We start from the raw sequence: 63746 nt of genomic DNA, 5'->3' as shown, positions 1-63746 counted from the left end.
GGAATCATATGGAATTGTTTCGTTCTTAATGCATTTGAGCCAATCAGTTGTGTTGTGACAAAGTAGGCGTGGTATGCAGTAGATAGCCCTATTTGCTAAAAGACCAAGTCCATATTATGGCAAGAACAGCTCAAATAAGCAAAGATAAATGACAGTTCCATCATTACTTTAAGACATGGAGGATAGTCAATGCGGAAAGTGCAGTCGCAAAAACCATCAAGCGCTATAATGGAACTGGCTCTCATGAGGACCGCCACAGGAAAGGAAGACCCAGAGTTACCTCTGCTGCAGAAGATAAGATCATTAGAGTTACCAGCCTCAAAAACCGTCAATTAACTGCACCTCAGATTGCAGCCCAAATAAATGCTTCACAGAGTTAAAGTAACAGACACATCTCAAAATCAACTGTTCACAGGAGACTGCGTGGTTGAATTGCTGCAAAGAATCCACTACTAAAGGACACTAATAATAATAAGATACTTTTTTGGGCCAAGAAACATGAGAAATGGACATTAGACCGGTGGAAATCTGTCCTTTGTTCTGAAGAGTCCAAATTTGAGATTTTTGGTTCCAACCGCCGTGTCTTTGTGAAACTCAGAGAACGTGAACAGATTATCTCCGCATGTGTGGTTCCCACAGTGAAGCATTCGCTAGCTAAGTGGAAGTGAAAGTAAAAAAAATACAACATGTAGCTATCTCTTTCTTTCTCTCTTTGCCTCTCATTTTTGAAGAAATTAATTTGTTCAAAACTGTTCAACTATTGTCTTTCTCTTTAAGTCAACTACTCAACACATTTTATGCACTGCAGTGCTAGCTAGCTGTAGCTTATGCTTTCATTTCTAGAGTCATTCTCTGATCCTTTGATTGGGGGGACAACATGTCAGTTCATGCTGCAAGAGTTATGATAGGTTGGAGGATGTCCTCCGGAAGTTGTCATAATTACTGTGTAAGTCTATGGAATGGGGTGAGAACCACGAGCCTCCTAGGTTTTGTATTGAAGTCAATGTAACCAGAGGAGGACGGAAACTAGCTGTCCTCTGGCTACACCATGGTGCTACCCTACAGAGTGCTGTTGAGGCTACTGTAGACCTTCATTGCAAAACAGTGTGTTATAAACAATTATTTGGTGACGTGAATATATTTAGTATAGTTTTATATAAAAAGGATAACTTTTTTAATTTTTAAATTTATTTTTATTTCACCTTTATTTAACCAGGTAGGCTAGTTGAGAACAAGTTCTCATTTGCAACTGCGACCTGGCCAAGATAAAGCATAGCAGTGTGAACAGACAACACAGAGTTACACATGGAGTAAACAATTAACAAGTCAATAACACAGTAGAAAAAATGGGCAGTCTATATACAATGTGTGCAAAAGGCATGAGGAGGTAGGCGAATAATACAATTTTGCAGATTAACACTGGAGTGATAAATGATCAGATGGTCATGTACAGGTAGAGATATTGGTGTGCAAAAGAGCAGAAAAGTAAATAAATAAATAAATAAAATAAAAAAACAGTATAAAAACAGTATGGGGATGAGGTAGGTGAAAATGGGTGGGCTATTTACCAATAGACTATGTACAGCTGCAGCGATCGGTTAGCTGCTCGGATAGCTGATGTTTGAAGTTGGTGAGGGAGATAAAAGTCTCCAACTTCAGCGATTTTTGCAGTTCATTCCAGTCACAGGCAGCAGAGTACTGGAACGAAAGGCGGCCAAATGAGGTGTTGGCTTTAGGGATGATCAGTGAGATACACCTGCTGGAGCGTGTGCTACGGATGGGTGTTGCCATCGTGACCAGTGAACTGAGATAAGGCGGAGCTTTACCTAGCATGGACTTGTAGATGACCTGGAGCCAGTGGGTCTGGCGACGAATATGTAGCGAGGGCCAGCCGACTAGAGCATACAAGTCGCAGTGGTGGGTGGTATAAGGTGATTTAGTGACAAAACGGATGGCACTGTGATAGACTGCATCCAGTTTGCTGAGTAGAGTGTTGGAAGCCATTTTGTAGATGACATCGCCGAAGTCGAGGATCGGTAGGATAGTCAGTTTTACTAGGGTAAGCTTGGCGGCGTGAGTGAAGGAGGCTTTGTTGCGGAATAGAAAGCCGACTCTTGATTTGATTTTCGATTGGAGATGTTTGATGTGAGTCTGGAAGGAGAGTTTGCAGTCTAGCCAGACACCTAGGTACTTATAGATGTCCACATATTCAAGGTCGGAACCATCCAGGGTGGTGATGCTAGTCGGGCATGCGGGTGCAGGCAGCGATCGGTTGAAAAGCATGCATTTGGTTTTACTCGCGTTTAAGAGCAGTTGGAGGCCACGGAAGGAGTGCTGTATGGCATTGAAGCTCGTTTGGAGGTTAGATAGCACAGTGTCCAATGACGGGCCGAAAGTATATAGAATGGTGTCGTCTGCGTAGAGGTGGATCAGGGAATCGCCCGCAGCAAGAGCAACATCATTGATATATACAGAGAAAAGAGTCGGCCCGAGAATGGAACCCTGTGGCACCCCCATAGAGACTGCCAGAGGACCGGACAGCATGCCCTCCGATTTGACACACTGAACTCTGTCTGCAAAGTAATTGGTGAACCAGGCAAGGCAGTCATCCGAAAAACCGAGGCTATGCTTCACTATTAAACATTTTCTGAAATTCACTGAGGAGGAGGGTCCTCTTTCTCCCCTAAGGAGCCTCCACTGGCCTAATGTTCCCCCTGTACCTTTAGATCTAGCCAGAATGAACAGTGGGCGGATGGCGAATAGTCTATTTCAGTTGGTGTATCAGATATGACAATACAGTGGTATTATAATGCAATCTTTTTCACATTTATTATGACATTTTGTCATAATGTATTTTGTGAATCTTCAAGCATTTCCCAGCTATCAATAAAGTGCAGAAGATGTCCAAACTGATACGTAAAGGCGCATAGCTTCTGTAAGCATGAGCGAGGCCATTGTCCAATAATTATGTACAGTAAGAAGGACTCTTTAGGCTACTTCTAGACACTTGTTAAGACATTTGCTTAACATGCGTGATCCCTTGCACTTTTTTATCGATTGTCATTTTTATCCATGCATTTCCCTAATTTGACCACGTGTCTTGCTATCGGTTATCATATTAGAGGTTCCGTTAGTGAATTATTGCTGATCAAAGATTTGGAGGAAACTAAACCACGGTCGTTCTCTCAGCATGTTAATTTTTCAAAACTTTGGTATTGTTTAGACTTATACTAAAGGTTATTTACAATACAATATTACAATTACATAAAAGCAACATATGTAAACATCCATGCATAAAGATCAACCCTGTCCAGACCTGTTTGGATAAATGCATGGAGCCATTCAATGACGCAGTATTACCTTTTTTTCCCACTAATTGGTCTTTTGACCTATCTGATCAGCTCTGAAAAAGATCTGATGTGATTGGTCAAAATACCAATTAGTGGAAAAAACATCAAAATTGGGCTGCCTGTGTAAACACAGCCTTTGGGGTCTTACTTTATGTTTCTGTTTTTACTGTGTGCATTAGGGCCTAAGTGTCATTTTTATTTATACAATGCATTACTTGTATTTACATTTGAGTCATTTAGCAGACGCTCGTATCCAGAGCCATTAGGGTTAAGTGCCTTGCACATTGATAGATTTTTCAACTAGTCGGCTAAAACCTTTCGGCTACTGGCCCAACGCTCTTAAAAGCTAGGCAACCTACCGCCCATGAACTATTGCTTGCTCTAGTGGTTACCGTCAACAGCTCAGGGAACCTGTGCACCTGGAACAAGTTAATACTAAGGTCAACACTTTCTACAGTGGTCCCTTTTTATTTTATTTTAATTTTTTTAACCTTTATTTAACTAGGCAAGTCAGTTAAGAACAAATTCTAATTTTCAATGACAGCCTAGGAACAGTGGGTTAACTGCCTGTTCAGTGGCAGAACGACCTTATCAGCTCGGGGATTTGAACTTGCAACCTTTCGGTTACTATTCCAATGCTCTTCTAACCACTACCCTGCCGCCCCTAACAGTAAGCCTGGCCTGGAGTGCCACCCCAGTATCCGTGCCCCCCTCTCTGGCCAGGCAGAGCCCAGCCGTTGTGTCTGAAGGGCTGGGTCGTTCTGCCTTGGGGTCTGAAGCCATAGTGAGGAGGACATGGAAGGCCGTTATGTCCTTTACCAGGCCCCATCTTCTCCTGCTTGGGCACTGGAGGACTCTACAAAGAAGCAGCTGGGTAGATTACCTGCTATGTGTGGCAATTTTGGGGGAAGGTAGGGGGAAGACAGGTTTCGCTGAGACTACTATCCTCATCTGAGGATGAACCAGAGTGGTAGTCAGACGTCACCCTCTCCACAGCACTGGTCACCTTCTTAGTCACATTCTCTTCACTGTGAAAGCATGGTTCTTCTCTCCATACCTGCAGCACACCTCCCCTGGGTCCACTCACAAAGTGAGTTTTCTGGGCAGATCAAGGTCCTTGTACTGAACACCACTCTCATGGCAGGCCCGCAACAGCTCTGGATCCTCCCTCTGCAACCTGTTCAGACGAATACGACTGAAGTCCTTTGCTGGGGTTGTCAGCAAAGGACACTAAAATGACCCCTAAATATCTCCTGCAGTGTTTTGTACACACATCCAGATACTCAGCTTGTTTGTGGGGTGACTTTTTTAGTGACGGGAGAGATTCTCTGAATATTTAGGGAAATGGGTTCTATAACTGAATCAAGTAGTTTTTTGTGTGCTCTTGGGCAATGCTGTCTAGATGGAATTTGTATTTGTACTTGTATTTATTTTTGTCTTACTGAGATTTACTGTCAGGGCCCAGGTCTGACAGAATCTGTGCAGAAGATCTAGGTGCTGCTACAGGCCCTCCTTGGTTGGGGATAGAAGCACCAGATCATCAGCAAACAGTAGACATTACAAAAAAATGACCAACAACATCCACCTTGAAGTTCATAACAGCTGCAGCAGCCACTGTCGCCATTGTCACACTACAACAACAAAAGCTAGCTAGCATTACTAGCTTTAGCGTGGGAAAACTACTGCTTGCGCCACTGATTATTTTCTCTTGCGCATTCAGTAGAAGGCCATGACACGTCACTTTCTTTTTTAAATGGTCCCACCCATTGCAAGTCAAAATGTGACTGGTTGCTTCCACAACACTCCAAAGTTCTGCTCTAATACAGTTGAATGGCAAAGGCCTTCTGCCCAGCTTCTGAATGCCTAGCCAATGAATGGCTGAGCTAGCTAGCTAGATGTTTCTACCCAGAGAATAACAAAAAAATTACCAAGGAAAAAAACAAAATAAATTATCTTTCATCTCTCTTTGTTTAACCATTTTCCTTTAGTTCACAAGAGGTAAATGTATCTGAGCGAGCGAAACAGCATCCCTCTGACTCAGTATGTGTAGGCCATCTGTCTGATGCTGTCTGTTGTATGACATTGTTGCCAACCGTAGCATTGAATGCAAGGGAAGCCATTTGGCTTCTCTGGATAAAAAATCAACAATAATAATAATAGACAATCAGTGTTGAGATAAACTGAGTTCAACTGATTTGTCCTGGTCCCCCTCCCACACATCCCTCATGTCTGTACAGATTTATTTCCATTTTTTATGAGCTAACAGCTTCTCCATAATCACCTGCATACTTTTTATGTGATGAGAGAAGCAATATTCTCTGATGGTAAACAAGATAACAGGAACATAAAGTCTTCAAAAATTCTTGAAATCATGCCAAAAAACACATGGGGAAGATTTCAACACATACTGCTCTCAATCATCTGGACCAGACCACAATGATAATCTATGGGTAGTAGAATTAGATGACTCGATTACTTGGCTGCAGAGTCCGACTATCTGCCATATCTCTAGTGTTTTGCTGGGATATTATAGAGAGAGTAAAGGGGGTAATGATTGTGCTGATAGGGACGAACTGGTTTATTACAGTCAGTTTTCAATGATAACTTTAACATGTGTTACATTACACTCTCGGTATTGAGCATTTATATCATATATTCTAAAATGTGTTACGTTACACTCTTGGTATTAAGCATTTACAGTTGAAGTGTGAAGTTTACATACACTTAGGTTGGAGTCATTAAACCTCATTTTTCAACCACTCCATAAATTTCTTGTTAACAAACTATAGTTTTGGCATGTCAATTAAGACATCTACTTTGTGCATGACACAAGTCATTTTCCAACAATTGTTTACAGACAGATTATTTCCCTTATAATTCACTGTATCACAATTCCAGTGGATCAGAAGTTTACATACACAAAGTTGACTATGCCTTTAAACAGGAAAATTCCAGAAAATGATGTCATGGCTTTAGAAGCTTCTGATAGGCTAATTAACATAATTTGTGTCAATTGGAGGTGTACCTGGGGATGTATTTCAAGGCCTACCTTCAAATGCAGTGCCTCTTTGCTTGACATCATGGGAAAATCAAAAGAAATCAGCCAAGACCTCAGAAAAAAAATTTGTAGACCTCCAAAAGTCTGGTTCATCCTTGGGAGCAATTTTCAAATGCCTGAAGGTACCATGTTCATTTGTACAAACAATAGTACGCAAGTATAAACACCATGGGAGCACACAGCCATCATACTGCTCAGGAAGGGGACACGTTCTGGTCACCCCCAAAGCCAATTGCTAAATTGTAATTACTTTGCCACTACGGCCTATTTATTGCCTTACCTCCCTAATCTTACCTCATTTGCACACACTGTATATATATATTTTTCTATTGTGTTATTGACTGTACATTTGTTTATTCCATGTGTAACTCTGTGTTGTTTGTGTCACACTGCTTTGCTTTATCTTGCCCAGGTCACAGTTGTAAATGAGAACTTGTTCTCAACTGGCCTACCTGGTTTAAATAAAGGTAGAATATTTTTTTAAATAAAAAATAAATAAAAACCTGTAACCTCAGTTACACCAGCTCTGTCAGGAGGAATGGGCCAAAATCACCCAACTTATTGTGGGCAACTTGTGGAAGGCTACCTGAAATGTTTGACCCAAATTAAACAATTTAAAGGCAACACTACCAAGTACTAATTGAGTTTATGTAAGCTTCTGATCCACTGGGAATGTGATGAAAGAAATAAAAGCTGAAAGAAATCATTCTCTGCTATTATTCTGACATTTCACATTCTTAAAATAAAGTGGTGATCCTAACTGACCTAAAACAGATACTTTTTACTTGGATTAAAAATCAGGAATTGTAAAAGCCAAATACATATAAACTCAGGTTAAGGTGTATGCAAACTTCCGACTTCAACTGTATATCATATCTCCGCACTGGCTGTATAGTACTTGTGCCTTCAACACGAATATTTTTCAACTCTAATACTATTCAATACTTTGAAAAGAGAGTACAGGGTAGATTCATTACTGACTGAGTGCATATCATTACTTTTATTAATGAAACATATCACTTTGATATACTTAGACATTTTTCTCCAAACAAACATTGTAAACAAACATTTAAAAAATGTATGTTTCTCACTCCACAATACATAAGCTCATACACACACGCTTGCATACATGTACACCCACATAGTTATATAGTATATAAATAATACATGCTGAAATATAGATACTGTAAATATGTCAAGGGGAGGCTACAAACTCAGCCCTCTCAGTCCTTTATTGAGTGTTATAAGTCACTATGCGTAGTCCTCTGCTAGTGAGTCCAGGTAGTTTGTGTCTGCATAGAGCAGGAATCCAGAGAACAGGCTGTCAGACCACCCTGCTTCTGCAAACAGGCCATTCTGGTCCTTGAAGAAGATCTCCAGCCACACCTCGTCTTCTGGGTTCAGGAACATCACAAGTGACCCAGAGGCCACGTCATGGTTCCCTGTGTTGGCATCAAATGTCTTGATGCGGTACTGCCCGTTCTGCACCAGCCCGATGGCCAGATGTTTGTTAGCCAGGGTGATATCATAGGAGAAGTAGTAGATGCCCGGGTAGGCGCAGATGAACTTACCCGTCTCTGGGTTGTAGTGGCCCCCTCATTGAAGAGGACCTTGTTGAACTTGATAGATTCCTTCTCAGCAGGGTAACTGCTGGTGATTCCCACAGAGAAGGCTGCTTTAGGCACCAGGCTGCCACACCTGCAGATGCCTGCCGTACCCAGTGGTCCTCGGTGGCCCTTGTCCCCTTTCTTCCCAAGGGGCCCTGGTGGCCCTGGTCGGCCCCCGTCCCCGCATTCTCCATCAGGACCTCTCTTCCCCCCTGGACCCCGGACACCCCGCTCGCCCCGTTTACCCGTTGGGCCGAGTTTCCCCTTTACCCCTGAAACAGAGAGATACAGTTGGCGATCAGACTGACTGTAATTCTAGCTGTGTATTGCCTTTGACACATTCTAGAACAGTTCTGGGTGTCACTTTAGACCAGCATTGATGACCTATTTGTAATATTAGTATGATGATTCCCTGTGCATGTTCAATAATACTATTAGTGAATAGGCTCAGTGCCTCACATTCATCCTCGGTTATTATGTCACCCTTGGAATCCAGCCACAATCTACAGACAGTGCTGCACTGACTGGTGTACAGTGTGGTGAGATCTGTGACTGTATCAAACCAAACCATCACACAATACATTTTCTTGGAGCTAGGAAAGAATGGACAGGATGCATGTGTGTGCATGTACTGAATGTCTGCAAAAATGAGTGCTATTCTGATGTGTGTGTCTGAGAATGCGTCTGTGTGGATTTGCGTGCCTAGGTTCCTTTTAATCTGTAAATCTGTAAAAGAATATCATGCAGAACGCAGGTACTTTGAGCCTGACATTTAGGGCTCATTGATATAGTATGTTTTACATCTGATACTAATGCAGGATTTATCTTAAAGCCAGAATGCTAATTATACCGTGACATTCTGGGGTCTCTATTTTTTTTCAAGGTACTTCCTGTTTTATTTTTTATGGGCCTAATAGTAAAGACATTTATTTTCAGGGTAAACGTGTTTTACCTTTTAATATGACATAAACACAACCAGTCATGATGTTTTCATCTGATTGTCAATTCACTTCAAAAAGTAGGAGACCTGCGTGTCCAAACAGTGCACTGTGCACCCGCCATTTGATGAAGGGAAAGAAAAAGTTGAGTAATTCAGCTGATGCTCTTATCCAGTGGTGTAAAGTACTTAAGTAAAAAATACATTAAAGTACTACTTAAGTAGTTTTTTGGGTATCTATACATTTGACAACTTTTACTTTTACTTCACTACATTCCTAAAGAAAATAATGTACTTTTTACTCCATACATTTTCCAGGACACCCAAAAGTGCTCATTACATTTTGAAAGGAAAATGGTCCAATTCACACTCTTATCAAGAGAACATCCCTGGTCATCCCTACTGCCTCTGACCTGGTGGACTCACTAAACACCAATGTTTCATTTGGAAATGATGTCTGAATGTTGGAGTGGAGACCCTGGCTATCAGTCAATAAAAAAAACAAGAACATTGTGCCATCTGTTTTGCTTAATATAAGAAATTTGAAACAATTGATACTTTTACTTTTGATACATAGGTACATTTTTATCAATTCCATTTACTTTTGATACATACGTACAGATGAAGTCGGAAATTTACATACACCTTAGCCAAATACATTTAAAATCAGTTTTTCACAATACCTGACGTTTAATCCTAGTAAAAATTCCCTGTCTTAGGTCAGTTAGGATCAGCACTTTATTTTAAGAATGTGAAATGTCAGAATAATAGTGGAGAGAATGATTTATTTCAGCTTTTATTTCTTTCATCACATTTCCAGTGGGTCAAAAGTTTACATACACCTAATTAGTATTAGGTAGCATTGCCTTTAAATTGTTTAAATTGGGTCAAACATTTCAGGTAGCCTTCCACAAGCTTCCCACAATAAGTTGGGTGAATTTTGGTCCATTCCTCCTGACAGAGCTTGTGTAACTGAATCAGTTTTGTAGAACTCTTTGCAAGCACACACTTTTTCAGTTCTGCCCACACATTTTCTATAGAATCGAGGTCAGGACTTTGTGATGGCCACTCCAATACCTTGACTTTTTCGTCCTTAAGCCATTTTGCCACAACTTTGGAAATATGCTTGGGGTCATTGTCCATTTGGAAGACCCATTTGCGACCAAGCTTTAACTGATGTCTTGAGATGATGCTTCAATATATCCACATAATTTTCCTTCCCTCATGACGCCATCTATTTTGTGAAGTGCACCAGTCCCTCCTGCAGCAAAGCACCCCACAACATGATGCTGCCACCCCGTGCTTCACGGTTGGGATGGTGTTCTTCGGCTTGCAAGCCTCCTCCTTTTTCCTCCAAACATAACGATTGTCATTATGGTCAAACAGTTCTATTTTTGTTTCATCAGACCAGAGGACATTTCTCCAAAAAGTATGATCTTTTGTCCCCATGTGCAGTTGCAAACAGTAGTCTGGCTTTTTAATGGTGGGTTTTGCAGCAGTGGCTTGTTCCTTGAAGAGTAGCCTTTCAGGTTATGTTGATATAGGACTCGTTTTACTGTGGATATAGATACTTTTGTGTCTGTTTCCTCCAGCATCTTCACAAGATGGGGTGGCAGGGTAGCCTAGTGGTTAGAGTGTTGGACTAGTAGCCGGAAGGTTTCAAGTTCAAAATCCCGAGCTGACAAGGTACAAATCTGTCATTCTGCCCCTGAACAGACAGTTAACCCACTGTTCCTAGGCCGTCATTGAAAATAAGAATTTGTTCTTAACTGACTTGCCTAGTTAAATAAAGGTTAAAAAAAGAAAAAGATCCTTTGCTGTTGTTCTGGGATTGATTTGCACTTTTCACACCAAAGTACGTTAATCTCTAGGAGACAGAACACTTCTCCTTTCTGAGCGTTATGACGGCTGTGTCGTCCCATGGTGTTTACACTATTGTTTGTGCAGATGAACGTGTACCACGTGGGACCACTTCAGGCGTTTAGAAATTGCTCCCAAGGATGAACCAGACTTGTGGAGGTCTACAATTCTTTTTCTGAGGTCTTGGCTGATTTCTTTTGATTTTCCCATGATGTCAAGCCAAGAGGTACTGCGTTTGAAGGTTGGCCTTGAAATACATCCACAGATACTCCTCCGATTGACTCAAATTATGTAAATTAGCCTATCAGAAGCTACTAAAGCCATGACATCATTTTCTTGAATTTTCCAAGCTATTTAAAGGCACAGTCAACTTTGTGTATGTAAACTTCTGACCCACTGGAAAACAGTGAATACAGTGAATTATAAGTGAAATAATCTGTCTGATAACAATTGTTGGAAAATTACTTGTGTCATGCACAAAGTAGATTTGCCAAATCTATAGTTTGTTAACAAGAAATTTGTGGAGTTGTTTAAAAACTAGTTTAATGACTACAACCTAAGTGTATGTAAACATCTGACTTCAACTGTATATTTAAAACCAAATACTTTTAGACTTTTACTCAAGTAGTATTTTACTGGGTGACTTTCACTTTAGTCATTTTCTATTAAGTTATCTTTACTTTTACACAAGTATAACAATTGAGTACTTTTTCCACCACTGCTCTTATCCAGAGCGACTTACTGTTAATGTATTAATCTTAAGATAGCTAGGTGGGACAACCACGTATCGCAGGCATAGCAAGTCAACTTTTACTCAATAAAGTACAGTAGCGATCAGCAAATTCAGCTATCAGCAAAAAGTGTAATGACATTCGGCAATTGTCATTAGGCATAAACTCTTGTAGCCTGAATTAACTGATGCTTCTTGCTGACAAATGAACCATTTTGTATAAATAAATTGTCTGTCCTGAGCTCATTGGCGTGGGAAACTGTGAGGGCCAGGTTGAAACAATGTTGCAAGTTCTGGGAAACTGTGAGGGCCAGGTTGAAACAATGTTGCAAGTTCGCTAGGGGCTGGACCCAGCCCAGCTAGCACTTTTGTTTCCTTGGAAGTTGTAGGAACGTATGCTTTTGGTTTCCCATTGGTTCTGCGAACGAAGCCATACGTTTCCTGACTGGTCAAATTAAACGTGTTCTAAGAACTGAAGTGAACATTTTTCCTGTTCTGGGAATGTTTATTTTTAGGTTGCAGGGAGGTTCTGAGAACATTTTACTATGGTTCCCTGAACGTTTTTGGAATACAGTAATGTTCTGAGAGCATGTTTCACTAACACTGCTAGCTTAGTTTGGGTTAACTTTTATGAACTCCAAGCACAGATAGGAAACATAAAATTTGATTTGCTTAGGCATTAATCAATCAAACACATTTCTTTTTTTATTGTGGCACAGAGTCAGTGAGATTCAAACTTATGATCTTCTGTTCACCTATCAAAGTCCACTGTGCCACCAAGATGGAGCTAGCATGCCATGGTTTTTAACTCATACATAGCTATTCATTTTAGTCTATTCAAAAAGACCCCATTTCAAAGGAAACAAGGACTCATTAAGATCAGGTGTGGCCAATTAGTGGGTGCGGCCAACACACCTGAACACACATAAGAAGACAGAGGATAGAGAGAGTTTTGTTCATGCTGAGAACGGAATGTATATGGTTTTAAATAACATTCTTATAAAGTTCTCTGAACGTTACTAAAGTGTTCCTTTGCTTTTTGTGAATAATTTTCTTAACGTTCTCTGAACAATTTGAGAATATGACTTTAGATAGAACAATGATAAAACCTGTAGGAAACGTTATGCTGAAGTACTGAAATTCCCACAGAAGAACGTTGTTTCTTAACATTCTCAGAAGAGCTCAGCAACTATACTGCACCATTTTGTGGTAAGGTTGTATGAAAAATAACCATAGGACAACCACGCTCTCACCAAGTTCTAGGATACATATGGTTCTCAGAACGTCAGGTTCTACCTGTGAGTTGATAATGTTGCAAGTTGCTAGCGGGCTGGACCTAGTCAATACAATGTTGACAGTTTGCTAGAAAACTCAAGACAGACAGAGAGAAAAACAGAGAGATGAATGCGATTGAAATAACCTGAACCAACTGTAACTGGTTTAAAGAATGACACAGAAGGTGGGGGTATTCGTTTAATTTAGTAAAAGCTTTTATTTTAATTTTTACCACTGTAGCAGTCCAAAATTTTATTTGAAACAAATAGGAGAATGGTTGTTTCAGCTTCTATGGCAGCGCTGACCCATATAAAGTCTTAGACTGAATCACTCCAAAGCAGGAGAACCAGGCATCTAAACAGTGGGGAAAATATAAACACACCCCAAATAAGGGAAACTGCCTGGGAAGCTCAGAAACATAGAAATCTTGGATTTAAACCACACCTCACACACAAATTTTGATTTAAACCACACATAACTTTATCTGTCTGGCTCATGGTCTGCCTGGTAAAATATGGCTGTGTAAGACACACAGTGAATTCGGAAAGTATTCAGACCCCTTCCATTTTTTCACATTTTTTAATTTACAGCCTTATTCTAAAGTGCATTAAATACTGTTTTCCCCTCATCAATATACACACAATACCCCATAATGAAAAAAACATGCATTTTTGCAAATGTATAAAAAAAAAAACTGAAATATCACATTTGTATTCAGACCCCTTACTCAGTATTTTGTAGAAGCACCTTTGGCAGCGATTACAGTCTTGAGTATCGGCACACCTGTATTTTTAGAGTTTATCACATTCTTCTCTGCATACCATCTCAAGCTCTGTCAGTTTAGTTGGGGAGCGTTGCTGCACAGCTGTTTTCAGGTCTCTCCAGAGATGTTCGATCGGGTTCAAGTCCTGGCTCTGGTTGGGCCACTCAAGGATATTCAGAGACTTGTCCCCAAGCCACACCTGCATTGTCTTGGCTGTGTACTTAGGGTCGTTGTCCTGCTGGAAAGTGAACCTTCGCCCCTGTCTGAGGTCCTGAGCGCTCTGGAGCAGGTTTTCATCAAGGATCTCTCTGTACTTTGCTCCGCTCTGGACTAGTCTCCCAGTCCCTGCCGCTGAAAAACATCCCAACATGCCACCACCATGCTTCACGGTAGGGATGGTTTCCTTCAGACGTAACGCTTGGCATGCAGGCCAAAGAGTTCAATCTTGGTATCATCAGACCAGAGAACATGTTTATCATGTTCTGAGAGTCTTTAGATGCCTTTTGGCAAACTCCAAGCGGGCTGTCATGATCCTTTTACTGAGGAGTGGCTTCCGTCTGGCCACTCTACCATAAAGGCCTGATTGGTGGAGTGCTGCAGAGATGGTTGTCCTTCTAGAAGGTTCTCCCATCTCCACAGAGGAACTCTGGAGCTCTATCAGAGTGACCATTGGGTTCTTGGTCACCTGCCTGACCAAGGCCCTTCTCTTCCGAATGCTCAGTTTGGATTCTTGGTCACCTCTCTCCCCCAATTGCTCAGTTTGGCCAGGCGGCCAGTTCTAGGAAGAGTCTTGGTAGTTCCAAAATTCTTCCATTTAAGAATGATGGAGGCCACTGTGTTCTTGGGGACCTTCAATGCTGCAGAAATGTTTTGGTACCCTTCCCCCGATCTGTGCCTCGACACAATCCTGTCTCGGAGCTCTACAGACAATTCCTTCAACCCCATGGCTTGGTTTTTGCACTGTCAATTGTGGGACTTCATGTAGACAGGTGTGTGCCTTTCCAAATCATGTCCAATCAATTGAATTCATCACAGGTGGACTCCAATCAATGTTGTGGTGATACTGCCAAATCTGGCCCTGTATTGTATTACATGTTGATAGAGCTAATGTAGACAATACGTAAATATACAGTATGAGTCAATATGTGAACTGTGTGGATATGTGTTATGGAGTTATACAAGGTCAGTACTGTACCTGCTTCACCCTTCTCTCCTTTCTCTCCCTTCCTGCCATCTCTTCCGTCTCTTCCTGGGATTCCCATATTCCCATTTTCCCCTGGAGGCCCATTTGGGCCAGGTTTGCCTGGTCTCCCTGGTAACCCCAGAACACTGCAGATCAGACGAGGCGGAGCTCCTTTCACCTTGGCCTCCAGCTGCTGACCAATCACACACTGGCAAAGAAAAGCCACGCCCACAAACAGCCACATCCTCACCTCTGTAGAGGAGAGGGAGGGAGAGGGAGAGGGAGAGGGAGAGGGAGAGAGAGGGAGAGAGAGAGAGAGAGAGAGGATAATGGTAGTGTGCATATAAATCTAACAAATCTGAGAACTTTCTTCTAAGTTCTAAATTGAGAAACAGCCCAATTTATATTGCAGTTATTAGATATGAACAGATATGAAGACAAAATAGTCTCCTGGCGGGAGAGGAGCTAGTTCTAGTGTCAGCTAGCCAGAGCAGACTCAGATAGGGACTAGACATTAGACGAGATATGCATTAGTCACAGCACTATAAAACACAGCAGATTCCCCTGTAAAACAACACATGCCTTAAACAGAGCGACAAACACTGAAAGATTCATCAAGATTACACACCTCAACACTTCTGCTGAACTACAGCCACAGGGACAGATGTGGGTCCTAATGAACAGCGCTGAGTTTTGGGCTCTTTCTCTCTCTTTCTCTTCTCTGTTTTCAGCCCGCCAGTCACAGGTCATGTTTTAGCGGATGCAGTGAGAGAAGCCTTGCTTGGTGCCAAGCCAATACTTCAGTTATGACAACAGCCAAAACAACGTTGTCAGAGCAACCCAATCGGGAAATCACCTTCTAGACACACACAGAAACACAGCCGTGTTATCTGCTCTTGGATCCACTAAACACTGACAGTTTGCAATAGCAATAATGTTAATACAAGAGGTGGATGATTGCGCTATGCAGCAATGAGATCAGTGATGATTTAGAAAGATGCAGAAAGAGATGGAACTTAGTTCTGTAAAGGCTGGGGTGCACTGGGCTGTATGGAAGGGACATAAGAGAGCACATCATGGATGCCTCTTTCCCTATGGCACCCACACTGTATCTGGATACTATTTGGTCAAATGTAATAAGTCATAAGGCCTAAATCATACAAATGAAGTTTGACTTAGTTACACACCAAAGGCAAGCATAATTGACTAGGGTTGTTAGATATGCTTAATAACATTAATTATATTCCATGATAATAATACTGTGAATAATATGCAAAAAAAAACATGTATTGCGGTAATTGTAAGCAGCTGTGGGAAAACGTATTTTGAGTTTACTCCAGCTTCAGCACTTATAATATAGTTAATATATCAGTAATGTAACAGAAACCTGAACCGTAGATTCAGACAGGTACAGATGTTTTTGAGATCTGGATAATGCTCACGCCTGTAATTCTGCTGTTGTTGTTTTGTGTTTGTGTCTGCTGTTTGTGTATGTGTGGGCATCTGGGCATGAGCATATTGGGTCTGTGTCTCTGTCTGTGTTTGTACATCTGCTCCACGTCAGTGTGTCTCTGACAATAGTGCGTTTTTTGGGGGGGGATATGTGGATGCTGATGTGTGTTTTGGTCGTAAATATGGTTTACTTCCCATTACACATTGGGTTTCCATGGCTTCTAGTAAAGAAGATGTCAGCTAAGTTTGTTGTCAGATATTAGAGATACAGGATGAACACCATATTTTTTAAATTTGACCTTTATTTAACCAGGCAAATTCTTATTTTCAATGACGGCCTAGGAACAGTGGGTTAACTGCCTGTTCAGGGGCAGAACGACCGATTTGTACCTTGTCAGCTCGGGGGTTTGAACTTGCAACCTATAATTAGGACTTAGAATACGGGAATGGACATGAACTTTCTTATGATGGTACAATAGGTCAACCATTTTGGAAACGGAGTTGGTAAACCAGTGGTCAGCTAGTGCTGTGATAAGTTATTGTGTAAAACATAATCTGCACAGTATGTTTGTTAGCTAGCTAGCCAGCCAGTCAGGGTTGGGTAGGTTCCTTTCTAATTGTAATCCCTTAAAGTTACTAGTTACCTGTCCAATATTGTCATCAGTAAATTTTGGATAACGTAATCAAATTACTTTCAATTACTTTTGGATTACTTTCCCCGTAAGAGGCATTAGAAGAAGACAAAAAGGATCCATCAAATGCATTTGGTGTGTCATCATTAGTGGTCTCTGACTTGTGGTTAGATTCGCTCAGTTGGAAGAAACTTAAACTTGCACCTTTTTTCAATGATGAATTGAATGTCATTGAGTAAACAGAAAGGTGTCATCATGTATTTTTTCTCTTGCAAACATCCTTTCTGAATTTAGAAATAATCCAAGAAGTAATCATTTCGTTTTTCAAAAGTATCTGTAGCCTAATCTGATTACAATATTTTTGCTAGTAATGTAACTGTGCATTCAGAAAGTATTCAGACCCCTTCTCTTTTTTCCACATTTTGTTACGTTACAGCCTTATTCTAAAATTGATTAAATAAATGTTTTTCCTCATTAATCTACACACAATACCCCATAATGACAAAGCAAAAACAGAAATACCTCATTTACATAAAAATTCAGACCCTTTGCTAAGAGTCTTAGAAATAAAGTGCAAGTGCATCCTATTTCCATTGATCATCCTTGAGAGGTTTCTACAACTTGATTGGAGTCCACCTGTAGAAAATTCAAATGATTGGACATGATTTGGAAAGGCAGACACCTGTCTATATAAGGTCCCACAGTTGACAGGGTCCATGCATGTCAGAGCAAAAACCAAGCCATGAGGTTGAATGAATTGTCCGTAGAGCTCTGAGACAGGATTGTGTCGAGGCACAGACCTGGGTAAAGGTACCAAAACATTTCTGCAGCATTGAAGGTCCCCAAGAACACAGTAGCCTCCATCATACTTAAATGGAAGAAACCACCAAGACTCTTCCTAAATCTGGCCGCCCGGCCAAACTGAGCAATCAGCAATCAACTGACCAAGAACCCAATGGTCACTCTGACAGAGCTCCAGAGATCCTCTGTGAAGATGGGAGAACATTCCAGAAGAACAACTATCTCTGCAGCACTCCACCAATCAGGCCTTTATGGTAGAGTGGCCAGACGGAAGCCACTCCTCAGTAAAAGGCACATAACAGCCCGTTTGGAATTTGCCAAAAGGCACCTAAAGGACTCTGACTATGAAAAAACAAGATTCTCTGATCTGACGAGACCCAGATTGAACTCTTTGGCCTGAATGTCAAGTGTCACGTCTGAAGGAAACCCGGCACCATCCCTACGGTGAAGCATAATGGTGGCAGCATCATGCTGTGGGGATGTTTTTCAGCGGCAGGGACTGGGAGACTTGAAAAGATTGAGAGAGATATGAACGGAGCAAAGTACAGAGAGATCCTTGATGAAAACCTGCTCCAGGTCTCAGACTGGGGCGAAGGTTCACCTTCCAACAGGACAACGACCCTAAGCACACAGCCAAGACAACGCAGGAGTGGCTTCGGACAAGTCTCTGAATGTCCTTGAGTGGCCCAGCCAGAGCCCGGACTTGAACCCAATCGAACATCCCTGAAAATAGCTGTGCAGCGGCGCTCCCCAGCCAACCTGACAGAGCTTGATAGGATCTGCAGAGAAGAATGGGAGAAACTCCCCAAATACAGGTGTGCCAAGCTTGTAGCATCATACCCAGGAAGACACAAGGCTGTAATCTCTGCCAAAGGTGCTTCAACAAAGTACTGAATAAAGGGTCTGAATACTTAGGTAAATGTCATATTTCCGTTTTTAATACACGTTTAAATACATTCTCCAAAAAATATAAAAACCTTTTTTTGCTTTTGTCATTATGGGGTATTGTGTATAGATTGATGAGGGGAAAAAAAACAATTTAATCATTTTTAGAATGAGGCTGTAAAGTAACGAAATGTGGAAAAAGTCAAGGGGTCTGAATATTTTGCGAATGCACTATACATGTAAGCCTAATTAGTTAGGCTACTCTCCAAACCTGCAGCCAGTTTAAGTGGGATGATCCAATATCTTTTCAAATTTACTGCCAATATGCCAGCATTCCATAAAAATAATGCAGTCAACACAGCCAGACACATGCTGAAATCAGTTCATGATAGGACAGACAAGTTCTAAATTCAAAACGTACTGATATTGTATCATATTTTAACACAGTTTTCCAAGAAAACAAACATTGAGACATTTATTATCTGTTTGCATATATATTTTTTGTCACACCTTGATCTGTTTCACCTGTATTTGTGCTTGTCTCCACCCCCCACCTGGTGTCTCCACCCCCACCTGGTGTCTCCACCCCCACCTGGTGTCTCCACCCCCCACCCCCACCTGGTGTCTCCACCCCCCACCTGGTGTCTCCCATCTCCTCTCATTATCCCCTGTGTATTTATACCTGCGTTTTCTGTTTGTCTGTTGCCAGGTCGTCTTGTCCCGTCAAGTTCTACCAGCGTGTTCCCGTGTTTTCTGTGCTCTAGTATTTGTTTTTCCTGGTCTTCCCAGTTCTGACCTTTCTGCCTGTCCTGACCCTGATCCTGCCCGCCGACCTGTACCTGCCTGACTCTGATGTGGATTACGACCCTTTGCCTGCCTTGACTTACCTTTTGCCTGCCTTGACTTACCCTTTGCCTGCCTTGACTTACCTTTTGCCTGCCTTGACTTACCTTTTGCCTGCCTTGACTTACCTTTTGCCTGCCTTGACTTACCCTTTGCCTGCCTTGACTTACCTTTTGCCTGCCTTGACTTACCTTTTGCCTGCCTTGACTTACCTTTTGCCTGCCTTGACTTACCTTTTGCCTGCCTTGACTTACCTTTTGCCTGCCTTGACTTACCTTTTGCCTGCCTTGACTTACCTTTTGCCTGCCTTGACTTACCCTTTGCCTGCCTTGACTTACATTTTACCTGCCCCTTGAACTATAAAAAACTCTGAGACTCGTACTATCTGCCTCCTGTGTCTGCATCTGGGTCTTAGCCTGAGCCTTGATCATTTTAGTGGCTGTTATACAGACAATTGGTATAAAACCTGTCTAAACCCTATTTATAATTGTATGATAATATTTTAGGATGACAATAGTTAGGCTATATTACACCATTTCTGATATATCACATGCCTTACTTTCCTGGATAAGTAAATGCAGGAAATGCATCACCTATGCCTCTACTGCCATTCATTCCAATTAGACTGGTATGGATTTCTCCCTGACCACAATGGCTGCCATTTCCATTCCATTCTGGAACTTTGAGGGTTAATGACATAGCTGCTCTAGTAATTGAATAGGATCTCTATAATGAACACTCTGTCATGAAGATGGAAGACTTAGAACTTCATGATCAGGGTAATCATAACCCATAGAACATAATATAAATCATCTGTGTAAAACAGTCATACTTTATTCTCACACATGAAAATGCTTTATAGTTGAACACAAGCACATACGCGCATGCACACGCACACACGCGCACGCACACACACACACACACACACACACACACACACACACACACACACACACACACACACACACACACACACACACACACACACACACACACACAGAGTGATGTGCGTCCTGGGGGTCCTGGGGGTCGTCCTGGGGTCGTGGGGCCTCATTTATCAATATTACAGAGAAAATATTCTAAAATACTTTGTACAAACTAAATATAGAATGTTCCTGTCTGGGTTGGCGCCCCCCCTTGGGTTGTGCCGTGGCGGAGATCTTTGTGGGCTATACTCAGCCTTGTCTCAGGATGGTAAATTGGTGGTTGAAGATATCCCTCTAGTGGTGTGGGGGCTGTGCTTTGGCAAAGTGGGTGGGGTTATATCCTTCCTGTTTGGCCCTGTCCGGGGGTGTCCTCGGATGGGGCCACAGTGTCTCCTGACCCCTCCTGTCTCAGCCTCCAGTATTTATGCTGCAGTAGTTTATGTGTCGGGGGGCTAGGGTCAGTTTGTTATATCTGGAGTACTTCTCCTGTCCTATTCGGTGTCCTGTGTGAATTTAAGTGTGCTCTCTCTAATTCTCTCTTTCTTTCTCTCGTTCTTTCTCTCTCTCGGAGGACCTGAGCCCTAGGACCATGTCTCAGGACTACCTGACATGATGACTCCTTGCTGTCCCCAGTCCACCTGGCTGTGCTGCTGCTCCAGTTTCAACTGTTCTGCCTTATTATTATTGGACCATGCTGGTCATTTATGAACATTTGAACATCTTGGCCATGTTCTGTTATAATCTCCACCCGGCACAGCCAGAAGAGGACTGGCCACCCCACATAGCCTGGTTCCTCTCTAGGTTTCTTTCTAGGTTTTGGCCTTTCTAGGGAGTTTTTCCTAGCCACCTTGCTTCTACACCTGCATTGCTTGCTGTTTGAGGTTTTAGGCTGGGTTTCTGTACAGCACTTTGAGATATCAGCTGATGTACAAAGGGCTATATAAATACATTTGATTTGATTTGATTTGATTCATATACATAGAAAAAGTGTGATTTATCAAACAATCCTTCGAGTGTCATACGCACACGGTAGGAGATCACCAATGATAAATACCAATTGTTCTCAACCTCAGTGCTCGTACACAGCCTTGGCTAGGGAAGGATTAACTAAAAGGGTTAAGGTTTGGGTTAGGGGAAGGGGAAGGGTTAGCTAACATGCTAAGTAGTTGCACAGTAGCTAAAAAGTAGTAAGTAGTTAAAACGTTGCTAATTAGCTAAAATGCTAAAGCTGTCTGTGATGAGATTCAAACTCGCAATATTTGGGTAACCATCAGTCTTATGTAACCATACTAAACATAACATATCATACTAATTTGAATGTCCAGGACTTACATTTAATATGTTACGTCTAGTCTATGAGTCCAGGCTGGAAATGCATCACGTCTCAAATCTTCCAACAGAGGAAGACAGACATTGCTGATTCAATTTCCCATTATCTCAGTCTTTTATAGTGTTTCAACAATGGTTTCACTTTCACACGTACCTCTCATTTAACAAATGACTGTACTTTATATGGATTATTATTGTAACAAATGCACTGATGTGGTCTAATTATATGATATAGCCTGTCATGTTGCACGAATTGACAATGGAAATCGAAAAATTGAACTCTCACATTCACACATTTTTCAACATACAATATACATTATTTTCCCCATTCTCTATTCTACCCTTGACAAACAGTTCCCTTATTCCAGCACTGGGCAATGTGCGTACGCATGGTCATGGCTGTGCGTACATTTATGTACACTCTCAAACAAACGTTCATATTGATAAATCTCACACTTTGCGTGGAAATGATCCCATGCATGGTTTACACACAGATTTGTGCTGTTTATATATTCGTTTTTCATACAGGTAGACCTACTTCAATTGTACTGATGTGAACTACTACTATTATACATGTTTCTAGCCTATTACATTTTCAATCAAATCAAACGGTCACATACATATTGGTCACATACATAATGCGAGTGTAGTGCAATGCTTGTGCTTCTAGTTCCGACCGTGCAGTAATATCTAACAAGTGATCTAACAATTTCACAACAACTACCTTTTAAATAGAGTAAATATGGAGGTTTACTATGAAGGTGAGTAAGTATGGAGGTTTACTATGAAGGTGAGTAAATATGGAGGTTTACTATGAAGGTGAGTAAATATGGAGGTTTACTATGAAGGTGAGTAAATATGGAGGTTTACTATGAACGTGAGTAAATATGTTTTTAAGTGTAAATAAATAATAAGATTTATACCAATTATTCCAGGCACTATGTATGGTGTTTACGTGTGTGGATCCAGCAGTCATGCAAGTGTAGCAGATAACATTGATTGACTAGGCCTACAGTAGGACTCGACGTGTCACGCAAGTGTCAATGATGTGTAGGCTATGCTCGCCAAATAGGCTACACACGCAATTGCTAAATGCTTTTGGGAACTTCGGCAGAAAAATGTTAACGTAGACTCAGCGAGGCAAAAAAAGACAACGTCGGAGTTTAATTCAATAACAGAGAAGCTGCGAAAAGGAGAGTTGAAAATAAATAGAACGGAGGTCCAAAACAGTAGCCTAATGTTTGGGAAAGATTTGGTGAAGTGGTAAAAGAGGATGATAGCAGTGCCGGCGATGTTATGTGTGATGATTGTAAGGCGCTATACACATTTGACACTCACACGATTGGGACTTCAAAATGGCCAGCCACGGAAAATGCAGGCTTCTGGTTCAGATGGGTTAAATGGAATACAAGCCTGGAATCTGGACACTGACTGTAGGTCTATAACTTCTCACATAGCATAATTGAATATGAACTCATGCACAATTAAGGATTTCTTAGAGTAAAACATCATATGTACATTTTGACTTGGGAACAGGAGGGGAGAAATTAGATTTCTTTCTTTTAGTGCACGGTTAGGGACCATCTCTAAAGGTGCTATCTTTATCAAATCTAATCTAATTGTATTGGTCACATACACACACTTAGCAGATGTTATTGTGGGTGTAGCGAAACGCGTGTGTTCCTAGCTCCAACAGTGCAGTAGTATCTAACAATTCAAAACAATACACACAAATCTAAAAGTAAAAGAATGGAATTAAGAAATATATCAATATTAGGACGAGCAATGTTGGACTGGCATTGACTAAAATACAGTAGAATACAGAATATACATGTGAAATGAGTAAAACAGTATGTAAACATTATTGAAGTGACTAGTGTTTCGTAATTAAAATGATCTGAGATTCCATGTCTATGTACATATGGCAGCAGCCTCTAAATTGCAGTGTTGCGTAACCGGGTGGTAGCCAGCTAGTTCTGAAAGCTGAGTACCACAACCAGATAAAATATGCATCCAAGCTGAACGGAAATCTTATCAGAAATATGTTGGGTAGTTTTCACAGCGGACATTTAGGCTACCAATACCAGATCAATGTGCAGAGGTACTAGGCTTATCATCTTAGTGATCATAGCACTGACATAACGTATGGAATAAAGGAACATGCAGATGTTTGATTTGCCAGTTGAATGCTCTTACCACAGGCTTGAGATCTGCTCCTCATGTTGACCACTTGAACGACTTCAAATTATGATATTTGTGTCAATCCTCAGGTCTCCTTCCTGGTCACAGTCCTGTCTCCTTGGTGATGAGAAATGAGGAGAATGTCCTTGGATAACATAGTTGTCTCACTCAATCTCTCTGTCTCTCTCCTACCCTCCGCCTGTGTACTCAAACATCTGTGTAGGACTCCCTCTGTCTCTCTGCTCCCTTTCAGAGTCGTGTAAACCTTCCCCTCTCCGTTTCACTCCCACCACTCCCTCTTTCTCCCTCATCCACTCCCTCTGTCTCCATACAAACTTTCCACAAAGCAAAACAACTATCACCGACTCAAGTTCAGAGTGCAGGCCTGAACACACACCCTTTTCCTCCATAAAGTCAACCATAAAGAGTCAACTCGTCACACCATACATCATTCTGGAGTGTGATTCTTGTAACTCCATGATCATTCAGGTAAAGTACAGTATTAGCTACTCTGAGAAGTTGTAGCAATAGCCACATTTAGCCTCTAGATGGAGCTATTATATACAGTAAAAGAAGGACAGAGAGGAGGGGAAATAGGGCCTTTGGTAAAGGAGTGCTATAGGATGGGATCCTGGCTGGTGTTTGGCTACTGACACACCATTTCTCAGTGGAAACACAGCTAGGTGTTCTGAGTGGGCAAATGACCGTCACGTTTACCCTGGTCATGGTCAAACCTGGCCATCTGTCAAAACTGATCTCAAAACCCATCTACTCTGAAACTATCTTCCCTCGCTCCCACACTCTCTCAGGATGCTTGATGTGCTAAGCAGTATATCATATGGACTGCACAATGATCCTGGCCTTATATTTACTAGTCCCAGTGGAGCCTAGCCTCTGGCTGGGTCAATCTATAACGCAACATTTAATCACTTTTCAAGAAGACTAGATTACATACATGTAACTGCCAAAATAAAGGAAACACCAACATAAAGTGTCTTACATTTACATTTACATTTAAGTCATTTAGCAGACGCTCTTATCCAGAGCGACTTACAAATTGGTGCATTCACCTTATGACATCCAGTGGAACAGCCACTTTACAATAGTGCATCTAAATATTTTAAGGGGGGGGGGGGGTGAGAAGGATTACTTTATCCTATCCTAGGTATTCCTTAAAGAGGTGGGGTTTCAGGTGTCTCCGGAAGGTGGTGATTGACTCCGCTGTCCTGGCGTCGTGAGGGAGTTTGTTCCACCATTGGGGGGCCAGAGCAGCGAACAGTTTTGACTGGGCTGAGCGGGAACTGTACTTCCTCAGTGGTAGGGAGGCGAGCAGGCCAGAGGTGGATGAACGCAGTGCCCTTGTTTGGGTGTAGGGCCTGATCAGAGCCTGGAGGTACTGAGGTGCCGTTCCCCTCACAGCTCCGTAGGCAAGCACCATGGTCTTGTAGCGGATGCGAGCTTCAACTGGAAGCCAGTGGAGAGAGTGGAGGAGTGGGGTGACGTGAGAGAACTTGGGAAGGTTGAACACCAGACGGGCTGCGGCGTTCTGGATGAGTTGTAGGGGTTTAATGGCACAGGCAGGGAGCCCAGCCAACAGCGAGTTGCAGTAATCCAGACGGGAGATGACAAGTGCCTGGATTAGGACCTGCGCCGCTTCCTGTGTGAGGCAGGGTCGTACTCTGCGGATGTTGTAGAGCATGAACCTACAGGAACGGGCCACCGCCTTGATGTTATTTGAGAACAACAGGGTGTTGTCCAGGATCACGCCAAGGTTCTTAGCGCTCTGGGAGGAGGACACAATGGAGTTGTCAACCGTGATGGCGAGATCATGGAACGGGCAGTCCTTCCCCGGGAGGAAGAGCAGCTCCGTCTTGCCGAGGTTCAGCTTGAGGTGGTGATCCGTCATCCACACTGATATGTCTGCCAGACATGCAGAGATGCGATTCGCCACCTGGTCATCAGAAGGGGAAAGGAGAAGATTAATTGTGTGTCATCTGCATAGCAATGATAGGAGAGACCATGTGAGGTTATGACAGAGCCAAGTGACTTGGTGTATAGCGAGAATAGGAGAGGGCCTAGAACAGAGCCCTGGGGGACACCAGTGGTGAGAGCACGTGGTGAGGAGACGGATTCTCGCCACGCCACCTGGTAGGAGCGACCTGTCAGGTAGGACGCAATCCAAGCGTGGGCCGCGCCGGAGATGCCCAACTCGGAGAGGGTGGAGAGGAGGATCTGATGGTTCACAGTATCGAAGGCAGCCGATAGGTCTAGAAGGATGAGAGCAGAGGAGAGAGAGTTAGCTTTAGCAGTGCGGAGCGCCTCCGTGATACAGAGAAGAGCAGTCTCAGTTGAATGACTAGTCTTGAAACCTGACTGATTTGGATCAAGAAGGTCATTCTGAGAGAGATAGCGGGAGAGCTGGCCAAGGACGGCACGTTCAAGAGTTTTGGAGAGAAAAGAAAGAAGGGATACTGGTCTGTAGTAGTTGACATCGGAGGGATCGAGTGTAGGTTTTTTCAGAAGGGGTGCAACTCTCGCTCTCTTGAATACGGAAGGGACGTAGCCAGCGGTCAGGGATGAGTTGATGAGCGAGGTGAGGTAAGGGAGAAGGTCTCCGGAAATGGTCTGGAGAAGAGAGGAGGGGATAGGGTCAAGCGGGCAGGTTGTTGGGCGGCCGGCCATCACAAGACGCGAGATTTCATCTGGAGAGAGAGGGGAGAAAGAGGTCAGAGCACAGGGTAGGGCAGTGTGAGCAGAACCAGCGGTGTCATTTGACTTAGCAAACGAGGATCGGATGTCGTCGACCTTCTTTTCAAAATGGTTGACGAAGTCATCTGCAGAGAGGGGGGAGGGGGAGGAGGATTCAGGAGGGAGGAGAAGGTGGCAAAGAGCTTCCTAGGGTTAGAGGCAGATGCTTGGAATTTAGAGTGGTAGAAAGTGGCTTTAGCAGCAGAGACAGAGGAGGAAAATGTAGAGAGGAGGGAGTGAAAGGATGCCAGGTCCGCAGGGAGGCGAGTTTTCCTCCATTTCCGCTCGGCTGCCCGGAGCCCTGTTCTGTGACCTCGCAATGAGTCGCCGAGCCACGGAGCGGGAGGGGAGGACCGAGCCGGCCTGGAGGATAGGGGACATAGAGAGTCAAGGGATGCAGAAAGGGAGGAGAGGAGGGTTGAGGAGGCAGAATCAGGAGATAGGTTGGAGAAGGTTTGAGCAGAGGGAAGAGATGATAGGATGGAAGAGGAGAGAGTAGCGGGGGAGAGAGAGCGAAGGTTGGGACGGCGCGATACCATCCGAGTAGGGGCAGTGTGGGAAGTGTTGGATGAGAGCGAGAGGGAAAAGGATACAAGGTAGTGGTCGGAGACTTGGAGGGGAGTTGCAATGAGGTTAGTGGAAGAACAGCATCTAGTAAAGATGAGGTCGAGCGTATTTCCTGCCTTGTGAGTAGGGGGGAAGGTGAGAGGGTGAGGTCAAAAGAGGAGAGGAGTGGAAGGAAGGAGGCAGAGAGGAATGAGTCAAAGGTAGACGTGGGGAGGTTAAAGTCGCCCAGAACTGTGAGAGGTGAGCCGTCCTCAGGAAAGGAGCTTATCAAGGCATCAAGCTCATTGATGAACTCTCAGAGGGAACCTGGAGGGCGATAAATGATAAGGATGTTAAGCTTGAAAGGGCTGGTAACTGTGACAGCATGGAATTCAAAGGAGGCGATAGACAGATGGGTAAAGGGGAGAAAAGAGAATGACCACTTGGGAGAGATGAGGATCCCGGTGCCACCACCCCGCTGACCAGAAGCTCTCGGGGTGTGCGAGAACACGTGGGCGGACGAAGAGAGAGCAGTAGGAGTAGCAGTGTTGTCTGTGGTGATCCATGTTTCCGTCAGTGCCAAGAAGTCGAGGGACTGGAGGGAGGCATAGGCTGAGATGAACTCTGCCTTGTTGGCCGCAGATCGGCAGTTCCAGAGGCTACCGGAGACCTGGAACTCCACGTGGGTCGTGCGCGCTGGGACCACCAGATTAGGGTGGCCGCGGCCACGCGGTGTGGAGCGTTTGTATGGTCTGTGCAGAGAGGAGAGAACAGGGATAGACAGACACATAGTTGACAGGCTACACAAGAGGCTACGCTAATGCAAAGGAGATTGGAATGACAAGTGGACTACACGTCTCGAGTGTTCAGAGGAGAGGAGTGGAAAGAAGGAAGCAGAGAGGAATGAGTCAAAGGTAGACGTGGGGAGGTTAAAGTCGCCCAGAACTGTGGGCGACTTTAATAGGGTGTTGAGCCAGAACAGCTTCAATATGCCTTGGCATAGATTCTACAAGAGTCTGGAACTCTATAGAAGGGATGCGACACCATTCTTCCTTGAGAAATTACATAATTTTGTGTTTTGTTGGTCGAAAATGCTGTCATGTGCTGCAGCAGAATCTCCCGTAAGTGTTCAATGGGTTGAGATCTGGTGACACACAACACACCCTCTTTAAACCCCCTATGCTCCTTAGAGACCCCTCTTTCAAAGTCACTGAGATCTCTTCTTCTAGCCATAAACAATGGGCAACTGGGCATTTTTATACATGACCCTAAGAATGATGGAATGTTAATTGGTTAATTAACTCAGGAACCACACCTGTGTGGAAGCACCTGCTTTCAATGTACTTTGTGTTAACTTATTTTGACAGTTACCTGTATGTTTCATATCACTCACTACACTCCTATTCAGACATACAACTAAAATACTCCTTATGCAGTTAGGCTAGAAAGCAGAGGGTAATTTCTCCCTATATACTGTAGCTTAGTCAAGAATAGCTAAGCAATAGCGATGGCATCCTAAACCAGTGGTTCCCAACCACGGATACAAGGACCCATGGGGGTACTTGAGAAGACTCATGAGACCATAGGCTTACAGGTTAAATGCATGAGGAGGTACATCAGGGGTACTCCGGGCAAAGAAAAACAACTGTCCTAAACATTAGGCAGAGCCATAGAGACAAACACAGAGAAAAACGGCAAGCATGTTGTGTCTGAACAGAATGGGTCTTTATTTATTCAGGAAATGAAAGAAAACAGATTGTAATCAACACACCATTTAAATACAAAACAAACAAACATTTGAATCAACATTATATCTATTTTGCATATCAAAGAACCATTGAGTAATAATTACAATCGGTACACCTCAAACTACTTTTGTGAATCCATACACCAACTCAAATTTAGAAATTAGTTACTTTAACAATATTACAAAGATTAAAAAATTATTCAAATTAAAATAATATCTATGCAATTAGCCTCTTAAAATGGTATATATTGCCACATAAAAATACAAAATAATATCAATGACATACAATATGAAAAATGTTTCAAAGTATTCTACTATTAAATGAAATGTAAAAAATGAAAATGAAATAAAATAGAAATATGCATGAAAAAGTATCTCTTTTTGTTAGCAAAACACTATTGAAAATAATTACAATCATTTACATCAGTACAAAGATATCTGGATTTAAAAATAGTTGCAATGAAAAGGGGTTTCTTTTCTGACAGTAAAAAATGACACTGTGGATCAGAAATATGCAAAATATGCAATGAAAAAAATAAATCTGCATTAAAAAGGTTTACACTGTAATTCTTACTTTTTATACAAACATTAGAAACAGTATTGCACGTCACAACACAGAATCGAGGTTAGTCAGCCTTTCAAAATGTGTTATATTCAAGTTTCAGAGCATCTATGAGGAGAGGCGCCGCGGGCCTCGATGCAACAGGGGGAGAATCTCAAGTGTCTTCCGTGAATATAATAAAACCCTCAATGTTTCTTTCCTTCAATTAAAAGGTGTAAAGCTGAACTTATATATCAACCATTTAGACATATTAAAACAGTTATATAGTAATACATCAATATATACATAATGACATGATTTTTAAAATAGTTTGTTTCTTTTTTTCTTTCAACAGAGCCCGGCTTAATAACATCATTAGGACATTAGGACAACTCAAATATGTATCATAATAATAATAACAAACCTATTGAAATAAGAAAATACAATCAAAATCAAATAGTTATTTGTCTACTAAAAAGTGAAATAAATATGATTCTTAAAAATACAAAGACACACACATTCAGTGCCTTCGGAAAGTATTCAGACCCCTTGACTTTTTCCACATTTTGTTATGTTACAACCTTACTCTAACATTTATTAAATTGTTTTCCCCCCCCTCATCAATCTACACACAATGCCCAATAATGACAAAATATTTGCACATGTATTAAGAACCTTTACTCAGTACATGTTGAAGCACTTTTGGCAGCGATTACAGCATCGGATCTTCTTGGGTATGACACTACAAGCTTGGCACATCTGTATTTCTCTGCAGATCTTCTCAAGCTCTGTCAGGTTGGATGGGGAGTGTTGCTGCATAGCTATTTACAGGTCTCTCCAGAGATGTTCGGTCGGGTTCAAGTCTGGGCTCTGGCTGGGCCACTCAAGGCCATTCAGAGACTTGTCCCAAAGCCACTCCTGCGTTGTCTTGGCTGTGTGCTTAGGGTCGTTGTCCTGTTGGAAGGTGAACCTTCGCCCCCGTCTGAGGTCTTGAGCACTCTGAAGCAGGTTTTTGGCAAACTCCAAGTGGACTGTCATGTGCCTTTTACTGAGGAGTGGCTTCCGTCTGGCCACTCCACCATAAAGGCCTGATTGGTGGAGTGCTGCAGAGATGGTTGTCCTTCTGGAAGGTTCTCCAATCTCCACAGAGGAACTCTAGAGATCTGTCAGAATGACCATTGGATTCTTGGTCACCTCCCTCCCCCAATTGCTCAGTTTGGCCGGGCGGCCAGCTCTATGAAGAGCCTTGGTGGTTCCAAACTTCTTCCATTTAAGAATGATGGAGGCCACTGTGTAATTGGGGACCTTCAATGCTGCAGAAATGTTTTGGTACCCTTCCCCAGAGCTGTGCCTCGACACAATCCTGTCTCGTAGCTCTACGGAAGATTCCTTCGACCTCTTGGCTTGGTTTTTGCTCTGACATGCATTGTGTGTGCCTTTCCAAATCATGTCAAATCAATTGAATTTACCGCAGGTGGACTCCATCAATCAATGTTGTAGAAACATCTCAAGAATGATCAATGGAGACAGGATGCACCTGAGCTCAATTTCGAATGTCATAGCAAAGGGTCTGAATACTTATGCAAATAAAATGTCTAAAAACCTGTTTTTGCTTTGTCATTATGGGGTATTTTTTGTAGATTGCTGAGAATTTGTATTAATTTAATCCATTTTAGAATAATGCTGTAACATAATAAAACGTGAAAAAAGTCAAGGGGTCTGAATACTTTCCGAAGGCACTGTACAAAGTAACAGTGTTCAACATATTACTCCAATTACTCAACAAACAGCACAAGGAGTCAAGTGTTACAGGGCAATGGTGACAAGGTAAAAGCGAGCTCTGTTCTGTTCTGAGCAGAACACCAACCACACCACGAACGCCGTACAAGAACTCTCGAGTACAAGTAGGGTGGCTGGTGGCTAAAGGATCCCTCATTTGCTTTGAAGCTGTTGCTCATCATTTTTTTGGCTACCATTTTGTAGAGCCAGTCATCATAGCTCAGCACCCTATTAACTTACAGAGAGACGGGCAGAAACACATGCCCTGTAACAACGGGACTCAGTTTGAATATATTAGAACGTATTAGATAACTAATTCCTTCACATAGAAAAAACTAAGACCACCGCCTCTGCACACAATTATGAAAAAAATTGCATTCAATAAATCATCTGGTAGAATTATAAATAGGTAGAAGTTTGTTAGAACAGAATTTTTCATGAGTAATGAAATGGAGCAAAATAGGTTGTTACCCAAACCACGTCCGCATTCTATCAGCTATCTAACTGCTAGGGTGAAAAATGAGTCAAGAATCAAATCATCCAAGGGAAAAGAGAGGGAAATATAGAAAGGGAAGTGCATAATATATTATCAAAAGTGATTAGAGATGCTTGGGACAGGGAGGGGGTCACAAGTTCAAGACGTTAAACAAATGAATGTTCTAATAATACAGTATGTGAATAAACGAACATAAAATCGTATCCCCATAGGGTAGTAACAGCAACACTTGACACCTGACCTACGGGATACCAAGGACTCCACACCAGGGCATGAAACACTATGACACAGGAATAACAGGGATATTACCCTGTAGAGATACAGACATGTACAGTACCATACAGCTGATATTCTAATGCACCAGCAGGTCATTACTCACAGAGAGAGGGATTGTCCCCTGAAAAGTATTTAAGAGCGATGTCCTCACAGGGTCACAGTTAGAGAAAACGAAGAACACAGTTAACATATATTCTGCAGACCCAAATGTTTTATTATTATCAGTGAAGGGGTGTGTCTTTGTCATCCTTCACTAGCAGGACATAGAACTTGGCCACTTTCTATAGGTCTGGAGTCTCATAACTAATAATTACTGTACATATGAGAGACAGATTTCTTATAGAACAGTTTCATCCAACTGCAAAATTCATAGCCTGATAACACGACCCAGGAACAAATATTGGACAGATGCTTCCTTACGAATCCTTCTCCATGACAACATTTGAACAGCGGTATGGATTAGCCAACTAGTGTAACACACGGCACACTACACCGCACAAACACACATCTCCCAGTCGTATGCCTGCAGTTAGCTGATCCAGCCAGGCTACTGTGTGTGTTTTTGGTCTTTTAAGTGCTTTGCTACATTAGAGTAACCACAGTAACTATAAAAAGGTGGGGAGGAAAGGAGGGGTGAAGGCAAAATATTGTGATGTTCTCATTCTCATATATCTACATTGTTACTAAACTAAAACCTCTGTCCACACACTAACAAGACCCACACAGACAGCACAGAGACGACACTAGCCACTGACTAAACACCACTCAGCTTCTCAACAGCTTCTTCACTCCTCACAAACCACCACGTCACAAAATGGTGGCATCCACTAGTCTAGAACCAATATAGCATTTTTTTGTTGTATAAGTATGTCGGATCAAACAACGTATCAACATCAATGCATGCAAGATGTTTTAGGTAAGTAGTTTTAATGTATTTGTCTTGATCGCCATGGTATTTTGAACACCTAGGCTTCTATTGTTTTTGTACATGCTACTCACAGTAGGATTTAGTGGTTTCTGTTATATGATATCTGTTTATGTATGATATCTGTTATATGATATCTGCTATATGATATCTGTTATATGATATCTGTTTATGTATGATATCTGTTTATGTATGATATCTGTTATATGATATCTGTTATATGATATCTGTTATATGATATCTGTTAGATGATATCTGTTTATGTATGATATCTGTTGTATGATATCTGTTATATGATATCTGTTATATGATATCTGTTATATGATATCTGTTATATGATATCTGTTATATGATATCTGTTTATGTATGATATCTGTTATATGATATCTGTTTATATATGATATCTGATATATGATATCTGTTATATGATATCTGTTATATGATATCTGTTTATATATGATATCTGATATATGATATCTGTTATATGATATCTGTTATATGATATCTGTTATATGATATCTGTTATATGATATCTGTTTATGTATGATATCTGTTGTATGATATCTGTTATATGATATCTGTTATATGATATCTGTTTATATATGATATCTGATATATGATATCTGTTATATGATATCTGTTATATGATATCTGTTTATATATGATATCTGATATATGATATCTGTTATATGATATCTGTTATATGATATCTGTTATATGATATCTGTTTATGTATGATATCTGTTATATGATATCTGTTTCCTGCATGTGTTGGTTAAGTCTATCCTGCATGTGTTGGTTAAGTCTATCCTGTATGTGATGGTTAAGTCTATCCTGTATGTGTTGGTTAAGTCTATCCTGTATGTGTTGGTTAAGTCTATCCTGTATGTGATGGTTAAGTCTATCCTGTATGTGTTGGTTAAGTCTGTATGTGATGGTTATCCTGTATGTGTTGGTTAAGTCTATCCTGTATGTGTTGGTTAAGTCTATCCTGTATGTGATGGTTAAGTCTATCCTGTATGTGTTGGTTAAGTCTATCCTGTATGTGTTGGTTAAGTCTATCCTGTATGTGTTGGTTAAGTCTATCCTGTATGTGTTGGTTAAGTCTATCCTGTATGTGATGGTTAAGTCTATCCTGTATGTGTTGGTTAAGTCTATCCTGTATGTGTTGGTTAAGTCTATCCTGTATGTGTTGGTTAAGTCTATCCTGTATGTGATGGTTAAGTCTATCCTGTATGTGATGGTTAAGTCTATCCTGTATGTGTTGGTTAAGTCTATCCTGTATGTGATGGTTAAGTCTATCCTGTATGTGATGGTTAAGTCTATCCTGTATGTGATGGTTAAGTCTATCCTGTATGTGATGGTTAAGTCTATCCTGTATGTGTTGGTTGTGATGGTTAAGTCTATCCTGTATGTGATGGTTAAGTCTATCCTGTATGTGATGGTTGTATGTATGTTGGTTAAGTCTGTCCTGTATGTGTTGGTTAAGTCTGTCCTGTATGTGATGGTTAAGTCTATCCTGTATGTGATGGTTAAGTCTATCCTGTATGTGATGGTTAAGTCTATCCTGTATGTGATGGTTAAGTCTATCCTGTATGTGATGGTTAAGTCTATCCTGTATGTGTTGGTTAAGTCTATCCTGTATGTGTTGGTTAAGTCTATCCTGTATGTGATGGTTAAGTCTATCCTGTATGTATGGTTAAGTGTTGTGTTGGTTAAGTCTATCCTGTATGTGTTGGTTAAGTCTATCCTGTATGTGATGGTTAAGTCTATCCTGTATGTGTTGGTTAAGTCTATCCTGTATGTGTTGGTTAAGTCTATCCTGTATGTGATGGTTAAGTCTATCCTGTATGTGTTGGTTAAGTCTATCCTGTATGTGATGGTTAAGTCTATCCTGTATGTGATGGTTAAGTCTATCCTGTATGTGATGGTTAAGTCTATCCTGTATGTGATGGTTAAGTCTATCCTGTATGTGATGGTTAAGTCTATCCTGTATGTGATGGTTAAGTCTATCCTGTATGCACAAACATGCATTTTAATGTTCACATTCTATTCTTCCATGGCAATGGGGGCCATGAGTGTTTGAGTGCAGACTGCATTTCATTTTCAAGATTACGTTTTACAGATGCTGTTAATATATAACACCTATACATCTATTCATATATTATGTATAGCAGCAAAGCTGATTCATATTTATAGTTGTTTATAGTTTTTATTTATAGTTGTATTTTTTCAGGTCAAAATGAGAGCAAAGATAACCCTATAATTGTTGTACCTCTTCCCCAATAAGGAAAAAGAGAACATAGCAACAATGAACAATTAAAGTTTGTTTTGTGGCAGAAGTGTATCCCTGTTACGCTTCCTATCATTTTGCTACCTTTGGTAAATGACCTGGTGCAGGCGTCCAGATTATAGAATCAAGGTTTTTTTTAGCAGCAGACAAACAGACAGACAGACAGACAGACAGACAGACAGACAGACAGACAGACAGACAGACAGACCAGAAACAGACAGACAGGCAGACAGACAGGCAGGCACAGACAGACACAGACAGACAGGACAGACAGACAGACAGACAGACAGACAGACAGACAAACAGGAGGCAGACAGACAGACAGACAGACAGACAGACAGACAGGCAGACAGACAGACAGACAGACAGACAGACAGGCAGACAGACAGACAGAGGCAGACAGGCAGACAGACAGACAGGCTACCCCCATGCAAAGACATTCTCATATCTACGTTAAATCTCACATATAAAAATAATTTGAAAAACTACAAAACATCTATCTCTTTTTAAATATCCTCTTAAAAAAACATGAAGGTACCACAAAAAAAGTTGTTAGAGCCTGAGATGTGAAAGGGGGGATTGGTGAAAAACTGAGGCTTGTAATGTTTGGCTGCTACAAAAGATAGATATATTGTATACTGTTATGTACTCTATACTGATAGCTTACGGTAAGAAGCAGGGAGATGACACTTTTTCCTGCCTGGCGATGTCTCTCTTCATTGACTGTTGCTTCTGACCATGTCTCCATAGTGACATGTGATCGCGTTTCTCTTCAGTTCCAGCGGAAGTGAATTTGCCTTGGGCGGTCAGCCCCCTCTTTGACCAGCGGCTTGTGGAACTCTCGGCCGGCGCGGGAGTGGATGTTAGCCCAGCAGAACTCACAGTAGTACTGCAGGCAGGTCACGTTGGCGCAGAAGAAAGGGGCAAACTTCCCCCCACAACGCGCCCCCTGGCACTCATCACAAAGCTGGTCATCCAGAACATAGGGCTTCACCTCCACCTGCAGGGGTACAGGGGCATGGAGGGGATGAGAAGTGGAATACTCAGACACAGCACAGATACATACACTGAGTGTATAAAACATTAGGAACACCTTCCCAATATTGAGTTGCACCCCGTTTTGCCCTCAGAACAGCCTCAATTCGTAGAGGGATGGACTCTACAAGGTGTCAAAAGCGTTCCACAGGGATGCTTCCCACAGTTTCTGTCAAGTTGGCTGGATGTCCTTAGGGTGGTGGACCATTCTTGACACACACAGGAAACTGTTGAGCGTGAAAAACCCAGCAGCGTTGCAGTTCTTGACAAACTCAATCCAGTGCGCCTGGCACCTAACACCATCCATACCCTGTTCAAATGCACTTAAATATTTTGTCTTGCCCATTCACCCTCTGAATGGCACACACACACACAATCCATCAAAAATTGTCTCAAGACTTCAAAATCATTTTTTAACCTGTCTACACTGATTGAAGAGGTGAGATCATATCTTTCACCTGGATTCACCTGGTCAGTCTAAGTCATGGAAAGAGCATGTGTTCCTAATGTTTTGCAAGCTCAGTGTATACTGAGAAAGGCAATAGGATAAGTGTATATTTGACCGGCAGACAATCTGCAGTATGGCGGCGGACGGCATTATGCTAACCCAACTTTTATGCCTTTCCATAACCCTGACCTTAACCTCAGCGAAACAACCTAAATTGAACCTAAACCTGACATTTGTTCCTAAACCGAACCTTAATTAATTTCGACCAGTATGCCTAAATTAAGTTTTTATTCTGCCTGTCGAAAATCCAAATAATATACCTATAAAATAATAGGTGTGGATGTAAATACATGTAGCATACAGCATGTAAATACACTGAGAAAGCACAGATAAAATGCTGGTATACATAGTGAGAGATGAACATGCTACTATACAAACAAGGACAGGGTTGAGGCTCTGTGAGATTTAAAGACAAAGGAGTCGGTGCTGAGAAATGGAACTAATTCAATCAGCACTAACAAGCATTCTCTTCTCCATAGCAACCACCGTCTAACTATCTGCGTGTGATGCTGAGGGAACACACACACTCTTTTCCTTTGAACCACAAATCCTCAGGAGGACTGATCCTCTCACACGCTCCCTCTCTTACTCTCTCTCTCTCTTCATCCCTAGAAAATCATGAGGAGAACGTCTCTGACACAGGATTGTGTGGTTAATGAGAGGGAGCGGTAGGTGGGAGGGAGGGAAGGATGGCAGGGAAAGAGGGAGAAAGGGAGGAGGGCTATACCCGCTTGTCAATGTCTCCATGTTGCAGCTGGACAAATCTGGCGCTGATAGCAGCGATGTAACTCTGCTGATTGGAGAAGGCCACGCGCCCCGCCCCTTTTGGGTACTTGAGCTCTGGATCGGTGTCGATGCCAGCGTAGCAGACCCCCCCATAGAGACGGTCCATAATCATGGCCAACTCCACTGGAGAGAGATGAGAGAAAGAGACAGAACAGAAGAAACGAGAGAGAACGGGGGGGAGGAGATGGGGAGGTGACACATGAGTAGGTGAGATGGGGGAGGGGCAAGAGCGAAAGAGTGGAGGAGGGGGTTGTCAGATGAATTATACGAGATGTGATTACACGGGGGAAACATTGCCAGCATTTCAGATGGTCCATATTACTTCAAACACAACATCTGTTTATCTATTTACCATCACCAACATGAACATACCGATCCAATTACATACTGAGTAGATCAACTAGAGCAGAGCTGCCCAACCCTCTACTTGGAGAGCTACTGTCCTGTAGGTTTTCACTCCAACCCTAATCTAGCACACCTTAATAATTAGCTGGTTGATAAACTGAACCAGGTTAGACATGGGTTGGGGTGAAAATCTACAGGAGCGTTGGAGAGCTCTGTGATAGAGGGAGATTGTGTGTGTGTGTTTACCTGCTCTGAGAGGGCGTGGAACGCCTCCTACGAAGATGGTCTTTCGAGGATCCAGAGCCTGAGAGCCGTCCATCACAAAGTCACTGTCACTCAGGTTCCATGGACGAATCTGGACCTAGAGACACACACCCGTACACACATATCCCATACATTTAATCATCGCCAGATAGAATTACACAGTGTAGGTGTTGCTAGTCTCACATATGTCCTTGCTGGTGGGAATGGCCCAACAGAGAGCAGGGTTTGTGTTGGACTCACAGGCTTGTCTTTGATGGTGGGGCTGGAGACACAGAGGTAGAGCTTGCCGTCCTCCTCCATGCAGGCCTCGATCAGAGCCTGCACTGAGCTCTCCTCCTGGAACAGCAGGAAGGCGTAACCTAGGCAACACACACAACACACTCTCAGGGGATAGCACCTGGAAAGCATATCCAATAGTGTGGGAAAATACTGCTACAAATACACTGAATTATTCCCATTTGACCAAGTACTATATATACAGACTATGTAGGTAGTCATAATGGAAAGAGAATGTGGGTTAACTTAGCTGTGCTGTCTCTTCCAGCAGTCACAGGGACTGCATTGATAGCTATAGGCCATATATATACAGTATACGGTGCTAAAACATACTGTACCTTTATGACATACTGTACCTTTATGACATACTGTACCTTTATGACATGCTGTACCTTTATGACATGCTGTACCTTTATGACATGCTGTACCTTTATGACATACTGTACCTTTATGACATGCTGTACCTTTATGACATGCTGTACCTTTATGACATGCTGTACCTTTATGACATACTGTACCTTTATGACATACTGTACCTTTATGACATACTGTACCTTTATGACATGCTGTACCTTTATGACATGCTGTACCTTTATGACATACTGTACCTTTATGACATGCTGTACCTTTATGACATACTGTACCTTTATGACATGCTGTACCTTTATGACATGCTGTACCTTTATGACATGCTGTACCTTTATAACATACTGTACCTTTATGACATGCTGTACCTTTATGACATACTGTACCTTTATGACATGCTGTACCTTTATAACATACTGTACCTTTATGACATACTGTACCTTTATGACATGCTGTACCTTTATGACATACTGTACCTTTATGACATGCTGTACCTTTATGACATGCTGTACCTTTATGACATACTGTACCTTTATAACATACTGTACCTTTATGACATACTGTACCTTTATGACATACTGTACCTTTATGTCATACTGTACCTTTATGACATACTGTACCTTTATGACATACTGTACCTTTATGTCAGTTTCAGTTAAAGGAATTCTGAGCAGAGCTTTACCTTTCGGGGGGAAGTAGGATTTGCTCTCAGCCTTGTGTGGCCAGTCCACCACCAGGTGGCCAAAGCGACGGAAACTGTTGGTGATCTCATCTGACGAGAGAAAGATAGAAGGAGGAGGGAGCAGGGAGCAGGGGGAAAGAAGAAGGAACCAACGTGAGTCACTGAACTAACACGATTGTGTTATGCTCTTCCTCCTCTCACCTTCATCTATGTCAGGGGGAAGGCCGCCCACAAACACTTTGCGGGAGAAACGCTCAATGCGCTCCCCGTTTGGGTGGGGGTAACAGTTGGTGTCAAGCCCTGGGACGCCCTGGTTACCGTGCCCGTCATCAAGGAGGCTGTCTTCAATTGGGAACAGGGACGAGCGGCCTTGAGAAGAAGAGGTCAGAGGTCAGACCGCATAGACAATGACATCCACATAGATACACGCAAACAAACATACAGTCACATCACAAGGCACCCATACTTCTGCTGTGCATATTCAATATTTGGGGGTTTGTAAACAACAGAAGCAACCAATGGTTCTGTACTATCTTTGTTATAACACCCAATGACAGTTATTAGATTGAACACTCGTGGAGCCCGATTGCTTAATGTTATATATCTCAGAGGAGGCTGGTGGGAAGAGCTATAGGAGGACAGGCTCATTTATATGGCTGGAATGGAATAAATGGAAAAGTATCAAACCTATGGACACCACATTTTTGACTCTGTTCCATTAATTCCATTCCAGCCATTACAATGAGCCCTTCCTCCTATAGCTCCTCCCACCAGCCTGCTCTGATATACTTCTCGTTTTATAATGAATCACATGATAAATGCAAAGGGCCTATAACAACATGTGCCATGGCTGTTGACAACTGTCATCAGGCTTTGTGCTTTGTAGCTACAATGTAAAGTATAAACATGAAGTGAAAGAGGATTATGTGCAATCTAGTATAGATGTGCTGTAAGACCAAGACACGCAACCATGAATTTTCCAGCCAGAGCTCTGTGACTGACTGACAGACAGCAGACAGAGAGGACAGGATAGAGATCTGGTAAGAAAGCAGTAGCAGGGGTTAGAGTAATGGACTGAGGAAAACCTATGGTTTACTGAGTCTGAAACCTATAGCAATGTGCTATGTCTGGATGTAAACACATATGGTGCAGCACAGTGACCTGTAACATAGTACAATCAAAATCAAAAAGCAAATGCTGGTACAAGAAGCAACTGCTTGGTACACCACGTATCATTCATACTAAATCTTTATTTCTGTTGTCTCCCACATCAGTTAAAGGCCCAATGCAGTCGTTTTGTATCAATATCAAATCATTTCTGGGTAACAATTAAGTACCTTACTGTCATAGTTTCCCATTAAAATTGAAAAATATATACATTATACATTACACAGATATATACAAAAACTATTCTTCAAGGAAGAATTTTGCTAGGACTGTCTGGGAGTGGTCTGAGTAGGGAGGGGAAACTTAAAACTAGCTGTTATTGGCAGGAAGGTTTGGAGCTTTGTTATTGGTCTATTAACCAATTTACCGCCTGGTGATAACACCAGGCAAGCAGAAACTCCCGCCCGTGCAAACACACTGATTAGAAGGTCCTTTGTGGATTGTATTTTCAACTAGTAACTATCAGGAAATAACACTGATAAAAAAAGACACACTTTTACAGTGCTAGTTTCATCAGCTGTTTTACAATATGATACAAAACACAGGAAAAAAGATCATTTTGACTGAACTGAGCCTTTTCACGGTTGGTGATGAGTCATGCTGACGCTAGAAACACTGAATCGTTTGTATCCAGACACTGTTTTGGTAGCTGCAGTTTAGTAGCATTAAACCATGCTGTGTAGTGTATGTACACGCAACACACATGACACGACACAGACTGCACGTCACACGAAGGCGGCTTTACCTCGACGTCTCCCATAGCTCCTTGCTGTACGTAAACAAAGTAAACAGTGGTTTTATGTCTTGCAGACATTCCTCGCAAAGTAAATCACCCACAGACCTGGATGGTACTACTGACACTACAGAGCAATCAAACTATGGCCCTCTAGTACCTAGTACCATTATTTACCCCTAACCCCTTTCATCTCCTCCTCATCTGACTGCATGGTTGGAGTATCATAAAACCTTATTATGGTCACAAGATTGTCATTACCTTTCCCTCCGCAGTTTTTATGCCAGTAATGTCATTGTGTATCAAAACAAGTGGAAAGGAAGTGTCCGTTTTATAAACGTTGGCAGATCATTTGTTCGTTCGACATAGTGGGATCTTTTTGTGTCGTTAAAATGAATTACGCAACAAATTGTGGTGGAAATGATTACTTGCGCAATTGTTTGATAGAATAACTAGCGTACATTTGCTGTCATGCGATGCTATGCTGGTGGTCCTCCCACTGCAACTTGGAAATGCATGCACAGTTTAGGCTACAGGGTGGTGAAAGTGCACGGTGATGAGCTTGATGCTCCTTTCTAATAAATATTGAGGGTCTTCATATGTATCAAATTAAGTGGCATGATGATCCGTGCTTAGCTGCCAATTAACAAATACAAATGCTCGTATCCATCACATCATATAACCTAACCTGTCCAGCCCTTACGAAAACATATTGCAGTCAGAGTGCAGTATAACTGCAGTACACTGCAGTATAACTACAGTGTGCTGCAAATACTGTGTCTAAAATAACACTGTTTTTTTTTACTGCAGTAATTTTGCAGTATAACTGCATTCTGCAATTACTGAGTCCAAAATACCACAGTCGACTGCAGTTACTGCACTTTCAAAGCGAACTGTTCTCTGAGAGCAGAATGTGCAAAAAAAAAGATTGGGCAAATTTGTCTTAAGACTTAGACAACTAGGCATTTCACTTCATCGTGCGAAGGACACTATTAAACATTCCTCTTGGACATACAGTGCTTCATTATCTTAAGCCACTGTAGGATTACAGCAACATGATGGCTGACTTTGTCCTATAGATTCTATATACATATATAACAGGAGACATGTTTACTACACTGTTACTACTGTCTACTGTCAGTCTAACTGACACCCACAGCACAGCATAGGAGAACCAACACTACTCATTAAACAAAGCAATCCAGAAGTTCAGAAAAGAAATGATGTTCAGAAAAGTGTCAGAAATGTCCATTCTACACATACTGTCTAGCCTGCTTCTCGAACTAGCCTGGTTAAGCGTCTCCAACGTGATAATCATCATATGGAAACATTTACACTGAAAAGGAGATGGAAAAAGAGACACAAGCTGGCGTTGGCCAGGAAAGATAATTACCATTGAGCATGAGCAGGCCGTCGGCTCCGGGGTGAGGGCATCCCACACGGCCTGACATTAGAGAGAGACACACACAACACACACACATACACACAGGGATGAGACTCTCAGCAGATGGAGAGGCCAGTGCGAGGCCATCACGGGCACGGCCATGTATATGGAGCAGCAGCACCCTTGTCACATGGCTATAGCCTACTGAGCTGTAGTGTCAGAAACAGAACACAGAACAATACCCCGTTGATCCATGGAGACAGCTTGAGCTGGAAAAAAATATATATATAGAACTTGCTTAGCATGTTAAGCTACAGAGAATGTTACCTAGAATGCAATGCAAAACCTGAATTACTTGCTATTATGTAAACATCGCCAATGTCAACATCGCCAACTTCCTGGTTATCTAAATGTTTTATCACTAAGTAAAACCCTGAATCAATTTGGGTTAACCCTAATGAAGTATCAGAAGCAAAAGTCAGTTATTTAATGGAAAGAACCTCAGACGTGTGAACAGAGAAAGAATGCATACCGGCAAATGATCTGATCTCCAGTTGAAAAAGAAGCAACCCTTTTCCACTGCCATGTTAGCATGGTAGATCTCCCATGCCCAATTAGCTAAGCTCATTTCTAAAGCCCTGTTAGGTTTGTGCTTGCCTTCTGCTTCTGCTCTGTTAGCTTAGCCCTGTGCCTAGCAGTCAGGGCTATAAATGGCCAAGACCACCCTCCCCTACTGTCCCCTCCCCTCCACCCTCCTCTCCACCCTCCCCTCCACCCTTCTCTCCGCCCTCCTCTCCGCCCTCCTCTCCACCCTCCCCTCCACCCTCCCCTCCGCCCTCCTCTCCACCCTCCTCTCCGCCCTCCTCTCCGCCCTCCCCTCCGCCCTCCTCTCCGCCCCTCCCCTCCACCCCCCTTTACCCTCCTCTCCACCCTCCTCTCCGCCCTCCTCTCCACCCTCCCCTCCGCCCTCCTCTCCGCCCCCCCTCTCCACCCTCCCCTCCACCCTCCTCTCCGCCCTCCTCTCCACCCTCCCCTCCACCCTCCTCTCCGCCCTCCCTCCACCCTCCCCTTCACCCTCCCCTCCACCCTCCTCTCCACCCTCCTCTCCACCCTCCCCTCCACCCTCCTCTCCACCCTCCCCTCCACCCTCCTCTCCGCCCTCCTCTCCGCCCTCCTCTCTCCGCCCTCCTCTCCACCCTCCCTCCACCCTCCTCTCCACCCTCCCCTCCACCCTCCTCTCCACCCTCCTCTCCGCCCTCCCCTTCACCCTCCCCTCCACCCTCCTCTCCACCCTCCTCTCCGCCCTCCTCTCCACCCTCCCCTCCACCCTCCTCTCCACCCTCCTCTCCACCCTCCTCTCCGCCCTCCTCTCCACCCTCCTCTCCACCCTCCTCTCCGCCCTCCTCTCCACCCTCCCCTCCACCCTCCTCTCCGCCCTCCCCTCCGCCCTCCTCTCCGCCCTCCTCTCCGCCCTCCTCTCCACCCTCCTCTCCACCCTCCCCTACTGTCCCCTCCACCCTCCCCTCCACCCTCCTCTCCACCCTCCCCTACTGTCCCCTCCACCCTCCCCTCCACCCTCCTCTCCACCCTCCCCTACTGTCCCCTCCACCCTCCCCTCCACCCTCCTCTCCACCCTCCTCTCCGCCCTCCCCTTCACCCTCCCCTCCACCCTCCTCTCCACCCTACTCTCCGCCCTCCTCTCCACCCTCCCCTCCACCCTCCTCTCCGCCCTCCCCTCCACCCTCCTCTCCACCCTCCTCTCCGCCCTCCTCTCCACCCTCCTCTCCGCCCTCCTCTCCACCCTCCCCTCCACCCTCCTCTCCGCCCTCCCTCCACCCTCCTCTCCACCCTCCTCTCCTCTCTGTGCCTAGCAGTCAGGGCTATAAATGGCCAAGACCACCCTCCCCTACTGTCCCCTCCACCCTCCCCTCCACCCTCCTCTCCACCCTCCCCTACTGTCCTCTCCACCCTCCCCTCCACCCTCCCCTTCACCCTCCCCTCCACACTCCTCTGGCTGTCACATGCTGTGTGTGAATGTGCGATCATGTCTAAATTGAGTCTGTTTCCCTCTGGTTCTCTGTGCTGTGAATACTGGCCTATGTCGGCAGAGCGATGGGTCAGTAACCAGAAGGTCGCTGGTTCGAATCCATGAGCCAACTAGGTGACAAGTCTGCTGGTGTGCCCTTGAGCAAGGCACTTAACACTAATTGTTCTTGTAAGTGGCTCTGGATAAGACTATCTGCTAAATGACTCAAATGTCTGCTCTATCTGCTCCTGCAGGCTAAACAAGAAATTCAACTCAAGAGTCCTGGACAGGTGGAGTACTGGACACTGGCTGTGAGAATGACATTGCTATCTAGACTAGTAAATAATTAACAATAATAATAGTCTTTCATGGGTAGTATACTGTGCCAAATTCAATGTAAGGGATTGTGCTGTGTACTGTAAATTTAAAATTGTCTCCCAGTCTCTGCCATATAGGCTTAGGAGCCTCCTGTCCGTGGTTTGAGGGAGTATGTTGAAGCCAGTAGGCTTAACCATCTGTGTAGCTAGCCAGGAGTCATTTTACACTGACTGCAGTTTACCTGGATCTCTCCTCAAGATCCAGCACCTAGGCCAGCCCTGTCACTCTACTCCTGGGCCAGCCCTGTCACTCTACTCCTGGGCCAGCCTAGTCACCCTACTCCTGGGCCAGCCCAGTCACCCTACTCCTGGGCCAGCCCAGTCACCCTACTCCTGGGCCAGCCCTGTCACCCTACTCCTGGGCAAGCTCAGTCACCCTACTCCTGGGCAAGCTCTGTCACCCTACTCCTGGGCAAGCTCAGTCACCCTACTCCTGGGCAAGCTCAGTCACCCTACTCCTGGGCAAGCTCAGTCACCCTACTCCTGGGCCAGCCCTGTCACCCTACTCCTGGGCAAGCTCAGTCACCCTACTCCTGGGCAAGCTCAGTCACCCTACTCCTGGGCCAGCTCAGTCACCCTACTCCTGGGCCAGCCCTGTCACCCTACTCCTGGGCCAGCCCTGTCACCCTACTCCTGGGCCAGCCCTGTCACCCTACTCCTGGGCAAGCTCAGTCACCCTACTCCTGGGCAAGCTCAGTCACCCTACTCCTGGGCAAGCTCAGTCACCCTACTCCTGGGCCAGCCCTGTCACCCTACTCCTGGGCAAGCTCAGTCACCCTACTCCTGGGCAAGCTCAGTCACCCTACTCCTGGGCCAGCCCTGTCACCCTACTCCTGGGCAAGCTCAGTCACCCTACTCCTGGGCAAGCTCAGTCACCCTACTCCTGGGCAAGCTCAGTCACCCTACTCCTGGGCCAGCCCTGTCACCCTACTCCTGGGCAAGCTCAGTCACCCTACTCCTGGGCAAGGTCAGTCACCCTAATCCTGGGCCAGCTCAGTCACCCTACTCCTGGGCAAGCTCAGTCACCCTACTCCTGGGCCAGCCCTGTCACCCTACTCCTGGGCAAGCTCAGTCACCCTACTCCTGGGCAAGCTCAGTCACCCTACTCCTGGGCAAGCTCAGTCACCCTACTCCTGGGCCAGCCCTGTCACCCTACTCCTGGGCAAGCTCAGTCACCCTACTCCTGGGCAAGCTCAGTCACCCTACTCCTGGGCAAGCCCTGCCACCCTACTCCTGGGCAAGCTCAGTCACCCTACTCCTGGGCCAGCCCTGTCACCCTACTCCTGGGCCAGCCCTGTCACCCTACTCCTGGGCCAGCCCAGTCACCCTACTCCTTGTCCCTTTGAGGAGTGTCCTACCCTATCCTATCAGGACAGAGAGTGCTGCCAGGCTGCCTGACTCCTGTCTGTCAGTGCGCCCCAGGTTAAGCAGTAGCAGTAGCAGCAGGATCAGGGCTGTAAGTTCATTTAAAGGCACAGCCGGTGGTGGCAGTAATACTTACTCTTACCAGGGAGAACATAAGCTGCTCGCGCTGGGGAAAACAACATGCCTCGAGGAGAGAGCAGGAAGCCTGTCAGTTCCTTGGGAAAGAGTATGCTGCGCCTCAAATGCATTCCCCCTAATCACCATTCTCCACAATCACAATGCCCTTCCCCATTATACAGTGAGTAAGTACAGTAAGTATGAGAATTAACGACGGTGGGGAGGGAGTAAATAAGTAGTGTCTCACCCTTCATTGGATCCTGCTCCGCCCGCATGATGTCAATCAGAGAGCTTTCCAGTGAGTGCATGTTTAGACTGTCGTACATTCTAGATCGATCCTGAGGGGAGAGAGGGAGAGAGAGGGAAGGACAGAGATATGAAGGCTTAAACAACTGGGAAAAAAACTGTCAAACTGAAACACACACATACAACAACTGGAACCCTGCAGTGGTCTGGTACATACTGTAGGCATGGGTAAGCCTGTGGGTGTGGCTTAATATTCTGCATGTGGACAGCACATCCATGGATAAAAAACAAATCTGTATGGGCCCAATGATGGATTCACCAGGAACTCTGGAGCACGTCAGAAAGACGGACGGACGGACGGACGGACGGACGGACGGACAGACAGAGAGAGAGAGAGAGAGAGAGAGAGAGAGAGAGAGAGAGAGGAAACCAAATCCAGGGATTTCACCCAGAGTGCTTGCTGGGATGGGATGGAGGTTATTACGAACTCATCAGAGGGACAATAATACAGACCCCTGTACAGTAGAGAGGGAGGCGAGATAGTAAAAGGTCATATCAGTACCTCTCACAACTTAATATTTACACTATTATCTAATTAGACAATAAAAATAAAAACATTTTCTACGTGCTGAACATGCTAGATGTATGTTCATCACATAGCCAGACCACCACTCAACAGTACTCCACACACTACTTCTCCACAGACAGGATGAAAAACACTTATCTAAAAGTGGTCCAGTGGTCAATCTGTGTGTGATTTGTAGGTTAATGTTAGGCTAACGTTTACTGCCTGACTCTGAGGTCAGGGCCTCTGACAGTAAGAGGAAGGGCAGAGAGAAAAGGCCATTGGTTGGATAATGCCAGATTATTACAGGCAGACCGGCCAAGTTCCCTCCAGGCCTGTTTATAGCTGGGCTTTACACAGAGGAAAAACAACATGGCCGTTATATATCCTATAGCCTGTCATCGGGTGGACATCCTAGTTTATGTGATGCTGTAGCAACTGAAGGAGTGTTGCCACACTGTCAGCGAATAAGAATGTAGTACAGGTCTGTGTAGTATAACATCCTTTATATGGTATGACATATCTTATGAAGGATTTACAAAGGCATTATTATGGAATGATCGAAGCGTGTAGGAATGTACACTCCACGGAATAGGCAGTAGGTCACCTCTCTTTCTTTCCCAGTGCCAGCATACACCCCTCTCTCTCTCTCTCTCTCCCTCTACATATCTCTGTCAATGACGTTCACATCATGATGAAGCACAAATGCAAAAAGCCCTATCCAAACATAACACAGAGGAAGGAAGGAAAAGAGAGTAGACGTGTATGGAATCTGAGGAATTGCTAGTCGGACACTGTTTATGGAAATGAACAATTCATGGAGCCTCGCCTGCTTCCTGGAAGAGGAAGAGCAGAGCCATGACAGAAGGGAGAAAGTGATGAGGGGATTACTTTGAAAAATAGATCAGGGGAATAACTAGCGTGTTTTTCCAGTCTCCACCTGGGAAAATACAGTATGGCGACGGTGGCCCACCCAAAGATCCTTTCTTAAGGCCTTCTGCCTCCAGCTTCCCCCTTTGTACTTAAAAGGTCAGAACTGTGCTGTGCATAATTAGATGACATCAGTTATGGGTCTTGAAGTATGTGTACATAGAGCTATAACAACTCCCATCCTGAAATAGACTCAGGTGAAACCTGCTAAACGTGGTGTTAAAGTAGCTTTAAAGCAGCCCTACTCCCTGACACCTCCCACTATGGCAGAAATAAATAACACTGCTCCCGTCTGATTGAAATGGTAATTCTGCTCGTCATCTGGGAGTGACATTGATTCTCAGCTGTGTGTTTTCTAAAGAGCCCCTTTACACTTTCCCCCTTCCTCTCTCCCCCCTCTGCTCCCTCCCGGCTCTCTGTCTTCCTCTCTCCCCCCTCTGCTCCCTCCCGGCTCTCTGTCTTCCTCTCTCCCCTCTCTGCTCCCTCCCGGCTCTCTGTCTTCCTCTCTCCCCTCTCTGCTCCCTCCCGGCTCTCTGTCTTCCTCTCTCCCCCCTCTGCTCCCTCCCAGCTCTCTGTCTTCCTCTCTCCCCCCTCTGCTCCCTCCCGGCTCTCTGTCTTCCTCTCTCCCCTCTCTGCTCCCTCCCGGCTCTCTGTCTTCCCCTCTGCCTCCTGCTTTGCTTTCTCTGTCTGACTTTCTGCGTTTGATGTTTGTCGCCTTCCTGCTCCTTCTTTCCCACAATCCTACACTCCGAAACACTCTGCACTTTGAAAACAGGGCTGCGAATATTAAACTGTCCCATTCCCATCATTTAAACTGTTCTTCTGTCATCCTTGCTTTCTCTCTCTACCTTTCATCGACCACTCTCTCTCAAACACCCACTCTCTCACTCACGCTCTGGCTTCAATATCTAATTCAGGAAATAATTCCGTAATCCTATGAGTCCGGCCCTATTTCACTCACTGCATTAAAACCCTTAAAACCCTTTTGCACTACACCCACCAGTATACAGTACACACACACACACACACACACACACACACACACACACACACACACACACACACACACACACACACACACACACACACACACACACCTTCCTAACACACACAGACACCTTCCTAATATTGAGTTGCACCCCATTTTGCCCTCAGAACAGCCTCAATTTGTCAGGGCATGGACTCTACAAGGTGTCGAAAGCATTCCACAGGGATGCTGATCCATATTGACTCCAATGCTTCCCACAGTTGTGTCAAGTTGGCTGGATGTCCTATGGGTGGTGGACCATTTTTGATACACACGGGAAACTATTGAGCGTGAAAAACCCAGCAGCGTTGCAGTTCTTGACACACTCAAACTGGTGTGCTTGGCACCTACTACCATACCCCGTTCAAAGGCACTTAAATATTTTGTCTTGCCCATTCACCCTATGAATGGCACCCATACACAATTCATGTCTCAATTGTCTCAAGGCTTAAAAATCCTTATTTAACCTGACTTCTCCCCTTCATCTACAATGATTGAAGTAGATTTAACAGGTGACATCAATACGGGATCATAGCTTTCACCTGGATTCACCTGGTCAGTCTATGTCATAGAAAGAGCAGGTGTTCCTAATGTTTTGTAGGTTTAAAGCAGCACTCAGTCTATGCTTACTGAGAAAAACACAGACACCACAGTCAAAGCCCGTACCTGGAGAGGCATGAGCGTGTTACTGTTACTGTCTGTTCGGAACATGTTCTCCTCCATCCAGGCCTTGGGGCCCATGGGGCCGGTGGAACGGGGGAACTTGGGCGGTGCGATGACGTTACTGGAGAAGGGCTTTTTCATGGGGGAGACCTGGCTGACAGAGCCCGGGATGCCCATGCCTCCACCACGACGGTGGTCCCGACCCCAGGACATACCACCAGAGCTCCAACCACTCCCCTGGTGACTGCCCCCCCAGGGAGATTGCTTCACCATGGGCTAGAGAGAGAGAGATAGAGAGAGAGAGGACGGGGAGGAGTGGATAGAGGCTGAATGTGAAATTGTATTCATTGTTGGTATTTTGTGTGTTTCTTTTGATCCTGTGTTTGGAAGGGTAAGAAGATTTAGGGCTTTAAGACTAATACAAAGTATCCCGTGCACACTGACACCACCAACATCCATTTCTCTCTCCCTCTCTCTTCCGCTCTCTCTCACCACACACTCACACAATGACATTTACATTTGAGTAATTTAGTGGACGCTCTTATCCAGAGCTACTTAAAGTTAGTGCATTCATCTTAAGATAGCTTGGTGGGATAACCACATATCCCAGTCATAGTAAGTACATGAACCTCTCCCTCAACGTCAGTAAGACAATGGAGCTGATCGTTGACTACAGGAAACGGAGGGCTGACCACGCCCCCATTCACATCGACGGGGCTGTAGTGGAGCGGGTCGAGAACTTCAAGTTCTTCTGGGATTCACATCACTAAGGATCTTTCATGGTCCACACACACCAACACAGTCGTGAAGAGGGCATGACAACGCCTCTTCCCCCTCAGGAGGCTGAAAAGATTTAACGATCCTCAAAAAGTTCTACAGTTCTACAGCTGCACCATTGAGAGCATCCTGACTGGCGGCATCACCACTTGGTATGGCAACTGCTTAGCATCTGACCGCAAGGCGCAGGGGGTAGTGCGTACGGCCCAGTACCTCACTGTGGCCATCCAGGACCTGTATACCAGGCGGTGTCAAAGGAAGACCCTAAAAATGGTCACTTACTCCAGCCACACAAGTCATAAACTGTTCTCTCTGCTACAGCACGACAAGCAGTACCGATGCACCAAGTCTGGCACCAACAGAACCCTGAACAGCTTCTACCCCCAAGCCATAAGACAGCTAAATAGTTAGTTAAATAGTTAAACCAAACAGCTACCTGGAGTATTTAACTATCTGCATTGACCCTTTCTGCACTAACTTTCTTTTGTCTCATCACACACGCTACTGTTTATTATCTGTGACTTTATTCCTAGTTGTATGTACATATCTAGCTCAATTACCTCATACCCCTGCACACCGACTCGGTATTGGTACCCCGTGTATAGAGCCAAGTTATCGCTGCTCATTGTGTATTTATTATTATGTGTTTTACCTGTCTATTATTTCTCTATTTTTTTCTCTGCATTGTTGGGAAGGGCCCGTAAGTAAGCATTTCACTGTTAGTCTACACCTGTTGTTTACCAAGCATGTGATGATTACATTTACATTTGAACCTCAGATCTATTAGTCACACGCATGCAAACACACACACACTCACACACACAGTGTGGGGTTTATTGAATAATGTAATCCCTGCTTTACATTGGCAGCTCTTACATGTTCTGGGAGCACAGGGCCGCATTTGTTTTCATCATCATAGCTGCTTTTATGCACTTCTGTATAGTAGGCTAACTAACATGTAATAACATATTCATATTCATAACCATGGCCTGAGCCTAATACAATCTAGGAGTGACATTGATGTGCACTAATTTACATTAGCTTTACAAAAAAGTATTATATTAACCTCCCACCCACTCTAACAGTTTCTATATATCTGTCATTTTAAAGGATCAATCCTCTATTCTACGGGGATCCTGGTTATGGTTTCCGTGTCAACAGATGTGTAGAGAGGACTGGAGATAGCTCACCTGGTGGTGGTGGTTGTAGTTGTTCCTCTGCTGCAGGAAGACGCCTTGCTGGTGCTGATGATGGTGCTGGGGGTGCATCTGGGGGCTGACTGGGGACCGGCGGCTCTGCTGCGTCTGCTGAGGGGCGTTGATCTGGTGCGAGAACGGACTGGTGAAGCCCTGCACGTTAATGCCGGGGCACGGATTAGCCGACACCGGAGAAAAACTCTGGAAGAAGGCTGGGTTGATGGAGGAGGGGATACCGGGATAAAAGCTGTTGTCTGGCTCGGTATGAGCCATCTGATTAATCGCGTTTGCGTGGTGGATAGGGTTGGCCGAGTTGGAGACGGGTGGTGGAGAGCTGGTCTGAACCGACCACGGGGTTCCGAATCCATGGAGTGGAGGTGAAGCTGAGCCACCACTCGGGTTCTGCATCTCTTGGTTCTGGAGGTTTGGAAAACCGCCCCCGAGACTTCCGGCCAACATATTGCCGGTGCCACTGCCATTGCCGTTATTTATATGGTGGGTGATGAGGGAGTCCATTTGTATCTGAACCTTGTTTGGATTTACGGAAGTGGGCGATGGCGACGCGACAGTCTCCACATCGGCTTCAACCTCCCCCACTGGCGAGCCGCTGATTCGTCCGGGGCTGGAGTCTGTGCTGCACGCGGGTTTGGTGGAGACTTGAGCGGTGAAAGGCTGCCTCAGCGGCAGGTGACTGAATTTTCCTTGGGGTAGGGGCGACTCAGTGCATCCAAACTCAGCTAGCTGATGTATTTTCCAGTCGTGCTGAAGGTCAAATATAGACTGTGTAGGGCAAAAATGATCTTGACCAAAATCTGGATTCTGGTTCAGGTGGTTGTAGTTGGAAGTGAGGGCTCCCAGCTGGTTGTTGGTTTCATTTGGTTGCTGTATCCCGGCTTTATTGACTGTGCTGTTTTTTCTGTACTACTTTTCCTCTGTTGGCGGGGGTCGTTGTTCGGTTGTCACCCCCACAGGCTCATCCTGCATGTTTTGCCGATGCGCAGCAACTGACAGGAGCAGTGGGGACACGGCGGCGACGCTACTGTGCGAGACCAAGGGCGAGCCGGGGCGCAACTGGCGGATGGAAACCGGAGAAGAGGAGGAGCAGATATTAGAGTGCGTCCGTCGAGGAGTAGAGCGGTGTCCAATGGTCTGTAATAAACCAAAACGTAATCACCCATTTATTTATCTACACATATGGATGAACGCAGTTGTCCATTCCTCCGCCTAGAACAACATAGGAGAATGTGCAGAATAGATGCGTCGACAGATAAATAGTCTACGAGAGATGAGGGGTTTGTCTCTGTTTGGTCGGCGTTTTCTACAATGAATATTTGTTTCTTATTTTAAACACGATGAATCTAAGCCCCTATTTATTCATGTTAAAGTTAGCCTTATATTGTAGCCTCCGAAATCCAGTCCTGACCGACCGTATACCCCCTCCTCTCGATACCGGCTGTACTGCTGCGGAAGAGGATTAAAGGTCTCGATGAAGTCTACGTCACGACCGCATCAAGTTCTGTTCTATCCCTTGCTCCGCCCTTTTTAGTGAATGCTGCTGATCGCTTCTACCGGGGCCGAGCTGCAAACACCGCATAAATCTTTCATTTTTCACAAGGTCCAGTAGCCTCCTTCGTCATGATGTCCTGATCATTACGCTTTAAATTACACTTATGAGTTTGTCCACTGCAGGTTTGGGCGGGAATGGGAACATCCAGTCCTATGTGTCAGATATCCATCAGATACCCCATCTCCTCCATCATATGCTTTATTCCTACTGATGTTGTGTCACACATGGACTACAAGCATGCATTCTTGCCTAAAGAGATTGAATATATAGGCCTTAAACAGGTAATTAACTGTTTTGTGTCCAGAGCAGCTGTCATAGAACAGGGCCAAGTTGCATAAAACATTTCAAGTGTCCCTTCAATATGTAACTTTTTGGGCGACCCAAACAAATTCACATAGGAATGTGAGTTATAGATTTGTCATTCTCATTGAAAGCACCTCTAAGGAGCAGTAGATATGTTCTATGTGCGCTATTTCTATGCTTCCTGATCTTAAGTTTTGTTTTTGCTTTTACTTTCGGTTTTGTACACCAGCTAAAAAAACAGCTGAAAATATAATATTTTTGGTTATTGAAAATACCCCCAGCGTTTTAGATGGTTTTGTCACATAAACTGAAATTTGGCGAACCATTAGTATTTTAGCAACCAGGAAAGGGCAGAGTGATTTCTGCATGTTTCACTTTCAATGGGTTACCTAAGGAATCATTTCACCTTACCTAAGGTAGTTGTTTATGGGTGTTGCCTATATCCCCTCAAACATTTCCTTAGGTAAGGGCATAATTTAAGGGTTTTACAAGTTCCCACGGAGACAACCTGATTCACTGAATGAAACCTCATCAAAGATTTTTCATTTATTTTATTTTACCTTTATTTAACCAGGTAGGCAAGTTGAGAACAAGTTCTCATTTACAATTGCGACCTGGCCAAGATAAAGCAAAGCAGATCAACACATACAACAACACAGAGTTACACATGGAGTAAAACAAACATACCGTCATTAATAAAGTAGAAAAATAAGTCTATATACGATGTGAGCAAATGAGGTGAGATAAGGGAGGTAAAGGCAACAAAAAAAAGGCCATGGTGGCAAAGTAAATACAATATAGCAAGTAAAACACTGGAATGGTAGATTTGCAGTGGAAGAATGTGCAAAGTAGAAATAAAAAATAATGGGGTGCAAAGGAGCAAAATAAATAAATACAGTAGGGGAAGAGGTAGTTGTTTGGGCTAAATTATAGATGGGCTATGTACAGGTGCAGTAATCTGTGAGCTGCTCTGACAGCTGGTGCGTTAAGCTACTGAGGGAGATAAGTGTTTCCAGTTTCAGAGATTTTTGTAGTTTGTTCCAGTCATTGGCAGCAGAGAACTGGAAGAAGAGGCAGACAAAGGAAGAATTGGTTTTGGGGGTGACCAGAGAGATATACCTGCCGGAGCGCGTGCTACGGGTGGGTGTTGTTATGGTGACCAGTGAGCTGAGACAAGGCAGAGGTTTACCTAGCAAAGACTTATAGATGACCTGGAGCCAGTGGGTTTGGCGGCGAATATGTAGCGAGGGCCAGCCGACGAGCATACAGGTTGCAGTAGTGGGTAATATATGGGGCTTTGGTGACAAAACGGATGGCACTGTGATAGACTGCATCCAATTTATTGAGTAGGGTATTGGAGGCTATTATGTAAATGACATCGCCGAAGTCGACGATCGGTAGGATGGTCAGTTTTACGAGGGTATGTTTGACAGCATGGGTGAAGGATGCTTTGTTGCAAAATAGGAAGCCAATTCTAGATTTAACTTTGGATTGGAGATGTTTGACGTGAGTCTGGAAGGAGAGTTTACAGTCTAACCAGACACCTAGGTATTTGTAGTTGTCCACATATTCTAAGTCAGAACCGTCCAGAGTAGTGATGCTGGACGGGAAGGCAGGTGCAGGCAGCGATCGGTTGAAGAGCATGCATTAGTTTTACTAGCATTTAAGAGCAGTTGGAGGCCAAGGAAGGAGAGTTGTATGGCATTGAAGCTCGTCTGGAGGGTTGTTAACACAGTGTCCAAAGAAGGGCCAGAAGTAAACAGAATGGTGTTGTCTGCATAGAGGTGGATCAGAGACTCACCAGCAGCAAGAGCGACATCATTGATGTACAGTGGGGCAAAAAAGTATCAGCCACCAATTGTGCAAGTTCTCCCACTTAAAAAAATGAGAGAGGCCTGTAATTTTTATCATAGGTACACTTCAACTATGACAGACAAAATGAGATAAAAAATCCAGAAAATCACATTGTAGGATTTTTTATGAATTTATTTGCAAATTATGGTGGAAAATAAGTATTTGGTCGCCTACAAGCAAGCAAGATTTCTGGCTCTCACAGACCTGTAACTTCTTCTTTAAGAGGTTCTTCTGTCCTCCACTCGTTACCTGTATTAATGGCACCTGTATGAACTTGTTATCAGTATAAAAGACACCTGTCCACAACCTCAAACAGTCACACTCCAAACTCCACTATGGCCAAGACCAAAGAGCTGTCAAAGGACAACAGAAACAAAATTGTAGACCTGCACCAGGCTGGGAAGACTGAATCTGCAATAGGTAAGCAGCTTGGTTTGAAGAAATCAACTGTGGGAGCAATTATTAGGAAATGGAAGACATACAAGACCACTGATAATCTCCCTCGATCTGGGGCTCCACGCAAGATCTCACCCCGTGGGGTCAAAATAATCACAAGAACGATGAGCAAAAATCCCAGAACCACACGGGGGGACCTAGTGAATGACCTGCAGGGAGCTGGGACCAAAGTAACAAAGCCTACCATCAGTAACACACTACGCCGCCAGGGACTCAAATCCTGCAGTGCCAGACATGTCCCCCTGCTTAAGCCAGTACATGTCCAGGCCCGTCTGAAGTTTGCTAGAGAGCATTTGGATGATCCAGAAGAAGATTTGGAGAATGTCATATGGTCAGATGAAACCAAAATATAACTTTTTGGTAAAAACTCAACTCGTTGTGTTTGGAGGACAAAGAATGCTGAGTTGCATCCAAAGGGTAGGATAGATATAGGTCTGTAGCAGTTTGGGTCAAGAGTGTCCCCCCCTTTGAAGAGGGGGATGACCGCAGCTGCTTTCCAATCTTTGGGAATCTCAGACGACACGAAAGAGAGCTTGAACAGGATAGTAATAGGGGTTGCAACAATTTCTGCAGATAATTTTAGAAAGAAAGGGTCTAGATTGTCTAGCCCGGCTGATTTGTAGGCGTCCAGATTTTGCAGCTCTTTCAGAACATCAGCTGACTGGATTTGGGAGAAGAAGAAATGGGGAAGGCTTGGGCGAGTTGCTGTGGGAGGTACAGTGCAGTTGACCGGGGTAGGGGTAGCCATGGGGAAAGCATGGCCAGCCGTATAAAAATGCTTATTGAAATGATCAATTATAGTTGATTTATCGGTGGTGACAGAATTTCCTATCCTCAGTGCAGTGGGCAGCTGGAGGTGTTCTTATTCTCCATGAACGGTTGCAGAAATTTCTGATTGAAAAAGCTAGCCTTGGCTTTTCTAACTGCCTGTGTATATTGGTTTCTAACTTCCCTGAGAAGTTGCATATCACGGGGGCTGTTCGATGCTAATGCAGAACGCCATAGTATGTTTTTGTGTTGGTTAAGGGCAGTCAGGTCTGGAGAGAACCAAGGGCTATATCTGTTCCTGGTTCCAAAATTTGTGAATGGGGCATGCTTATTTAAGATGGTGAGGAAGGCATTTAAAAAAAATAACCAGGCATCCTCTACTGACGGGATGAGATCAATATCCTTCCAGGATACCCGGGCCAGGTCGATTAGAAAGGCCTGCTCGCTGAAGTGTTTCAGGGAGCGTTTGACAGTGATGAGTGGAGGTCGCTTGACCGCTGACCCATTACGGATGCAGGCAATGAGGCAGTGATCAATGAGATCTTGTTTGAAAACAGTAGAGGTGTATTTAAAGGGCAAGTTGGTTAGGATGATAGCTATGCAACTCCCCTCCAAGTCTCCGACCACTACCTTGTATCCTTTTCCCTCTCGCTCTCATCCAACACTTCCCACACTGCCCCTACTCGGATGGTATCGCGCCGTCCCAACCTTCGCTCTCTCTCCCCCGCTACTCTCTCCTCTTCCATCCTATCATCTCTTCCCTCTGCTCAAACCTTCTCCAACCTATCTCCTGATTCTGCCTCCTCAACCCTCCTCTCCTCCCTTTCTGCATCCTTTGACTCTCTATGTCCCCTATCCTCCAGGCCGGCTCGGTCCTCCCCTCCCGCTCCGTGGCTCGACGACTCATTGCGAGCTCACAGAACAGGGCTCCGGGCAGCCGAGCGGAAATGGAGGAAAACTCGCCTCCCCTGCGGACCTGGCATCCTTTCACTCCCTCCTCTCTACATTTTCCTCCTCTGTCTCTGCTGCTAAAGCCACTTTCTACCACTCTAAATTCCAAGCATCTGCCTCTAACCCTAGGAAGCTCTTTGCCACCTTCTCCTCCCTCTTGAATCCTCCTCCCCCTCCCCCTCCTCCCTCTCTGCAGATGACTTCGTCAACCATTTTGAAAAGAAGGTCGACGACATCCGATCCTCGTTTGCTAAGTCAAACGACACCGCTGGTTCTGCTCACACTGCCCTACCCTGTGCTCTGACCTCTTTCTCCCCTCTCTCTCCAGATGACATCGCGTCTTGTGACGGCCGGCCGCCCAACAACCTGCCCGCTTGACCCTATCCCCTCCTCTCTTCTCCAGACCATCTCCGGTGACCTTTTCCTTACCTCACCTCGCTCATCAACTCATCCCTGACCGCTGGCTACGTCCCTCCCGTCTTCAAGAGAGCGAGAGTTGCACCCCTTCTGAAAAAACCTACACTCGATCCCTCCGATGTCAACAACTACAGACCAGTATCCCTTCTTTCTTTTCTCTCCAAAACTCTTGAACGTGCCGTCCTTGGCCAGCTCTCCCGCTATCTCTCTCAGAATGACCTTCTTGATCCAAATCAGTCAGGTTTCAAGACTAGTCATTCAACTGAGACTGCTCTTCTCTGTATCAAGGAGGCGCTCCGCACTGCTAAAGCTAACTCTCTCTCCTCTGCTCTCATCCTTCTAGACCTATCGGCTGCCTTCGATACTGTGAACCATCAGATCCTCCTCTCCACCCTCTCCGAGTTGGGCATCTCCGGCGCGGCCCACGCTTGGATTGCGTCCTACCTGACAGGTCGCTCCTACCAGGTGTCGTGGCGAGAATCCGTCTCCTCACCACGTGCTCTCACCACTGGTGTCCCCAGGGCTCTGTTCTAGGCCCTCTCCTATTCTCGCTATACACCAAGTCACTTGGCTCTGTCATAACCTCACATGGTCTCTCCTATCATTGCTATGCAGACGACACACAATTAATCTTCTCCTTTCCCCCTTCTGACGACCAGGTGGTGAATCGCATCTCTGCATGTCTGGCAGACATATCAGTGTGGATGACGGATCATCACCTCAAGCTGAACCTCGGCAAGACGGAGCTGCTCTTCCTCCCGGGGAAGGACTGCCCGTTCCATGATCTCGCCATCACGGTTGACAACTCCATTGTGTCCTCGTCCCAGAGCGCTAAGAACCTTGGCGTGATCCTGGACAACACCCTGTCGTTCTCAAATAACATCAAGGCGGTGGCCCGTTCCTGTAGGTTCATGCTCTACAACATCCGCAGAGTACGACCCTGCCTCACACAGGAAGCGGCGCAGGTCCTAATCCAGGCACTTGTCATCTCCCGTCTGGATTACTGCAACTCGCTGTTGGCTGGGCTCCCTGCCTGTGCCATTAAACCCCTACAACTCATCCAGAACGCCGCAGCCCGTCTGGTGTTCAACCTTCCCAAGTTCTCTCACGTCACCCCGCTCCTCCGCTCTCTCCACTGGCTTCCAGTTGAAGCTCGCATCCGCTACAAGACCATGGTGCTTGCCTACGGAGCTGTGAGGGGAACGGCACCTCAGTACCTCCAGGCTCTGATCAGGCCCTACACCCAAACAAGGGCACTGCGTTCATCCACCTCTGGCCTGCTCGCCTCCCTACCACTGAGGAAGTACAGTTCCCGCTCAGCCCAGTCAAAACTGTTCGCTGCTCTGGCCCCCAATGGTGGAACAAACTCCCTCACGACGCCAGGACAGCGGAGTCAATCACCACCTTCCGGAGACACCTGAAACCCCACCTCTTTAAGGAATACCTAGGATAGGATCAAGTAATCCTTCTCCCCCTCCCCCCCCTTAAAAGACCTAGATGCACTATTGTAAAGTGGCTGTTCCACTGGATGTCATAAGGTGAAAGCACCAATTTGTAAGTCGCTCTGGATAAGAGCGTCTGCTAAATGACTTAAATGTAATGTAAATGTATGAGGTTGCCCGTGTTTACTGCTATGGGGTGGTACCTGGTAGGTTCATTGATAATTTGTGTAAGATTGAGGGCATCTAGCTTAGATTGTAGGATGGCTGGGGTGTTAAGTATGTTCCAGTTTAGGTCACCTAGCAGCATGAGCTCTGAAGATAGATGGGGGGCAATCAGTTCACATATGGTGTCCAGAGCACAGCTGGGGGCAGAGGGTGGTCTATAGCAGGCGGCAACGGTGAGAGACTTGTTTTTAGAGAGTTGGATTTTTAAAAGTGTAAGTTCAAATGGTTTGGGTACAGACCTGGATAGTAGGACAAAACTCTGCAGGCTATCTCTGCAGTAGATTGCAACACCGCCCCCTTTGGCCGTTCTATCTTGTCGGAAAATGTTATAGTTTGGGATGGAGATTTCAGAGTTTTTGGTGGTCTTCCTAAGCAATGATTCAGACACGGCTAGGACATCCAGGTTGGCAGAGTGTGCTAAAGCAGTGAATAAAACAAACTTAGCGAGGAGGCTTCTAATGTTAACATGCATGAAACCAAGGCTATTACGGTTACAGAAGTCATCAAAAGAGAGCGCCTGGGGAATAAGAGTGGAGCAAGGCACTGCAGGGCCTGGATTCACCTCTACATCACCAGAGGAACAAAGGAGGAGTAGGATAAGGGTACGGCTAAAAGCTATGAGAATGGGTCGTCTAGGACATCCAGAACAGAGAGTAAAAGGAGGTTTCTGGGGGCGATAAAATAGCTTCAAGGTATAATGTACAGACAAAGGTATGGTAGGATGTGAATACAGTGGAGATAAACCTAGGCATTGAGTGATGATGAGAGAGATATTGTCTCTAGAAACATAATTATAACCAGGTGATGTCATCGCATGTGTGGGTGGTGGAACTGAAAGGTTGGATAAGGTATAATGAGCAGGGCTAGAGGCTCTTCAGTGAAATAAGCCAATAAACACTAACCAGAACAGCAATGGACAAGGCATATTGACATTAAGGAGAGGCCTGCTTAGCCGAGTGATCATAAGGGTCTAGTGAGTAGTGAGGTTGGTTGGGGTCATGGCGACTCAGACAGCTAGCCGGGCCATCGGTAGCAAGCTGGCAGAGGATGGAGGTTTGTTTTTAGCCACCTCGTGCGTTTCCGTCGATAGATTAGTGGGGTTCCGTGTGGTAGAGGGGACCAATCCAATTGGCAAAATAGATATAGTTATACTGACCCAAGAAAATTGTCTGATAGACCTATTCAGATAGCAGCCGATAAGACAGCTAACGATTAGTGGGCTGCAGATGGGCGTTCAGGTAACATCGCGATGGAGGGGCCAGTTGGATAACTCCCTCAAAATCAAATCAAATCAAATGTATTTGTCACATACACATGGTTAGCAGATTTTAATGTGAGTGTAGCGAAATGCTTGTGCTTCTAGTTCCGACAATGCAGTAATAATCTAACCTAAAAATTCCAAAACTACTACCTTATACACACAAGTGTAAAGTGATAAAGAATATGTACCTAAAGATATATGAATGAGTGATGGTACAGAATGGCATAGGCAAGATGCAGTAGATGGTAGCGAGTACAGTATATACATATGAGATGAGTAATGTAGGGTATGTAAACAAAGTGGCATAGTTTAAAGTGGCTAGTGATACATGTATTACATAAAGATGCAGTATATACATATACATATGAGATGAGTAATGTAGGGTATGTAAACATTATATTAAGTAGCATTGTTTAAAGTGGCTATTGATATATTTTACATCAATTTCCATTATTAAAGTGGCTGGAGTTGAGTCAGTGTGTTGGCAGCAGCCACTCAATGTTTGTCGTAGCTGTTTAACAGTCTGATGGCCTTGAGATAGAAGCTGTTTTTCAGTCTCTCGGTCCCTGCTTTGATGCACCTGTACTGACCTCACCTTCTGGATGATAGTGGGGTGAACAGGCAGTGGCTCGGGTGGTTGTTGTCCTTGATGATCTTTATGGCCTTCCTGTGACATCGGGTGGTGTAGGTGTCCTGGAGGGCAGGTAGTTTGCCCCCGGTGATGCATTGTGCAGACCTCACTACCTTCTGGAGAGCCTTACGGTTGTGGGCGGAGCAGTTGCCGTACCAGTCGGTGATACAGCCCGACAGGATGCTCTCGATTGTGCATCTGTAGAAGTTTGTGAGTGCTTTTGGTGACAAGCCTCGGGCAGATGACGTCGGTAGTCCAGTCGTGAAGGCCCGGTCGGGCTCCGTATTGGCAGTAAAATGGGTCCGGATAGGTGATTGTAGCCCAGGAGTGGCTGATGGAACTCTTCAGCTGGCTAGCTCCGGAATAATTGATGTTTGCTCCGGGACCAACGTAAGCCAATAGTCACTCGGATAGCAGCTAGCTAGCTGCAAGATCCAGGTGTAAATGATATAAGATAAAAGATTTATTCACATTTATTTTGGGAGATCGCAAAATAGAACTTCTACATTCAAGACAGGAGAAACAAATTGACCCTTAACTTTTGAAATTCATTTAAGGGGAACATTTGCTGTAAAATGTTTTGTGTAACTGACTTAAAGTTAAGGAAAAACACAAGGGGAAAATGCACTTTAGATGTTTTATGCAACCGGGCCCAGGCCTTAATCATGACCAATGATAGTCCCAATTTTTGCACCACCCTGCTGCACCTTCAGCACCTCATCTCACCCCTGAGCAGTAGCTCAAAGCTGTGTGCTGGAATGCCTTGGTAGAGCATGGGTGAAGTAGGCATTGTGATGCTCATGTGAATTTCTTCTCTTTTTCGGGTTCAGACCAATGCCTTCTTCTCACTTAAAACATAGTTTTTGCTTTTAATTTACATGTTTTTTTTACACCAGCAGGTGATTATTCAACATTATTATACAACATTATAATACAGCGTAACACAGCAATAAAAGTACAGTAAAAGTACACAATAATGACAAATGGAAACATAAATAATGTAGTTCTTAATATTTATTTAATATTAACGGCTGATTTTCCAGAGGTAAGTGAAAAAACAGAAACACTAATATGGAGTAAACTGGGGGAAAAAATCCCTTATCTCTTTTAACAAGACAATTGAGCAAGCTCCAGGAATATATACAAATTCAACATATACCCATTAACTATTGAAAGAAAAACATTTATTTGAAAGTTTACTGAAGAAGGTACTACATTACCTGTAAGCAAAATTAAGTTACCTGTAAACAAAATATAACATTTACAACCAAGCTTACATTAATCAGACATAGTAAACTTTCTACATACAATTCAGGGATGGCTACAATTTCTCTTGATGAGCTACAGGGTTATTCAGTTTTTTTGTGTGTTTAAGCCCAGATATACCACACCTGATTATACTATTCAAGGTCTTGACGAACAGATGAAAACGTAATCCTATAACAAGTCAAGATACATTTTGGTACAAACGACTTGTCATTAGACTAGTACAAAACACTATATTTACAAATCAGACATTGGATAGGGCCTCTAAATCCTTTAGTTACAAATGTTTTTACTAGTTCTGTACACAGCTGTCCAGCTCCAGTAAAAGAGCACACATTTGTACATGGAAGTATAAATATGAAAACAAGTGGGAGTACTCGCAGATCTAGAACCGTGATATCCTTCATCTGCGCTTCAATTCAAACCACAGCTTTTCAGTGGGGTTCCAGTTCGGAGACTGAGTTGGCCATTGCAAAATGTTGATGTTGTGGTCAATTAACCATTTATTTGTGGATTGTGTTGTGTGCTTGGGGTTGTCTTTCTGGAATATTCACTTGCGGCCAAGTTTCAGCCTCCTAGCAGAAGCAACCAGGTAAAAAAAAAAAAC

General features: G+C 44.2%; 2 protein-coding genes and 1 pseudogene across 2 annotated transcripts; all 3 read right to left on the bottom strand.

Moving 5' to 3' along the window:
* Window positions 1-3437: 3437 nt before the first annotated feature.
* LOC115145162 (protein BTG3-like) lies at window positions 3438-4974 on the bottom strand (annotated as a pseudogene).
* Window positions 4975-5871: 897 nt separating this feature from the next.
* Window positions 5872-24062, bottom strand: LOC115145101 (complement C1q tumor necrosis factor-related protein 7-like). The gene is given in 4 exon segments (XM_029686363.2): window positions 5872-8006; window positions 8009-8287; window positions 14776-15015; window positions 23828-24062. Coding segments are annotated over 4 exon segments (891 nt in total). The 5' UTR covers window positions 23853-24062; the 3' UTR covers window positions 5872-7659.
* An 11444-nt stretch (window positions 24063-35506) lies between these two features.
* On the bottom strand, window positions 35507-53445 carry LOC115145100 (cytoplasmic polyadenylation element-binding protein 2-like). The gene is made up of 10 exons (XM_029686362.2): window positions 51993-53445; window positions 50029-50301; window positions 46842-46932; window positions 42719-42769; window positions 39627-39794; window positions 39426-39515; window positions 38342-38460; window positions 38084-38198; window positions 37434-37615; window positions 35507-36163 (listed from the first exon to the last, which is right to left on the bottom strand). Exons 1-10 carry the CDS (start codon window positions 52512-52514, stop codon window positions 35936-35938), a joined length of 1839 nt encoding a protein of 612 aa, XP_029542222.1. The 5' UTR covers window positions 52515-53445; the 3' UTR covers window positions 35507-35935.
* Window positions 53446-63746: the final 10301 nt, after the last annotated feature.

This window comes from Oncorhynchus nerka, linkage group LG17 (genome assembly GCF_034236695.1).
Source record: "Oncorhynchus nerka isolate Pitt River linkage group LG17, Oner_Uvic_2.0, whole genome shotgun sequence".
Lineage (NCBI taxonomy): Eukaryota > Metazoa > Chordata > Actinopteri > Salmoniformes > Salmonidae > Oncorhynchus > Oncorhynchus nerka.
Note: the sequence above shows the minus strand (reverse complement) of the source record. Positions and strands in the feature narration are given on the sequence as shown.

What these genes read in the sequence shown, in the direction of transcription:
- LOC115145100 (XM_029686362.2), bottom strand. Translation starts at nt 52,514, where the DNA reads ATGGACTCCCTCATCACCCACCATATAAATAACGGCAATGGCAGTGGC. An exon ending in CGGCCTGCTCATGCTCAATG is followed by an intron (nt 39,795 to 42,718) that starts GTAATTATCTTT and finishes CTTCTTCTCAAG; the next exon opens with GCCGCTCGTCCCTGTTCCCA. An exon ending in ATGGAGACATTGACAAGCGG is followed by an intron (nt 36,164 to 37,433) that starts GTATAGCCCTCC and finishes GTACCCCTGCAG; the next exon opens with GTGGAGGTGAAGCCCTATGT.